Source organism: Cavia porcellus, unplaced genomic scaffold (assembly GCF_034190915.1).
Source record: "Cavia porcellus strain 051 isolate PalLab524CR breed Dunkin Hartley unplaced genomic scaffold, mCavPor4.1 scaffold_5, whole genome shotgun sequence".
Lineage (NCBI taxonomy): Eukaryota > Metazoa > Chordata > Mammalia > Rodentia > Caviidae > Cavia > Cavia porcellus.
The window spans coordinates 30,579,464-30,650,318 of NW_026947488.1; the positions used below are offsets into that span (position 1 = coordinate 30,579,464).

The 70,855-nt window shown below is 47.0% G+C and overlaps 2 protein-coding genes across 5 annotated transcripts; one reads left to right on the top strand and one right to left on the bottom strand.

Moving 5' to 3' along the window:
* Positions 1–19,338: 19,338 nt before the first annotated feature.
* Slc52a3 (solute carrier family 52 member 3) lies at positions 19,339–32,079 on the bottom strand. Its single transcript, XM_013159559.3, has 5 exons — positions 31,952–32,079; positions 23,637–24,256; positions 22,360–22,847; positions 20,102–20,225; positions 19,339–19,776 (listed from the first exon to the last, which is right to left on the bottom strand). Exons 2-5 carry the CDS (start codon positions 24,201–24,203, stop codon positions 19,564–19,566), a joined length of 1,392 nt encoding a protein of 463 aa, XP_013015013.1. The 5' UTR covers positions 24,204–24,256; positions 31,952–32,079; the 3' UTR covers positions 19,339–19,563.
* Fam110a (family with sequence similarity 110 member A) lies at positions 32,080–55,924 on the top strand. Of its 4 annotated transcripts, XM_063248576.1 has the most exons (3): positions 32,080–32,265; positions 32,403–32,710; positions 54,401–55,924. In XM_063248576.1, exons 2-3 carry the CDS (start codon positions 32,572–32,574, stop codon positions 55,381–55,383), a joined length of 1,122 nt encoding a protein of 373 aa, XP_063104646.1. In that variant the 5' UTR covers positions 32,080–32,265; positions 32,403–32,571; the 3' UTR covers positions 55,384–55,924. The 4 variants fall into 4 exon arrangements, with proteins under 4 accessions (XP_063104646.1, XP_003476343.2, XP_013015493.1 ...); XM_003476295.5 differs by lacking the exons at positions 32,080–32,265; positions 32,403–32,710 and adding an exon at positions 45,053–45,288; XM_013160039.3 differs by lacking the exons at positions 32,080–32,265; positions 32,403–32,710 and adding an exon at positions 51,071–51,184.
* Positions 55,925–70,855: the final 14,931 nt, after the last annotated feature.

Below are 70,855 nucleotides of genomic sequence, written 5' to 3' on the forward strand. Positions count from 1 at the left end.
TCTTGTTCTCCACTGTTTTGTCCAACTTTATAATATCTAATGAGATAGACAATTCTTTTTAAGGAAACAAGAGACAACGTTGATAACCATTGTTGATAACCTTGTACTCTGTTCTACATCATGTGCTATGTCTATCCTTGGTTTTGACTGACAGCTTTGTTTTGCCATATTTGACTTTATTCTCTCCCCCCAAAAAAAGTAATAAGAACTAAAGAGTAATAAAATCCAAAATGTGTAAATTTTGTTGTAAAAAAGAGAGGGAGAAAAAAAAAAGAGCTCTAACGGATATAACAGCAAGTGTGTTTAGGGGTGTTAAATAGCTGACTATATTAATGTTTTTGGATCATTGAACACAGCTGTTTGCAGTCTCTCTGTTTGAATGTCCACTTTGTATTCTTTGATACTGTGATTTGAGCAACTATTTCCAAGATGATAATATGTAATCTATTAACAGGTGATTTCTTACTGTTATGGTTTTTTTTTTTGTATTTCTGTATTATGTGTAACCTTACACCACTTTGTTTTGTTTTGTGTTTTTCTCTTTTTCCTCTTAAATAAAATTAAAAAAAAAAAGCTGTAAGCAGAGAGTTGATGAAGCTGGACTGCTGAGCACTTAAAGAAGGAGAGGGCTTCTGCCCTGCTGCTTGGGGAGGTCCCACCTGGTCTCACCACGCACGCTCAGAATCATTCCAGGCCAGCACTGTCTTCCCACCTTTTGCACAGGTTCACTGGGGAGCAGAAGCAGAGACTCCCTGTGGCTTGCCAAGGGCTCTGTGGCAAGGAGCAGGAGCTGAATTAGAACTGAGGCTTGTGAGACACAGAGCCTTGCAGTAGTGAGAAGGGCGAATGTGACAGTGCCTGTAACTGTCCTGTCTTCAGGAGCTTAAACCATGGACATGTGTGCTGACCATCTATGGGGCTTCTGAGTGAGCCCCAGCCCAATTGGAAGGAAGGGTTGAGTGCTGATCGTGAGAAATGAGCTCACCCCATGTGCGAGGCATGACAATATCTGAAAATAAAATTCTGTTACCCACAGGAAACCTAGCCAAAGATTTCAAAAAATCTGACTCAGGAGTTACATGTGACCTCTAAAGGCTCACTGAAAGTGAGTGCAAGTGAGTTAAACAATGCAATCTATTTCTAGGAGCCCGTCTTTTTTTAGCCTTTATTTTGCTGAATTTTCAAATATAGTACACACACATGTGCGCACACATGCAATTAAAAAAGAAAAGAAAGCTGGGCATAGAGGCCCATACTTGAAATCCTTAGCACACAGAGGCTGAGGCTGGAGGACTGCAGGTTTTAGCAGAGCCTAAACCATGCAGTGACTGAGTGAGACACTGACTCAGAATAAAATATAAACCATAACAAATTTCTGGGAACATAGATTAGTGTGGAGCCCTGGGCTCAATTCCCAGTGCTGGAAAACAAACAAACTTGATAATTTCCCCCTCACTTTCCCTAGAACAAACCAGGTTAACATTTTGTATATATCTTTCCTGTTCACCTTCTGGGTGACTGTGAGTGTGTTTATATAGCACGTAGGTTATTTTCAACCCGTGGCTTCCGTTTTGTGTTCTAAGCTACCTGCTCTTGAGTCCTAGCATCTGTATTCCTGCCAACAGGAAGGGGGAAACGAGAACCAAAGGCCCTCCTACTCCTTCGGGTTAAGTATATAGAAGTTGCACGTGTTATTTTGGCCGTGTCCCATTTGTATGACCACATCCCAGTTGTGTCCAGTGGGTCTGGGTTCTAGGGTGCAGGCAGAGGCACAAAGCTAGTCTAGGGAAGGAGCAGGGGAGATCAGGTGGAGCAGACCCTTCTTCCCTGTACAGCCCAGGCCAGCCCTCCCCTGGTGTTTCCAGGTGAAGGGTGAAGACCCTGCAGCCCCAGCATAGGAACCCAGCTGCTTTCCAGGATCTGATTCCTGTGATGCCCGCGGGAGAGGCAGCGAACCCTGGGGTGGTACCAGGGCTTGCTTCTTCCTAAAGCGGTAGCTCCTATCTGGAAATTATATCCTCAGCGGGGCACTCTCTGCACTTAGATTTGGTTCTACGCCTGAGGTCTGTGTGTGTGTGTACACGTGTGTGTATGATGGAGTGTGCCTGTGTGAGATGGAGGAGGGGCAATACTGCGTGGGTAGGTGTTTTTCACCTTTTCAAGGTCAATTCAGATGTTGATAAGCCAGGAGAGGAGCATTCATCGCCTGTTGACTCAGTTTCCCAAACTGGGGCTGGCCTTGGGTTAAGATTTTCTTGACCAGTTCACGTGGCTTGCAACTCATGTCTCTGACACAGTAAAAGCACGTGAGGCAGAGCCTGGGCGGCTTGGGTCTGAGACTTGGTTCTGCCACTTGTTGGCTATGTGACTTCAGGTGAGTTACTTAACCTCTCTGTGCCCCAGTTTCTTTATTCACCACGCTGGACTGGTAATAATAGGAAGCGTTTCCTGCAGCTTCTGTGAAAATTAAATAGGGAAGCCCGGGGTAGAGTTCAAGGCATGGAAAGGCTGATGGGTGCGGGATGGCTTCATGCCGTGGCATAAGGTTCCCAGAAAGGCTCTTTATATTTTTAAGACATACCGCAGTCTAGGGTTAACAGAAAATGTCTTTATATTTGTAAATTTTTATGATTTTATTTTTAAAAAATTTAGAAGGCCCTCAAAGGCATAGAGTCTTTGGAGTTTTGTTTGTTGTTGTTGAATTTTTTTTAGATAGTGTTTCACATGTTGCTCTGCTGGCCTTGTACTCTGAGTAGCTGGGACTGCAGGTATGTGCCACTGACCTGGTGTGCAGCTGTGGAGTGTGGGGTGCTGAGGTTCACTCAGTGGGATGGGCATGCATGGGTGATTCCCCTTCTGCGCTGACTGTACTGAGGAGACAGGCCAGCCACAGTTCTCTCAGATCTATCCTAAGAGCAGGCATGGCCCGAGGACAGCCTTGCCACATCCCAGACTCTGCTCTTGTCTAGAACCTACATGAACTTTTGTACCTGGGTACTTATACCAGCAGCTTCTTGAGGACTGCCCTGCGGTCAAAGCCAACTAGAGTAGGCTGTGTGTCTTGGGGTCTCTAGCTAGAACTGCCTCCCCACAACCTTTATTCCATCTTATGCTGAGATGTTAGACTCCTGGTTTCTGTGGCTGTCAGTGAACAGGAGCGTGCTTTCTTAGCAGAGGCCTATTGGAACTCAGAAGGAAACATCTGAGCCTGATATTTCTACTCCTGCTGGTAACCCCAAATAATACCTGTAAATACATGCAAATGTACCTTGATGTGTTAGTGTCTGCCTGTAGTTTCCGCAACTCAGGAGACTGGGGTACCCTTGAGCCCACCTAGGAATTAAGGACCAGCCTGGGCAACACAGCAAGACCCCATTTCAAACAAATTAACAAGGCAAAACAAGGCAAACAAAGACAAAACAAATTTATTTTTCCAAGTTTTCATGGGTAGAAACCAGACCCAGGTCTCAGGGCTAACACTGAGCATCTGTAAGGTTGAAGACTCAGCCTTCTGCCTTACTTAATTACAGAATAAGATCCTAGTTTCTGACAGCCACACTAGGTTACTGGCAGCATTATCAGAGCCAAGTCTGTGAGATTCTGTCTCAAAATAAAAAATGAAAAAGCAGGATGTAGCTGAGTGCACAGGCCCTACGTTCAATCCCCAGTACAGGAAAAGCACCAAAGCAAAACAAAAAACAAATCTTAGGTCCCTCCCCAACACCTACATGAACTCAACAGCGGGTGGGAATATCAGCTGCCCCTCCTCACCCCTGGATGACCTCAGCTGCTGAGGGGAGTCTTAGTTTCCCTTCCCCCTTACCTGGAAGACCTCAGCAGCTGAGAGCAGCATTGGCTGCCTCTCTACCACATCTGGAGGGCCTCAGTGTCCCATAGGACTGTCAGCAACCCTTTCTACCACTTGCAGTATCTTGGTGAGAGCTTTTGTAATGCTTCCCCCAGAGGACCTCAGAGGGCCAGTGAGAGTGCAGTGAGTCCTCCCATAGCAGAGGATCTCAGTGGGTCAGCAAGAGCCTCAGAAAAATTTCCCCTCACCCAGAGGACCTTGGTGAGCTGGCAAGAGCGTGAGTGAGTTCTTCCATACAGAGAAACTTGGGTGGGCTGGTGAGTGCACCAGCAAGGCTTCCCTCACCTGTAGGAGTCTGACTGAACCTGCAAGACCCCCCAGTGACATGGTATATGCCCAGCTGGGGCATATACCATGGACAAGTGGGTTTTGCAGCCTAAAACAATCTGAAGCTGCAGTAACAATAGGAGCTAAGGGCTGGTTCACATTCATACTCCTAGGCTAGTCAGTCTAGGAAGAACATAGGACTCATATTAATGGCTCACAGGAAAAATTCAGGTGACTGGCCCCTCCCTTACACTGTAGGACTCATCAACTGGGTGAATGTCACCCACACAGTAGCACCCTAAGACACACACAACAGACAGCTGAGACTAGTGAGACTGAAAAGACCAAAATATTAACCCAAGAATTCAGAAGCAACACAAATGAAACAAAAAAGCAAAATGCATTCTCAAATGTCTAGTCCAAGTACAGAAAACATTTAAATAGAAGATATTGGAAGTCACACACTTGACATTTCTGAAAAGATAGAAATTGAAACAAAGAAACATAAAATGAAATAAAGAGACAAAGAGGAAGTCAGATTAGAAATAATCTCTCAGATAAAGAAATGATAGCCTTATGAAGGAACTGCTCAGCATAGTTACAGAAGACATAGATTAAAAAGTACAGGAGCATGGGAAAATGATGGATGCCTTGAATGATCAATATTGGAAAGAAATGGAATACATGACACAAATTAAAAGACATATCTAGGAAATTAAAAATTCCATCAAATGTTGGCAAAACTTCTTGAATGAAACTGAAGATAGACTTTCAGATCTTTAAGATGGGATTGCAGCTAGTGATCATGAATGGAAAGAATTCTTAAAAATAACCAGCGACCATGAAATAACAATTCAACAGCTCCAAGATGATGCAAAGAAAAACAATATGAGTGATGGGTGTCAATGAAAATGCAGGAGTCAATGTAAATGTAAATGACATAAGAAAACTATTTGCAGAAGTAACAACAGAAAATTTCCCAAGCATGGGAAAAAATCTGATAAACAGGTAAGTGAGACATATAGAACTCCAAATAGTCATAAGCAAAATAAATCTACATACAAACATACAATAATCAAGATCACAGAAATTCAGCATAAAAACAGTTGTTAGAGAAAAGACACAACTCACCTATCAAGGAAAGCCCATGTGAATCATGGCTACCTTCTCAACACAAACCTTCAAGTCAAGATGAGCTTGGAGTGAAGCATTACAGTTCCTGAAAGAAAATGATTTTCAACACAGATTAATATACTTTGCAAAACTATTTTTCAAAATTAATGGAGAAATAAGATACCTCAATGACAAAGAACAATTGAAGAAATTCATGTCCACTGAACCAACTCAAGAAAGAGCTCTGAAAGATATTCTAGCTAGACATAAAAATGACCATAATTCCGAGAACAACAACAGAAAGAAACCACCAGGTAGGGCAGGTAATTAAACAAGAGGGAAAAGCGGGGAGCCAATGATAGGAAAATAATATGAAAAAGTTAAGCCAACACATATCAGTTATAACAATCAATGTAGAAGGCCTCAATTCATCAATTAAAAGAAATAGATTGGCAGAATAGATAAAACAGGATTGAACAATATGCTGTATACAAGAAACACATCTAAATTGAAAAGAAACTTATGGACTGAAGTCAAAGGATGGAAACCAATATTCCATGTGACAGGAACCTAGAAAAAAGCAGGGGTAGATATTTTGTTTTCCAACAAGATGAACTTCAAACCAAAAATGATCAAAAGAGATAAAGAAGATCATTACATACTGCCATGACCCAAGTGGCTCCTGAGGTTCTTGGAGTGAAGGACCAAGAAAAGATGAGAAAAATAGGCAGAGACAAAGCTGGAGTCAGGTGGAGTCCTTATCCTCCTCATGGGAGGAAAGGTAGTGGCTTCTCCCTGCAGGGACATTTATTTAAACCTTTTTAGCACCTTAATGTCACATGACACCCTGTTTTCCTAGCAACCCACTGTTCAGATTGTTTGGGCACCAGGTGTTCTCTGGGCTGAAGCAGTTTCTTCTTGTGGTTTTCTCCAGGTGCTCTTTGTTCTTGGAATGATTATCCTCCAGCCTTTTGTGTGTGGTCAATTTCCACTTTAACAGCTCCCAACAAGATACTTGTTAAGGGAAAAATTCAAGAGGAAGAAATATCAATCATGAATATATATGCACCAAATAAAATAGCATTCAACAGTATAAGACATACTAATGTACATGAAAAATCAAACATGCAATAACACAGTTGTAACAAGGAAACTTAATACCCCATTGTCACAAAGAGATGTATCAACTAGACAAAAAGTCAGCAAAAAAATAACAGAACTGAATCAGTCTTTGAAAAAATGGACTTGCTAGATGTTTACAGTGCTCCACCCATCAACATTGGAGTATACATTCTTCTTAGCTGCACATAGAACATTGTCTAAAATAGACCATATATTAGCCTATAGAACATGCTTAAGTGAATGCAAAGGAATTGAAATTATCCCATGCACGTTCTCTGACCATGTTGCACTGAAATTGAAAATTAATGACAAAATCTGCAAAATCTACATAAACACATGGAAATTAATAATACCCTCCTGAACAACAAATGAGTCACAGATGAAATTAAAGAAAAAACTAAACTATATCTACAATTAAATGAAACTATAGATACAACATACCAGAACCCATGGGAAACATTAAGATCAGTCCGAAGAGGGATGTGAATTCTCACATTAGGAAAACAGAAAGAGCACAAATAAACAGCCTAATGCTTCACCTCAAGCTTCTAAAAAAAAAAGAAGAGCAAGTCAAGACCAAAGCTTATAAAAGGAAGGAAAATATAAAGATCAGAGCAGAAATTAATGCAACGGAGACTAAGAAGACAATAGAAGAAGTAATGAATTGAAGAGTTGGTTCTTGGAAAGAATAAATAAAATCGATAAATCCCTAGCTTATCTTATCAAGAAAAGATCATGCAATGAGGAATGAAAAGGGTGAAATCACTACAAATCCTGTGGAAATTCAAAAGATCATTCACACTTACTTTGAACTTGCATAGGCTGGGAAACAGAAGAAATGAACAGATTCCTAGAAACATGAACTACCAAAGCTGGATCAAGAAGATATAAAGCTTCTGAATAACTCAATTTCAATGAATGAAATTGAAAATGTAATTAAAATCTTACCAACAAAGGAAAGCCCAGGTCCTGATAGATTCATGGCTGAATTCTACAAGAAATTAAGGGAAGATTTAATGCCCATACTTCTCAAAACCTTCAATGAAATAAAGGGAAGCAATTCTCCCTAACTGATTCCTGGAGGCAAATATTACTCTTGATACCAAAACCAGAGAAAGACCCAACCAAAAAGGAGAATGATAGACCAATCTCCTTAATGAACAATGATGCAAAGGTTATCAATAAAATGATAGCAAACAGAATGCAGCCAATAATCAAGAAGATTATACACCATAACCAAGTGGGTTCATCCCAGGAATGCAGAGATGGTTCAACCTATCAAATCAATAAATGTAATACACCACATCAACAGAGTCAAAGACAAAAATCACATGATTATCTGAATAGTTGCAGAGAAAACTTTTGATGAAGTCCAGTATTTGTTCATGATAAAAACCCTAGAAATATCAGAATAGATGGTCTCTATCTCATCTGATAAAATCCATCTATGATAAACCAACAGCCAACATCACACTTAAATGGACAAAAACTGAAAGTTTTCACTCTAAAATAAGGAACAAGACAAAGATGTCCGCTATCATCACTCCTGTTCAATATAGTTGTGGAAATGTTAGTCAGAGTAATCAGACAAGAGACAAAAATAAAAGGGATAAGGATAGGAAAGGAAGAAGTTAAATTTTCATTATTTCCAGATGACATGATACTCTACATAGATGACCTCAAAAACTCCATCAAAAGACTACTAAAGTTAATAAGCAAATTCAGCAGCATGGTTGGAAGGTCAGCCCTCAAAAATCAATAGTATTCCCATACACAAACAACAAACTCTTTGAGACAGAAAATATGAAAATAACACTTTTCAAAATAGCATACAAAAAATGAAATACATAGGAATGAATCTAACAAAGGATGTAACATATCTATACATTAAAAACTATAGAACTCTAAAAAGCGAGATTGAAGAGAATATCAGAAAATGGAAAGATAGCCTTTGCTCTTGGATAGGAAGAACCAACATTGTGACAATGGCCACATTCCCAAAATTGTTGCACAGATTTAATGCAATTTCAATCAAAATACCATTAGTATACCTCATAGATCTTGAGAAAACATTCCTAAAAGTGATTTAGAAATGAAGAGACCTAGAATAGCAAAGGCAATTCTGGGCAACAAGGACAAGGCAGGAGGCATCTCAATACTTGACTTGAAATTATACTACAAAGGCTATGAATTAATCTCATGAAAGAAGTGAAAGATCTCAGGGAAAATTATAATGCCCTGAAAAAAGAAATCAAAGAGGATCTCAGAAAATGGAAAGACATCCCTTGCTCATGGATAGGAACAATAAATATTGTGAAAATGGCCATTCTCCCAAAACTGTTATACAGATTCAATTCAATCCCAATAAAAATACCATCAACATACCTCATAGATGTAGAGAAATCACTCCTAAAATTCATCTGGAACCAGAAGAGACCTAGAATAGCAAAGACAATTCTAAGCAGCAAAGGCAAGGCAGGAGGCATCACAATCTCTGACTTAAAGTTATACTACAAAGCAACTGTAGTAAAATCAACATGGTACTGGAAACAAAACAGAGCCGAAGATCAGTGGAATAGATTAGAAGATACAACCACAACTACAAACACACTCGACCACCTTATCTTTCATAAAGGGGTCAAACATGTTCACTGGAAGAAGGACAGTCTCTTTAATAAATGGTGCTGGAAAAACTGGCTTTCCATATGCTGAAAACTAAAACTAGACCCATGCCTATCACCACGTACTAAATTAAAATCTAAATGGATCAAAGACCTGAATATTAAAACAGAAACACTAAATCTATTGGAAGACAAATTGGGTAAAAACTTTGAAGACATAGGGGTAGGTAGAGAATTCACGAACAGGACTCAAACCCCATGGAAAATATTTCCCAGAATCAATAACTGGGATCACGTCTTATTAAAAAGTTTCTGCATGTCAAAAGAAATCTCCAGCATAGTGAAAATAAAACCCACAAACTGGAAAAAATCTTAGTGAACTGTTGCTCAGACAAAGGACTTTTATCTAAAACATATAAAGAATTTTAAAAAATCAGGCCCCCAAAATTCAAAGATCCAATCCAAAAAATGGGCATCTGAGATGAATACACAGTTCTCAGATGAAAAAATACAAATGAAAAATAAATACATGAAAAATGTTCATCATCATTAGTCATTAGAGAAATGCAAATTAAAACCACACTGAGATTCCATCTCACTCCAGAAAGAATGTCCAGGATCAAGAAAACTACCAACAACAAATGCTGGAGAGGCTGTGGGGAAATAGGAACTGTCTTGCACTGTTGGTGCGAGTATAGACTGGGGCAACCACTGTGGAGGTCAGTCTGGAGATTCCTCAAAAAGCTGGGATTGGAAGTCCCATTTGATCCAGCTATTCCACTTCTAGGCATATTCCCAGAAGAACTGAAAGCATCATACCACAGTGATACATGTGCACCCATGTCTATGGCAGCACAATTTGTAATAGCCAGATCTCAGAAACAACCTAAGTGTCCATCAACTGAGGAATGTATAAAAAAGTTGTGGTATTTTTATACAATGGAGTACTACTCAGCTATAAAGAAGGATCACATTGAGATATTTATAAATAAATGGACACAGCTTGAGACCATCTTCATAAGCAAAATAAATCAAACTCACATGTATAAATACTGTATAGTCTTCCTAGTGTAAGAATACATAAAAGTATATAGTAATCATGATTCCCCATTATATTGCTTTGAAGTCTTATAATGTTTTCATGCATTAGTTGGAATGGTCTTATTTTGGGTTGTTTGATTTTACTGTCTGTGATGGTATGAACAGCTATTTTGAAGAAAACAAGACATTATAATAGCTAGTGCTGATTTAATATCATCTGGTTTTGAAGTCCTACCATGCTTTGTTCTTCCGTCTCCATTAGTTTTATCATGTTGTATCTTAGTGGATTTTATTATGTGTGATAGTATAAACAAAATTTTTTATGGACAAGGAGATAATATAGTAACCATTTTTTGTTTTCTGTTAGTTGGTTCTGAATACCCTGTAATACTTTCATTCTGTTGAATTGTTTTATACTATTTTGTTATGTTTGATACTATAGTGTATGAAGGTATACTCAAATATTTCAATGAAAGAGACACTATGGTAGCTACTATTATGTTGGGTTGTCTTGTGGTGGAACACTATGTTGCTTAAATTGCTATGTTCTGATCTGTTTGTTATGTCCTCTTTTACCTTAATCTTTTTAAAATAAAAAAATTATACTACAAAGGTACTGTGATAAAGTATAGTACTGACCAAAAAATCAGACCTGAGTATCAATGGAACAGATTAGAAGATGCAGGCACAATTACAAAGACACTCAGCCACCTTATTTAGCCAAGCATGTTCAGTGGAAGAAAGATACCCTCTTTAATAAATGGTGCTGGAAAAATTGATTTTCCATATGCAAAGCCTAAAACCAGACACACATCTCTCACTGTGCACTAAATTAAGATCGAAATGAATCCAAGATGTAAATATTAAAACAAAAACATTAAATCTACTGGAAAACAAGGTAGGTAGAAATGTTGGAGACACAGGAGTAGGCAAAGAGTTCATGAACAAAATGCAAACCACATGGGAAATCAACAACTGAGTTCTTATTAAATTTTTGCACATCAAAAGAAATCACCATCTGAGTGAAAAGAAAATTTGCGGAGTGGGAAAAAGTTTTAAACAGTTGTCCTTCAGACAAAGGATTTCTCTCTAGAATGTATAAAGAATTAAAAAAACACAGTCCCCTCAAATTCAAAGACCCAATCCAAAAAGGAGCATCTGAGATGAACGTATATTTCTCAGCTGAAGAAATACAAATGGCAAATACATCCATGAAGAAATGTTCAACATTTGCATTCAAGAAATGCAAGTTAAAACAACACTGCGATTCCACCTCAATCCAGAAAGAATTACTGTCATCAAGAAATCAACCAATAGCAAATGTTGGTGGAGCTGTGAGGAAAAAAGAGCAGTTTCCCACTCTTCATACTGGTACAACCTCTGTGGAAATCAGTGTGGGGATTCCTCATCACACTAGGATTGGAAGTCCCGTCAATCCAGCTAGGCCTCTTCCGAGTATTTTCCCAGAAAAATTGAGAACTTCATATCACAGCCATATACGTGCACCCATGTTTATAGTAGCACAATTTGCAATAGCTAAATCTTGGAAACAACCAAAATACCTGTTAACTATGGAATGTATAGAAAAGATGTGGTATTTTTACACAAAGGGGTGTTACTTAGCTATAAAGAAGGGTAAACTTGAGGCTTTTATAGGTAAATGGATACTACTCGAGACCATACTCATATGTGAAATAAATCAAACTTGCATGTGTAAATATTTTTTTTTTAATTTTATTTAAGGAGAAAAGAAAAAAGAAGCAGGGAAAGGGTACAAGTTATACAGATTTACAGAAAAAAAATGAACAGTAGGAAATCACTAGTTAATGGATTACATATTGTCATCTTAGAAATAATTGTTCAAGTCACAAAATTAAAGCTTGTAAAGTGGACATTCCATCAATGATACTGCAAACAGTTCTGTTCATTGATCCAATAAAACTCTGTGATATCATTTTCTATCTTATACACTTAAATATACATGCAGTTATATAGTTTGGAGCACTTTCTTTTCCTCTCTTTTGTATCATGACTATTACACATTTTGGGTTTCATTGCTCCCACGGTTCTTATTATTTTTTTGGAAGAGAGTAAAACCAAATGTGACATAACAGAACAGAATCGGTCAAGTCAAAAGGGTGGACATAATAGATAATGTAAAAACATAATACAAGGTGATCAACAATGGTTACCATAATGCCTCCCGCTATCTCTAATAGAATTGCCTATATCATTAGTTATAATACAATTGAACAAAACAGTAAAGAATAAAACCGACAAAACCAAAACATTGGAAACATTGTAGGTCTTCAAAAGTAGATAAAAGTCAACAAGAATGGGCGTCATAATGAATCTCATTATCTTCACAGCTGATGCCTAAACTTTTGAACCTGATACTATCCAGCAAAACAGAATAGGGGAACATCAGTTAAAAACCAGATGGTGAGAGTAATACAGGGCTTCAAATCAAGGTAATGAAAAGTCAAAGTGGGTTACTATAATATATCCTGCTATTTTTTTTCCTTTAATTAAAAGGATAAAGATAAAAAAGTAAATAATAAAATGGAGATTGAGATAAAAGAGGGCATAACGAAACAGCGCAGATCAAAACATAACCATTTAAGCAGAATAGTGTTTCACCACCAGATAATCCTGACCTAAAAGTAGTTACCATACTGTTTCTTTCTTTGAAATCCTTGAGTACAACTTCGTATACTGTAGCATTAAGTATATCAAAACAATGTAAAACCATTCAAGAGAATGACAGCATTAGAGAGTATTTAGAATCGACTAACAGAAAATGAACAATGGTTTCTGTATAATCTCCTTGTCTTTAAAAGGTTTTTGCTTATACTATCGTACATAATAAAATCCAATAAGATACAGCCTATTTAGACCATTGAAGACAAAAGCTAGATGAGACTTCAAAACAAGATGATACTAAATCAGTATTACCTATTAAGATGTCATTTTCTCCAAAATAGCTGTTCCTATCATCCAATCTTCTCTGCCTCATTTCTGTTAAGCTCTTTTTCTGTCAGTAGCTGTCAGTTTGTCTTCTTCATTTTGTTCTCTGCTCCATTTGTTGTGGCCTCTCTGCCATTATTTCTGGATTCTTTGTATTTTTCTTTTTTTAGAATATCCTGCAATACTCTCTGTAGAGTTGAATTGGTGGTTGCAAATTCCCCCAGTTCCTCTTTATCCTGGAAGCACCTTGTTTTTCCATCAATTTCCAGGGACAGTTGTGCAGGATATCTCAATCTTGGCTGGAGATTATTATCTTTCAAAGCTTGAATTATTTCCCCCCACGCTCTTCGTGATTTGATGGTTTGTGCCGAGAAATCTGCTGTAATTCTGATGGGTGTTCCCTTGTAAGTGGTCTGTTTCTTGTCTCTTACAGCTTTTAATATTCTGTTCTTGTATTGAATTTCTGGAATTTTTATTATTATATGCCTGGGTGTTGCTCTGTTTGGGTTGTAGGTAGCTGGGGTCCTGTATGCCTCATACATCTGAGTATCTTTACCTTTTGCTAAATTAGGAAAATTCTCCTGGATTATTTCTGTGAGTAGCTTTTGTAGTTCATTTGTTTGTGTCCCTATTTCTTCTTTTATGTTCTTAATCCTTAAGTTATGGATCTTCTTATCATCTTCTTGTCTTTGTATTATTGCTGTTTGTTTCTTTGTTATTTTTAAGAAGTTTTTCATTTCATTCTCCCATATTACAAGTCTGCCCTCCAGTTCAGATAGTCTGTCCTTAGTTTCTTTAAAGCTGTTATGCCAGTCTTCTATAGACTTCTTAGTATCTTGGTAGTCCCTTTGAACCTGCTTCACGTATTCTATGCTTTCTCTGTTTTCTCCATCAAACAATTCTCCCCTTTTTTTCTGTTCTTCCATTCCACCACCTGTTTTTTCTTGGGTGGTACTTAGCATTTCTCTAACTATTCTGCATACTTCTATCTTCAGGTCATTGATAACTTCATTCCTGAATTGGTCTATGAGGCTCTCTATATGGTGCCTTATGTGTATTGGTGCGGTGTCTGCTATTGCCTGTTTCTCAGAATTGGGGGCCGAGGAGCCTTTCTTGTTGCTGCCTCTTCCCATGCTGCCTCTTCTTCTCTGTTCCTTATATATGCAAGCTTATATAAGAGGCCCAGCTTCTCTCCCAGTCAGCCACAGCCTGATCGAATTGCGCCAGTTAGTTGTTCCCGCTCACCGCTGCGCACCAGGGAGTTACGGACCAGGCAGCCTACGCGTCTCCCCTCCCGGCCACCGTCAGGCTCTGGGATCTGGGTTGGGACAGTCTACCAGGTCCGCCGGCAGCGTCACGCAGGCCAGGCACTTTTCACCAATTCCGCCCGAGAGGGGGATGTGTGGCTGGAGTCGGCCACCGCGCCCTGCTCCCGCAGGACTGCTCGGGCCCAGAAAGTCCTCTGCTGGAGTCAAACTGTGGTAGAGTGTCAGTTTCTCTCACTCACCTCGCCACAAGTCAGTGCACGCCTCCCTGCCGTTCGCAGATTGCCATTCTCAGAGCTTCTGCGCGTCTCTCTCCTTGCCGAGCCGCTGTAGAGGCAGCCAGCCGCCGCGCGGCGGGAAACCCAAATCGCGGCTTACAATGGCGCGGTTCCAGCCTCCACACCGAGTCTTTTCTGTTCCTGTTTTAGCACCAGGACTGCATTCCAAGTTGGCTTCTCTCAGCCCAGTTCGTTCCTGAGTCAGCAGAGCATATCTCCACCTGCTTATGTCTCCTTAGTCCGCACCATTCCTGGCTTCTGAGCCAAGTCTTTCAGAGAGCCTCCGGTAGTTGCTGTTATCTGTCCGCCATGTTCTCCCGGAAGTCGCATGTGTAAATATTTGATTTGTCTCTCTAGTGTAAAAAACTGAAAGAGTAATAAGATCTGAAATGTACAATAGATATTGTAAAAATGAAAGAGAAAAAAAGTTCTCAAAAGGAAAGAGCAACTTTGATGGGAGAAAGGAGAAAAAAAGAGAAAAGATTATATGTATATGGTACACAGATGAATTTGTGTATATATGTATTATACAAGATAGATAACTATATTAGTAATTTTTGTAAGTTCATCAAAAAGAATAGTTGTGTTTTCTTTTTTATTTTTATTTTTTTATTTAAAGAGAAAAAACAAAACAAAACAGTAAAAGGGTACAAGTAATACAGAATTTCAAGAAAAAAATGTACAGTAAGAAATCACTAGTTAATAGATCACATATTGTCATCTTAGAAATAGTTGTTCAAATTACAAAATTAAAGCATACAAAGTAGACTTTCAAACAGTGAGATTGCAAACAGTTCTGTTCAATGATCCAACAAAAATTTAGTAATATGGTTTTCTATCTTACACACTTAAATATACATGCAGTTATATCCTTTAGATCACTTTCTTTTCCTCTCTTTTTTACAATAACAATTACACATTTTGGGTTTTATTACTCCCACAGTTCTTAATACTTTTTTTTTGAAGAGAATAAAACCAAATGTGACAAAGCAAAACAAAGTCAGTTAGAACAGAAGGATGGACATAGTACATGATACAAAAATAGAATACCAGGTGATCAACAATGGTTACCATTATGCCTCTTGCTATCTTAAAAAGAGTTGCCTATATCATCAGGTATAATAGAATTGAACAAAACAGTACAGAACAAAACAAATAAAACCTAAACATCGGAGACCTTACAGGACTTCAAAAGAAGATAATAGTCAAACCATAATGGGCATCACAGTGAATCTTATTGCCTTCAAAGTGGTTGCCTATACCCTCAAGCTTGATACTATCAAAAAAACCAGAATAGAGTAAAATAAATCAAAACAAGATGGGGAGAGCAATGCAGGGGATCAAATCAGGTTAACAGGAAAACAAAAAAGTTACTATTATATCCTGCTATTTTTAATGTATCTTTCCCTTAATTAAAAAATAATAAAAATAAATAAATAAATTTTTTTAAAAAAGGAAAAAAGGGGAAGATTGAGATAAAAGAGGACGTAACAACAAAACAACACAGGTCAGAACAGAACAATTTAAGCATCATAGTGTTTCACCACTAGATAACCTGACATAATAGTAGTTACCATAGTGTCTCTTCTCCTTGAAATATTTGAGTATAACTTCGTATACTATAGCTCAAACATATCAAGACAGTGTGAAAACATTCCAGAGAATGAAAGTATTACAGGGTATTTAGAACTAGCTAACAGAAAATGAACAACGGTTTCTATATTATCTCTTTGCCTATAAAAATTTTTGTTTATACTATCACATATATTAAAATACAATAAGATATAACATGTTAAAAACCAATGGAAACAGACGAACAACAGCTTGATGGGACTTCAAGACAAGATGATATTAAATCAGCACTAGCTATTATGATGTCTGTTTTCTTCAAAATAGCTATTCGTACTATCACAGACAATAAAATCAAACAACCCAGATTAAAAGCATTCCAATTAATGAATGAAAACATTATATGGCTTCAAACCAATATAATTGGGAATCATGATTAACACATACTTTTATGTATTCTTATTGTTTCTTATACTAGGGAAACTATTCGATATTTATAAATGTGAGTTTGATTTATTTCACTTATGAGTATGGTCTCAAGCTGTGCCCATTTATTTATAAATATCTCAATGTGATCCTTCTTTATAGCTGAGTAGTACTCCATTGTATAAAAATACCACAACTTTTTTATCCATTCCTCAGTTGATGGACACGTAGGTTGTTTCCAAGATCTGGCTATTACAAATTGTGCTTCTATAAACATGGGTGCGCATATATCACTGTGGTACGATGCTTTCAGTTCTTTTGGGAATATGCCTGGAAGTGGAATAACTGGGTCAAATGGGACTTCCAATTCCAGCTTTCTAAGAAATCTCCAGACTGACCTCCACAATGGTTGCACCAGTCTACACTAATAGCTGTGTTTTCATTGTTGATTGTTTGATCATCTTTTGATGCCTAAATCTTGTCATCTGGATAACTAATTTTAAGATAACAATATGCAGTATATTAATTAGTATTAATTTCCTCCAATTTTTGAAAAAAGTTCTGTATCATTTTTATTCTTTGTTTTGTTTTTAAAATTAAAAATACACCTTCCCTTACTCCATGGGCTTCCTGCCAGGACAGGTACTGTGACACATTGTGGAAATTAGGGTGTATCCATCCTCATTGAAACTTCTGGGGCGCGGCACTTTGGCCAGCCCAGGGCAGGGTAGAAAGTGCATATTTCAGCCTTGTGCTCCCTTGTGGATCCTGAACACTTGAGGACAGAGCCATTGCTGGCACAGAGCCCAAGGGAAGGCACAGGTAGCTGCAGGCCATCTAGCCAAAGAATCAGCGGGTATAAGGCAGACCATTCCCAGGCCTCCAGCAGGCCACGCTGGGAGCGGTTTGCCTTGGGAGACAGAGGGTCATCTCCAGGCCAGGAAGGACAGGCCTCCTTTCCTCCTCCATGCCAGGGACATCCTTAGGAAGCCCCTCACAGGGAGCCCCAGGCCAGTCCAGAATCCTGATCTAACTTTTCACTTTTGAGACCAAGTCTCGCTGTGTTGTCCAGGCTGGTCTTGATCTCCTGGCTCAAGCAATCCTCCTGTCCCAGTCTCCTTGTCTGGTAACTGGGACTGTGGGCATATCCCACCCAGGGGCTCCATTCTCCAAGGCCTGCATTTTACTTTGTCACTTGATTTGTGGGACATCTTCTGTCTCCTATCAGCCTGGAAATAACTTAAACTGAGGGCAGGAGGGTGGGGAGAGTAGCTCGTGGCATCAAGGGCCTGTGCTGGACATTCTTGCATGATGGCAGTTTGGCAGACATTTGTTGAGGCCTTCATTGCTGTAGGGATGGTCCTGAACATAGCAGCTCAGCTACTTCACTAAGGCTCTTGAGGGGTGGGGGAAGATTTCATCACCACCACAAGTGGGGGCCTGACTAGAGTAGATGGCTTACAAGCCCAAGGCGCTGAGGACAGTGTGCGTGCACGGGTGTGTGCATGTGACCTTGAAGCATCTTTAGACACCAGAAGAGAGACATCTTCTCTATCACTTGTCTGCTCAATATCCTTTCTTGGAGGGATGAGAAACAACCCAAGTGTCCAGAGCTTTTGCACTGAACTACATCTCCAGCCCTTTTTAATTTTGAGACAGGGTGTTACTAAGTTGACAGGGCTGAACTCAAAACTTGTGATCCTCTTCCCTCAGCCTCCAAGAGTACCTGGCTAAGGCATGAGGCAAATAAAAAATTAATTCTCCCTAGTGCAAAAGAGGGAAAGTGTCCTCTTCATTTTCTTAAGTATATCTATGTTACAGAATGTGTAAATTCCTGCTCTGTCCCTGTAGGATGTGTGCCTGTTAGAAAGTGGAATGAACTTCTCACCTGTTTTACAGCCCAGGCATTGTTCCCAAGGCCCCAGAAGCCGTCGCTGCAGGCAGACACCCAACAAGGCAGGACCTGCCTCAGTCCTCGGAGGGCAGGAGCCTCACCTGGTTGCAAAGTGCCCAGCCCATCATTAAGATACGAGCTGACATTCCCTGTGAGCAAAGATAATTAGCTGACACCGACTCCAGTGAAGTTCAGGACTACGGTGCAGTCTAGCCACTTTGTGTGAGGTCTAGTTACTGCTGGGGAACATGTATGTGGCAGGTTGCCTGGTGTACAAGGAGGGCAATTTCTGCCGTTGCAGTCTCCTCACCAATCAGGGACGTGTGCTGTAGTCTGGTTTAATGCTTATTTATAGCAAAAGTTTCCTTTCTCTCCTACTTTTTCTCAAAGTCTTCTGGATTAGCAGGAGGTCTAATTCTTAATTTTTCTCACAGAGCCTTCAAATGGATGAACAAAATTAGCATTTCCACTGCCAGAACAAAGACCAAAAACGTCTCTTCATTTTCAGGGAATGAAAAGTGCAGGTGCACAATAGCTTACTGTTTCTCTAAAATGAGATGTAAGAAGGAACCCAGTATTTTCATTTGCTTTTATTTGCATAATCTGTGACAGAGTAAGGGCTTTAAAACCTGCTGTGTGCGCAAGCATGCATGTAGGTGCTTATTTGCTGAGACCAACTGGGAAGACACCATTTTGTGTTTCCTGAGTTTTTTAAAGATGTGACACCATTAACGAGTCACGGTAGGCTATGAGAGGTGTGTGGTGGCTGAAGCAGGCCACCAGAACAAACCATGCAGGGAAGAAGCCAGGGGCCAGCCCACTCACTTCCCAGCTCGGCCTTGACTGGACAATGATTATATTGACACATTTTTTGGATTCAAATGAACTTCTCTTTGAAGGCCGAGTGTAAAAGCAAGCAATGTCTTTATTTATTTTTTTTAAAAAGTAAAACAAAGTAACAATCACGCCCCTCTCTTCATTCCCCAGGCTGAGAACCGCTTCCAAGCTCCCCATCCAGCCTGGTGCAGCCTGGTTCATGGTCCTGGGGTTCAAACTCTGTCCCCCGCTCCCCAACGCGGGGTCTGTGACCTTGGCCACCCCTTAGCTTCCAGGTGTCAGCGATGGGGCCGGCCTAAGCAGAGCAGTCCAGGCTGCAGAAGTCTGCGGACTCAAAGAGCCTCAGCACATTGACCAGCGGGAACATGAGCAGCGCCCCAACCAGCGAGCCGAGCTGCACTGCTGCTCCGCACCACACGAGGGCGCTGCGGCTCCGGTCGCGCAGGATCACGCCCAGCATGACCTTGATGTAGCTGAGACACGCTGAGAACAGCACCCAAGACAGCACCTGCAGGGAAGGGCAAGAACAGATGTGGAGGGAACAAGGCCTGTGAGAGGAGCCTCGCTGGCAGAGTGGCCTCACAGGGCGACAGGGGCCCATGGAATGGCCTAAGTGCAAGGAGACCTCATGGGTATGATGGGCATCAAAGGCAAAGGAGAAACTAAAGGTTTCCCCTCGCGATCAAGCCAGGGTTCGCGAGAGAATGCCACCGCCGGGTGCTCATGCACGGCCAGGGGAAGGTGGCAGTCTGGACAGCCCACATCCCCAGTGAGAAGCGCCCCTCCCACCTGGTCTTCTTGAGGAGGGGCAGTGGCAGAGGTGGGATACTCACAATGAGGACTTGTCCCCCCCAGTGGCCCTGGAGGAGAGGGCAGGGGCTCAGTGCAGCCATGGCCATGTTGTAGGCCCCAAAGCCGGTCCCCAGCACAGTGATGACCCCGAGGAATGGCAGAGACCTAGGGTAGAGTTGAGGAGGTGAGCAACTTTGGCCTCCTCCACCCAGGAGGCCCTGTGGCATGGGCAGCAACCGTAGGTTTAGAAGTTAGATCCATGTGGAAAGTTCCTCCCTGGCTCAGGTGGACCAGGGAGGCTCCCAAGGACAGGACATCCATTTCTTAGTGTTAATGACAAGGCCTGGAGTCACAGCAGGGGAGAGTTGAAAGTGATTTAGGGTGTAACCCCTAAGTGTAACCCCTGGTTCTGCCATTTAACTGTGAGGCTGGGCCTGGGGCCTCAGTGTCCTCACCTGCAGAATGGGGATCTGGCAGGTCCAAGGGGACCTGCAGGAGCAGCATGTATAGGGCCAGGTCCAGCCACTGGCCTTGCCTGGCATTTGATCTGGGGCCATTTCCTCCCAGGGCAACACTAGCCACAGTCAGGAAGCCAGGGGTGGATGAAAAGGTGGCTTTGATCTCAGCAGGAAAGCTGCGCCCAAGCAGTGCGGCCTTGATAACCCTTCCCTTCCTGGTCTCAAACAAGGTTTGCACAGTCTCCAGGAGGCCTGGCTCCACTGTCTTAAGGCAATCTTCCATCAGAACTCAGTCTGACACCTGAGGACACTCCCTTCCTTTGGGGTCCTTGTCCCTTAGATCAACTGCCACAGCTTCCAGAACACTATGACTGTGAGAACCCATGGGCTGACCCTGACCCTGGAGATTCCCACTTTGAGAATCTTGGGTCCCATGGCTCTAAGATGTTACATGTCTAACATTTGGGGCTACTCAGATTCTCCAGGCCCGTGGCCTCCGGTCCTGCCTTCCTTCAAAACTGCTACCTTCTCTGTGTGGCTTGGAGGGCCCAAGGGAGAAAGTTAAGCTTCCGGGCAAATGGACATTTTCTGTCTGTCTCTCGCCCTCATTCCCCTCCTGGCTGGGCAGGTCTAAGCAGCTCTTGAGCGAAGGCAGGATAGACTGTGGTTTGGAGGACTGCAAATCCTAAACATCAAATTCTGAAGGTGAGTAGCTCCCCCGAGGGGTCAAAAGCCCCTGGGTCAGAACCACCTGAGCTGCTTACGACAGAGGGAAACTCACCTCGCTTTTGTCAAGGACGGTCCAAGGTGTCATTGAATGCCCAAGCATTCTAGAATCACAGCTCCAAGGGGCAAAGAGGGCACCCAATCAGTCCCTTTCTCTCAGCCCTGGGGACTCTGATTACCAGCCTCAGGAGCTGCTTGCCCTCCTAACCAGCTGCTGGCGATGGTGGCTGACACTTGTATTGGGACTATAGCGTGTGGTACTGCTCAGTACCTTCCAAAATCAACCCATTGCAATTTTAGGAGGTAGAGCTATTGCCAACCCAAGGTTATAGGTAAAAAATCCCTGAAGCCCAGAGAGGGAAAATGATTTGTCCAATACTACACTGATAAATAGGTGGTAAATAGCAGATCTGGGAAACCATATTGCTTTGTGTGTGAATGGGAAGGGGTATTACTTGGCATTGAACTCGGGGCCTTCACACTGAGCTATACTCTCAGTGAGAGTATAGCTTTAAAATTTTGAGACAGGGTCTCTCTAAATTGCAGAATTGCCTGCCTCAGCCTCTGTCTTAGTTATTTTTCTCATTGCTGAGACCAAATAGCCAACACCCACAAGTTAAGAGAGTAAAGGTTTATTTAACACAGTTTGTAGAGATTTCAGTCCCTAATCGGCTGACTACAAGCCAGGGTAGCTTGACAAGGGGCATCACAGAGGACAACCAGTTCGTGGCAAGCAAAGAGAGCAAAATCTAGCAAGCGAGAGAGAAGACAAGTCTCTTTCTGTCGCTTATATCGTATCCTGCCTACTGGGATTAGGGTGATGCCAATCCGATCAGTGGGCTGATTTGGTAATCACAGACCCTTAACCCCAGCATCATACTCTAGATTCAGACATCTCTGAAAAAACCCTCATCTATGACCGTGTAAGGATTTGGGGTATATGTACCCAAACTGTAACAGCCCCACTGAGTACTGGGATTACAGGTGTGCACCACACCTGGCTCGAAACCATATTTGTAAGCACTGTAATATAGCCTGGTGGTGAGGCTTGGAAAGTAGGGTTCTGGAATGAAGCACCCCACCCACCAGGGTTCCCCAGGGCTAGGTAGGGTTACCTGTTTGGCAGGAATATGGAGAGGAAGCAAGTGAGCGGGCTGGCCACGGAGCTGAGGGTGGCAGACAGGTGGTAGGCGATGGGCCCGTAGGGCAGGCAGGAGTAGGTCTGCACGGAGGGCAGCACGCCATTGGTCAGTGCGTTCACAAAGGCCACCAGCGTGTAGATGAAGGCCAGCTGTGCAGGGCGCAGGGCGGCCACCTTCTCCTCCAGGTGCCCCTTGCCCTTGCTACTCTCTGCTGGGTCCAGGGGGCCTGTGTCTTTCTCCTCACGTGGCCGGATGGAGTGGAGGGTAACCTGGGACTGCAGGAGGTCCTCAATGGAGCCTTGCTGGGCCCGGGACTGACGCTGGAGCAGGAAGAAGGCTAGGAGGCAGCAGCCCATCAAGCAGGCCAGCAGCAGGAAAAAGACAAGCGGCGAGAAGCGTGCAGGGAGGTAGCTGCTCTGCAGGCGGCTGGCAGGGGCCCACACTGTGGGGCTGCTGGGTCCCTGGGACATCAGAGGGCAGACATGACAACAGACAGCAGAGACAGTCAGAAATCATCCGTACCTAGCAAATTCCAAAGCAATTCTCCCCCCAAGGATTTCAGACGAACCCCTCCTCCAGCCTCGATTCAGTGGTCTGCCTGCCCTCACTTGGACTGGGGCTCCAGACGCACCACCCAGCAATTTTTAAGAGATGAGAATTCATCAGCCCTAAATGGACCAATTTGGCATTGACTGTTCCTTGCTGGTTAAAGACAAAGGAGTAGGGGCTGGGGATTTAGCTCAGCAGCGTAAGCACCTGCCTTGCAAGCAGGCAGTCGTGAGTTCGATCCCCGGTACCAATAAAAACGAAAAAGACAAAAAAAAAAAAATTAAAAAAAAAAAAATAAATAAAGACAAAGGAGTAGCTCAGAAAAGATGCCCATCCGAGCTCTAAAGGAAGTTCTCATCGTAAAGCTGTCTGTTCCCGGAAGGGATAAATGACAACCTTTATCTTCTCTGCACAATAGGACAACTTACTCACTACCTGTGTCAGAGTCACCCTTTACCGCCTCTAACGTGTCCCCGTCCCCCAGAAGCCCCAGGCTTCCTGTGGCTCAGGATGCCATAGAAGTGCCAGTTGTTTGGCTCTGAGTCTTCTGCCACTGACATGGCCTCTCTGCTGTCCACCTACCTCAGGTCACTCCAGCAAGGACTCACTGGGGTGGAAGGAGCCTTGTGCCTATAGTGTGTGGTACCCCCCAGCCTTGAGACTTAGCACAGAGTGGTACTGTTCCAGGAAATACTGGGTACCTGTGTGCCATGGGTCTCCCTGGTGGTCACAGGGCTTGAGGTGGCATCCAATGACTCTGTGACATTGACACAGGTGGTGATGCCCGAGCCCTGGGCCAGAGCCACCAGTGCAGGCAGGAGGCCACTGAACCCTTCACCGACAAAGAAGGTGGTGAGATAGTACGAGGGTAGCCGGCTCATGAAGGGCAGGAAGGTGACGGAGGAGGTGCAGTCCACCAGCGCCAGGAAGAAGGTGAGGACGATGAAGGCGATGCTGTGGTGGCCATTCAGCACCCTGGAGGTCATGTTCCAGACAAAGGCGAAGAGGACACAGGTGCCAGTGCCCACAGTCAGGATGGTAAAGATGATGGGGACCTCGGAGAGGCAGCCAGGCCGAAAGCGATGCAGCAGGGTGACCAGCAGGGGTCCGATGTTGGCCAGCTGGATGACCACCGTGAGGTAGGAGGGCAGGTGCCAGCCCTCAGGCAGCTCCATCACCAGCAGGGGCAGCTCCACCCACAGCCCGTTGATAGCCACCCAGGAGCCCATTCCAAAGACGCAGACCAGTAGGTGGACCAGGAAGGCCATGGCAGTGTCTGCAGGCTGTGGGCTGCTGTCCCCCCAGGTCAGCCTGCGCAGGGCTGGTAGAAAAGGACACGGGGTGAGATGGTGAGAGTTCATCACAGAGAGGCTGGCTGTGGCAGGCTTTTCTTCTTTCACCTCCCTCTTATGAAGTGAATAAACTGGTCTTTATTAGCAGAATATGGGAGGAGGCCTTTATAACTAAGCTTCCAATGGGAAGACTTTCCTAAGCTCATAAATCCAGGGCCAGAAAAGAGAATTTTGATATATTTAACACTCTAAATGTTAAATTACACAAAAGCAAATAACCAAAGAGTCAACACACACCCTCTGCAAAAAACACTAATAGCAGCTGATAGCTCCTTGAATGGGCAGAAGACATGCTGGGTCTGGGAGGAGCTCATCAAGAAGCCAATTAGCCAAGAAGCAAGCCATGTGGGGCCCAGGAAGAGAGAAGCCAGAACACACCTCCCCTGAGCCAGCCTGCGGCCTGTACTCCCCTCACCCCATAAGAAATCGGCAGAGCATAAGCAGTGGACAGGCTGAGTTGATAGCAAGTGAAGTACAAAAAGTAACTGAATGTGTATATGTAGTTGACTTTGCAGGCCTGGGGCTGGGCGGTCTGAGCATCCACAGGGAGGATGAAAGTATGCAATATAGCAACTGTGGGGGATTTCCTTCTGTCTTGTTTCCAATATTGTTCTGTTTTATCCCAATTTATTGTTTTGCTTTATTCAATATTGGTTTGATTGGTTTTATTCTTTTTTGCTTGGTTTGGTTTTGCTATGTCTGATGGAGTGGACAGCTATTGTGAAGATAACAAGAAATACCATGGTAGATATTGTTCATTTCCTATTATCCTGCTTTGAAGTTCGGCATCAATTTCACTGCCTTGTTTTGATTGGCTTTATTGTTTTGTTTTGTTGGGTTTTACCATCTTTAAAAAAAAAAACTACTACCAGCAGTTGGGCACAGCGGTACATGCCTGTAATCCCAGCTATTTGGGAAGCTTAGGCAGGAGGACCGTGAGTTTGAGGCCAGCTATGACAACACTGGGAGAACTTGTCTCAAAAACAAACAAACAAACAAACACAATGACAACCTGGCAAAATATTTGCAACATAAAACACAGACAAAAGGTTCATCTTTCTAATATACAGAGTGTTTTCACAGGTCTACAATCCCAGAACTCTGGGAAACTGAGGCCAGGAAGATTGTAAATTGAGGCCCAGCTTGGACCATTTAGTGGATTTGGAACTCCTGTCTCAAAATAAGAAATAAAAATGCCTGGGGATGTAGCTCCGTTGAAGGTCCTGAGTTCAATCCTGCTATGGTTCATCAAAAATATCCCCCAAAGCCTCCTGTGTTTGAAGGGTTACACAACAACCAGGTGCTATAATCCTCCTAGATTAATCCTGACCTTGCGGTGAGGAGGCGGGACTTGTTAGAGGCAGTCCCTGGGGCGACCTGGAAGGATGTGTTCTTGTCCTGGCTCCTCCCTTTGCTCCCTGCTTCCCGGGTGCCACAGCAGCTCTCCTGTGCCAGGCTCTTTTACCACTCATTTTCTGCCTTTGAGTCAATCAACCTCCAATTGAAACTGGGAGCAAAAAAAAAGCTTTTTCTCCTCTAAGTTGCGGGTGTCAGGTAATTTGTCACAGTGAAAGAAAGTCGCTGAGACAAATTCCCAGTACCACAAAAAGAAGAGTTTTACAAATCAAGAACAAAAGCCCCAAGAAAGATGGCCAAGTTATAAACACTCAAAACACTGCACATAAGCTTTCATCTCATGGGAAGACTATTGTCTCCTTTCACGATGGGGGTAAAAATGAATCTTAAATTGTCATTTTTCACCATGAGATCGGCCCAAAGGCAAAGGTCACCTCCTTTGAACCGAATGACTCATGTCCGGGATTATTTATTCATTGTGGCCTTGTAATAGCAACAAACGGGAATCCATCCAAGCAGCTATCACAGAGGTGGGGCGAGCCGCAGGGCTCTCTGCTTGTTGGGACCCGCACACCTGTACGGGCTGCAAGGACAAGCAAGGGGGATGGTTTCACTGCTGCTAGGAGAAAGGTCTGCAGCAAAGCTGGTAAATGACCCAGTCTCAGATGGGGAGGGGGTGTTCTCTTTGTTTGTATTTGCAAAATCAACTTGGGCACCCGAGAAATGCTGGGGGTGTTGGTGCCACCTCAATATCTACCCTTTTACATAGTTTTAACTGTGAACCATGTGCACTATTACTTAACATAAAAATAATAATAAATATTAGAAATGAAGTTTCGCTCTGGTTCTTTTTCTCCTGAAGGCATGGAATTCTCAGCCGTGCAGACCCTCGGAGACTTCTACCCAGTGCTTCAGCACGTGTCTGCTCTTATCTTGCCAGTTACCTACCTGATTCCCAGTGACACCTGCCTGCAGTGTCATTGGCTCACTCCAATCTGCTCTCAGTTAAGACAAACCAATAGAGTGGCCAGGGCAAGGCTCTGGAGCGAGGTACCTCACTTGACCCCAGATCTGTCATATGCTAGGTGACTCAGGACAGATAGATTTGCCTCTCTGTGTCTCATTTCTCTTCCTGCCAATCAGGGACTTCAATCAAAGGGCCTCATGGCTTGTGATGAGGGGAAAAACAATGCCAGCCTAGCTTTGAGGGTGCTTCCATCGTTATGGAGAAACATGAGGCTTGGTGATATACTTATTTTTTCCTACTTCATATGACAATTTGAAAATGACTATTAAAATTAAAACAGTAAAGTATTTCCCAGCAGTTTGGAAGCTGGAACCCTGGGGGCCAACCACTGGGCTGGACTGGCTCCTCCTGTTCTGGGTGCCCCAGCAGGGTTCATGCCCTGCTCTGGACCAGCAGGGGGGCACCCTCCCTCACCCAGGAATCTCTGATACCTGGTAGGTGGCCCCTCTTGTTCCTACAGTGCTTCAGGCTGAAGCTGGGTACCCTGCTGCCCATGTCGGTGGCACAGTCCCTAAGGTCTGCAAATGGCCAGGCCAGGAGAGGGTACCCAGGACAGAGAGGCTCCTGAGCTGTGCTGCCTCTCCCCCCACCTAGTCAGGGTGGGAAATCTTGTCTGCCCACCCTCCCTGTCTGCTTTCTGGCCAAGGTTTTCTGGGGGTGGTTTGCTGCCCAGCATGTTGAGGACAGGTGGCCTTTCTGATGACACTTAGCTCCCTAAAGCTAAGGAGGAGGTCAGGTCAGGTCAGGCCAGGCCACTCAGTGTGTTAAACAATTCCATATAGTCATCTTCAAGTCTGGCGATATTCTTCAAAATTCAGGGTTTTTGGTTTCTGGGGAACGTTTTGGAAGACCTGGCCACACAGACCTACACACCCACATGGCAACAGTACCTGCTGCCCTCCTTAATTTAGGCTCCATGGGTATAGCAACCCTTGCTCAAGCCTTGTGCTTTTTGTCGGTTTTGCTGCCTGGAACTCAGATGTGATGATCAGAACACCAGAAGCCATTTTGTACTATGAAGGACTACACCCCTTTGGGATTTTTTTTTTTTTTTTTTTTTTTTTTTTTTGTACCGAGGATTGAACTCACAACTTTGCACTTAGCAGGCAGGCACTTGGGTCCCTGAGCTAAATCCCAGGCCTCTTCCTTGGGATTTTGTGGTAGCCACACAGCCATATTCTGCCTTTGTTGAACTCTGTCGCTTGCTGTTCACTGTTAAGATGTCAAACTTCTATCTTGTTTCTCATACTTATTTTACATACAGCAAAACACTGGTGAAGTGTATGAAGACATATATTCAGGGATATATACTTATGATTTTAGTAATAGATATATTCACTTCCTTTGATCCCCTGATTCCCCAACTCTGGAACTCAGGTCTTCCTCCAACCAGAATTTTATCCAAAATCAAAATCTAACCATAGCTGTTTAGACTCGCCTTAAAAGACACTAAGAAACACTTACATGGAATGAAGTATTGCCTGGTTCTAGAATTGCAACATGAAGGACTTTAAGATAGTCAGTGAGATATGGTGGCCCACACCTGTAACCCAAACATTTTGTGAGGTCAAGGCATGAGGATCACAAGTTCAAGCCCAGCCTGGGCAATGTAGTGACTTAGTAAGACCCTGTCTAAAAATAAAACAAAACAAAATAAAATAAAATAGGCCAGGAATGTAGTGCAGTGAAAAAGTCCTAGTTCAATCCCTAGTACTATAAGAAAAACAAACAAACAAACAAAAAACCCAAAACACTCAAAGGTTAAGACTAAACTTGAGGACAAGGGTCTTCCAGAGAAATTTACAAAAGAAAGATGACACATTTGAGCCTAGTCTGGATAACTTAAGTGAGGCCCTGTCTAAATATAAAAAATAAAATGGGTTGGGGCATAGTTCAGCATGAGGCCCTGGATTTGATCCCCAGTACTGCACAGGATGACGGTACCTGCTTCCCCCACAAGCTCCAGGTGTCCTGAGCGGGGACAGAAGCACAGTGGAGTAGCAGCTGGACCAGCTGTTCCAGGCCAGGTCGGCAGAAAGGGTGAAGGCAGCCAGGCTGGGGAGGTAGTGAGTGACACACTAACCCAGGGACAAGTCAATTATTAAAGACAGCAGGCCGAGTCACAGAAGCAGGTGGCCTTTGGTGGCTGGGAGGTAGTTTTGCTGTGAGAGGTCGGCAGGCGTTGCATTACGCGTTGATACCCCCGGGACCTGGATGGCTCAAGTGCTAGTGACTGATGACTGGGGCCTGCACCCCCTCCCTGCACAGCCTTCCTCTGTCTGACCCCAGCACCACAGCTGTGCAGGTAGAGGCAGCAATTTGGCTCCTAGAGTGACTGACCCTTATCTGGAAGACAGATGTGGTGGCCTGCTGTTTCTGTCCACAGTGAGGGGATGTCCTGAGCAATGGGAGGTGCTAAGGCCCAGATGTTTCTGGGAACTCATGAGAAGCCCAAATGGCTGATTTGGGGGTGCAGAGGACCCCATGTTTAGAAGATAAATACTGGGCTGGGGTATGGAGCATGTGCTCAGCACTGGCCCTGGGTTCAACCCTCAACTCTGCAGAGGAAAGGAGAAAAATTCCTATCTGCATTTCCTATTCTGTCTGTAGCAGCCTTGTGGTTCTCATTTATTCATTTAATTAGTATTTTGGGGTGTCTCCAATGTGCTGGACAATAATCCCTGCTATCAGGAAGGTGCGAGAAAAAGAAAAAACAGAACTATGGAGCAAGGGCTGTGGAGAAGCAAAGCTGGAAGGGAACAAGTGCAGGTGTGAAAGAGGCTCCAGGGTGGAGACAGCAAGTGCAAAGGCCCTGGAGTGGGCTTCCCTTGCCGGGTCCCAGAAATAATCCGATGTTCAAAGAACAGCAGGGAAGCCATTGTGGCTACAGCAGTGGGAGTGAGGCCTACAAGTGAGAGCCACAGTGTCTTCTCAGGGCCAAAGCCGTCCCCGGCAGAGGACAGGCCAGCTCCAATGTAATATTTAACATGCCAGCTGTGGTAAGCAGAATAATTAGGAGCCAGGGATGCAGCAGCAGTGCAGCTGGTTAGCCTGTGAGGAAGCTGCTGAACTCATCCAGGGGGAAGGGTAATGAAACAGAGGCGGCTTTCTGTAGCTGTTCACTGAGCCCAATTCTTGGTGCACACACCTTCCACTATGCCCCCTCCACAGTCCTGAGGTCGCCACCAAGAGTATCTCCATTCTATAGACAGGAAAGTGAAACTCAGAGAGGGAAAGCCATTTGCCCATGGTCACACAGCTGGCCAGTGGGGCACTGAGGTTTGGGCTCAGCCTCCTCACCAACCTGTGAGGAAGCCTGGAGTGAGGGGCTGGGAAGAGGCCCCAGGGCCACAGACCAGAGCGGTTTCTACCGTCTGGCTATCTAGCACCTGGGCTGGGAAGGAAATTCAGGAGGACAGGCACGGGAACACATAGGAAAGGCCCTAAAGCAGGTGCTCCTCCAGGACCCAGGGTCCTTTCTGTGACTGAACCCAACAGGAGGGCCCAGAATTGACGGGCAGATAGAGAGCAAAGCCAGTGGGTCAGCACCATACTCTGACTCCCCGCCACCCTGATTCTGGGGCTTCATCCTAGGGCCTTGCATGTGCTATAAGGCCTCTGCTACTAAGCAGTACCCCCAGTCCCTCTTTTGTATCTCTGCATCAAAAACTGAGCAACTCAGGCCCAAGAGAGTGGGAGCCAGGGTGGCTTCTGCCCTGGCCCAGGCACTCTGACTGTGTGGGCCGGGCCACCCCCCCTACCACCACCACCATGCCTTGATCAGCAGGACCAGTCCCCTCCCACCTCGGTGCTTGTTACATGCCAGCTGGGGGCCGGGAGCTGAATCTATCTGCTGAGTGCTGCTCTCTCCCACGGGAGAATCATTTCCATGGGAACGGGGCTCTGTCCTCTTCCCCTAGTGCCCAGGTGCTTCCTGGCTAAGGGCTGGCACCATGCCAGGTTCCCACTCTGAGCGGATGAGCAGGCAGCTGGCAGGTACCAAATTCTAGGGGCTGGACAGACCAGGATGTGTGGGCCTGCATGCTGGATGAGTTCCCACTCCTAGGCAGGTGCCTGTCCAGTCAGTGCTATCCTGAATCCAGACTCCTGGAGAACTTGGTAGTCCTGCAGGCCACTGCCTGGGCCTGGGCCCTAATGACACTGGGTGGACCGGGTTGGTTTTGGCGAAGGGGGGTCAAAAATCAGAAAACCTAGAGGCAGCAGTAGGGGGACACAAAAAGCTGATACTGAGAGACAGAAAGAACCAAAGCAGAAGCAGGCAACTGGAAAGATGGTGTTGAGTGTAGTGATGCACATCTGTAATCCCCGCACCATGGGAGGCTGAAGCAGAAGGATCACAAGTTCAAACCCACCCCGTGCAATTTAGTGTGACCTGTCACAAAATAAAAAATAAGAAAGACAAGGATGTAGCTCAATGGGAAAGTGCTGAGTCCAACTTCCAGTACTGAAAAAAAGAAAAGAAAGAGAAAAGAGAAAAAGAAAAGAAAAGAAGTTGAACAGAGAATGAAGCCCACAGGACGGAGGTTGAAACCAGCTGACCGTGCTGGTAATCTGAGAGTGGATGCTGCTCACATCCACAGGAAAAAAGAGGTCTTCTTCCCCTGATTTTCGGACCTCAGAGTCCCCTCAACGTCTATGTCCATAAAAGCATAGAGCAGCCAGACAGCAGGCAGTGTCCTGGCACCCAGCACACCCAGGATCTCAGACCCGTGCTCACAGGCCGTGTGAGACCCCTACCCACCCTCCCAGGGCCTGGGGTCCCCACCAGTGAAAAGGGCTGGGCTGCCGCGAGGGAGGAGATAAGGGAGCCCAGGAGGCATTGTGTTCCTTCCCTCCCGTTCCTCCAGAGCGGGAAGAGTCTGCAGCCTCCCACAGCTGACCTTGGCGCAGACGCCGGTCCAGGCCACCCCACGCGGCCGGGCTGCTGCGCTCCAGGCTTCATTGGCAGCAGTGGCGTCCAGGGCCAGACGCGAAGATGCTCGCGCTGACACCGCGCGCTCTGAGCCTGGGTGCAGGGGTCTGGGGTCCACGGTCCCGACCCCACTGGGCCGTCGAGGAAAAAGCGTTTTCCTGCTCAGCCCCCGGCCTCTCGGGACCTGACAGCGTGACACTGGGGGAAAGGTCGCGGGCCACCCGCCGTCCTCAAACTTTCCTGGGCCCCGTGCTGCCCGTCCTGGACGCCCGGCCTAGGGCGCTGCACGCCGCCCCCACCCCCCTACCGCCGGGATCGGCCGCCCGCGGTCCCGGCCGCGCCACTCACCTCGGGTCCAGGTTCTGGCTCTGCGGGAGCGCGCGTCCCGGGAGTGCGCACCTGTCCCCGCCCCGGCCGGGGAGGGCGGAGGGCGGAGGGCGGGGGGCGGGTCCCCGCGCGGGGAGCTCCCGGGCCGGCCCGGAGGAGCCCGACGGCGCCGGTCCTCTCGGGGCTCCGGGGATCGCGCGCGCTCTGCATCGGGATCGTGGAACGCTTGATCCCCGAGGGCCAGAGGCCTGCCCGGCTGCCTCTCGGTCCCACCTCGCAAGGCCCGAGCGGAGCGGAATCGGTTCGAATCCCGGCGCGTGATCCAGACACAGGCGGTGGGTGACGAGGGCGCCCCCGCTGTCGGCGGGAGGTCATAGCAGCCGGGAGGGCCAAGGAGGGATCTTTGGGCTGAAGAATTTTCTCCTCAACTTTGTCTTTTGGGGACGTTCTGTTCCTCTTCCATCATACACAGGAGGAAGCCGAGGCCCAGAGACGCCAAGAGCCTTGCGAGCCATCACACGCTCGTCCAGGGCAGAGTTCCCGTCCGGTGCTCTGTGAGCCACCATGACCTGCAACAGTGGACATCGCGTACTGTTCAACGACCCTAATGGCAGGTGCTACTTCTAGTCCCCACTTCTCAGATGGGGAAAGCGAGGCCCAGAGAGGTTAAAGAACGACCTGAAGGGGCTGCGCTAAGATTGGAACCCAGACTCACTAGGTGTAAAAGGATCTCGCAGGTCCTGCCTGGCACCAGGAAACGATCATGGCATGCCACCTTCGGTGAGTGGTCTGCTTGGGGGGTTTTCCTCCAAGACGTGCGTTTGTGTAGGAAGCCCCCACTGTCTGGCAGATGCTTGAGAGGAGAGGGAGCACCGCTCCTGGCAAGGACCCACTTTTAGCTCGGCAGGTGGAGTGGCGGGAAGCATTATGGGTACTGTGGCACTCAGGGCACATCACCCCAAACACGACTATGGAAATGGAAATGTGTCATCCCACACAAACTTCTTTGGCATAGCACAGGATGGTCAGTATCAGAGCTACAGGGAAGCGCTGTCCTCAAAGAAGCATATGGCTTATCAAGGACATCTATACCAGTAAAAGTGTCTGTATAGGAAGAGGCTGCTCTAGACCACTTTATTGCTACAGGTAGTTTATCTGCATAATAAGGAAACCTTTACTCACTGTGCAAGTCCTGCTCTCACCACTCTCACTGGGGTGGCCCCTAATCCTTTCTGAGCTTAAAGCTCTGTGCAAGCTGCAGCCATTGGCCCTTCTCCAAGTCTCCTGTGTGCATGCACATAATTAAAAGGGTTTCTCCTGTTCATTTGGCCTTGGTCACTTGGACCTATAACCAAGCCAAAAGGCTTAGAAGAGGGGAAAGAAACCATTGTTCTGTCTGCTGCCATAGCAGATACTTTGTATCTCAGGGTCACAAGGCTCTACTCCCTAGAGAGGAATGGAACACTTCCACAGTCTTCACGAACTCTCTGTTGCTTGCCAAATTAAGAAAAATGCTGAAGTCTCACATTTAAGTCCTTTCTGAAATACAATCAGTAAACATGATTTTATCACCTTTACTGCTCACACCATTCTTTAAGTATACTCAGAACTTCAGAACTACCAAATCCCACTCCCACCCTTTCACTAGAAAATCCTCTGTGCCTCATCTCTGGCCCCACTGGATGTATATTTCAAAGAATGACCCAATTTACCCTTCAAAATGAGATCTGGAGTGGGGCTTAGTGGAAAAGGCCTGGAATCCCATCCCTTGGGAGGCTGAGGCAGAAAGATCACTTTGAATTTGTTGCCAGCCTCAGATACATAGTGAATTCAAGACCAGACTAAACCATGTAATGAGACAGTGTCTCAGAGAAACAAATAAACAGACAACCAGAAAAGAAAAGAAAAAGTGATCTGATGCATATTTCAAAGCCAACCTCAAATGCCACTTCCTGGGATAAAATCTTTCCTGATATGCTTAGTAACCAGTATACACCTGGAGCTAGCTTACTAAATGTTGCACACATCAATGAAGGAACCCCAACCAGTATATCCGCCTCATTTCTAAAAATCTAGACTTTAGTATTTAGCCCCTTCCTTTCTTTCCCTGTCTCTGTCCCTGTCTCTGTCTCGTGCTGAGGATAAGCACAGGGCCTTGCAAGTGCTGGGCATATGCCCTACTGCTGAGTTGCACCCCCAACCGCCTTGAGCACTTGTAAAAAGCATCCCACCCACCTTTTTTTCCAAGGGGTCCGACAGCACCACGTATACATCATTCAGAACCTTGTTTTTCCCATTTAATGTCTTAGATTACTTTATGTTCTTTACATTGGGATAGCTCATTCATTCATTCAGCAAACGCCGTCTGACTGCCAGCTCTACATAAGGCACTCTGGGAGGTGCTCGGGACACAGGACCAACCAGAGACCAAGTCTTTGCAGTGGGCAGCTGGTGCTCTGGTGGGGAGCCTCGGATACTGATCATAGCAAGCAGAGGAACCTGACCGGGGTGACTAAAGCAGTCAAAGGGAACCAGTACATTCGCTGTGCTGGGGAGACCTGGTAATGGGAACGTGATGCGAGGGCATAGGTGGTGGCCCAAGGAGGACAGCACTGGCGAGGGAGTCTGCTGGGCGGTGGGTGCCTCCCTTCAGCTCCGCAGGTTTCAGGGTGAATGCAGCCCCTCCTGCTACCTATCACTGGCCAGCAGGAACAGGCAGTGAACACCGGCCAATCTGTTGTGACCCGAGCGCAGGACACCCGCACAATCCGTTCCCAGCTGTGACCTGGAGAGGTCATACTGTTGCGTTCCCGACATGTCTTCCCTCCCGTGAGATGCACCTGAATAGGCTCTCCAGGCAGGTCCCGATGGTCCTAGCAATTTCCGGGGAGACTCAGGCAGAGAGCAACTCTACCTCGGGTCTGCGCCCCGGAAGGCGCCTAGAGCGGGCTGCGCATGCGCGGAGCCTCGGAGCCGGAGACTAGGGACACAGGTACCGCTGCGGCTCCGCAGAGCTGCCACTAGGTGGCGCAGGAGCGCGCGTTCTGAGAAGGACCCGCAAAAGAGCATCTGGTGGTCTTGGTCCTTTTCACTTGTGCTGGCGTGGGGCCGGCAACCCGGGATGAAAGGCTGGAGGCCAAAGGGAGGGGAGCGGGTAAAAAGATGTGGGGGAGGTGAGGGGACCGCACGTCAGACGGGGCCCGGCTCCCCTCAGGGCCCTGCAGGACTCTCCGCTCACAGACCCAAGGGCCCGGAATCCAGGGAGAAAAGAAATTACAGGACACGCGAGTGCGAAGGCTACCCCTTTCTTTAGGTGTGTGAGGGGGGACACGAGACAAGAAGCAGGCATGGAGAGTGAGCAAAGGCGATTTTAGGCTTCACTCAAATATGTTAATTATTTGAGAGTCTATAACGCTATAAATTATACAATTTAAAAAAGTACTTTAAACAAGAAAAAAATAAAGAAAAAGAAATAGCAAATGCTATGTTGTACCTCACCTTGAAGGCCAAGGCAAATGATGTCTCCCTGCTCAGCTCAAACCAAGTCCTCTGTTCTTTGGGACCTTGTCCTTGCAGGACCATGACAGCCTCAGGGTGAGGCTACGGGTGTGTTGGGGTGTGTGTGTGTGTTTACTGAGCACATGGGGGAAGGACGGGCAGCGGGGGAGCAGATTCTGGTGTGTGGCCTGTGGTGTAGGGATCCTGGACGGCGCAAATTCAGCCCGGGAGCCCCCCACCCTGTGCTGCGCAGGTCTGGCGGGGGTCACCAGGGAGCTGCAGATGGAGGCCCCGCTCCTTGGGAACCGATAGGAAGTCAGGAGGTGCAGCAGGTGGTGTTGAGAACGAGGCTAGGTCTCAATCCTGGTCGGGCCACTGTGTCCTCATCTGTGTGGGTGGATGCTTTCTGATTTTACCCCTTCCCGCTTCCCCCTAACCTTACCCTAGAGTTGGATTCCGGTTAAGGTCCAAACCAGAGGGCTGCAGTTCCTACAATTCGCCTCCAGACGGAGCCACTTAACCGGCTTGAAAAAGGAAAAACCATTTGATGGCGAAGGGGCTGAGGCCTCGCATCCTCTTTCTCTCTTTCCTTTCAATAATTATTTGTACACTGAGAACAAAGCGGGGAACACGGCCCCACAAGTGGAGCTTGGAATGATCTCGGCGGATTCCATATCTAATCCCTCTGTGGGATCCAGAATCTCACCATTCTGTACACCCTGGGTATTGGCATTCCTGGGCAGCCCCACCAAGTCCAGTCTCTTTCTGTCCTCCTCTGGACTTTGCCATAGTCCTTGTATCCTCCCCCTGCTTCTGCCCTTTCTCCTTTCATCCAAAGGGATGCTTGCTGTTAGCCAGTCCTTTTTCCAGTAGGACCCTTCCCTCCCATGTCGCCTGGCTCTCCCAGTGCACTCCGACTCTGCCTCATGACCTTTGCACTATAATATCTGGAGTTGTCTGCCCCAGGTATTATATCCTCATGGCTCCTTCTTCACTTTGTTTAGTCCTCTACTCAATTCCCTCTCGAGGGATTTGAGAATCCCGCTAAGCGACTCTTTCATTCATGGAGCCTCAGGCCTCATCCCTGCTCACACTGGGCCCTTGAGGGGGTGTTGTATGTTCACTTAGGCATCTTGGGGCTCTGTCCTTACCAGTGCAGGTTCAGCACAAGTAGGGACAGTCAGAGCTAGACCTGCCTGGCATATAGTGGGAGCCCTAAAAATACTTGACTGAATGAATGACATTGAGGCAGGGCAACTAACTGGGTTTGGGGATAAAGGGGAGGGAAGAGTTGAGAGACTTTTTGAATGACTGGAGCAATCCATCAGGGCCCTGGGGTGGCTTGTCAGAGGGAGGATTTTTGTCCCCTGGGGCTGGGTCCCAGCCTTCAGAATCCTCAGGTAGTGGGGTCCTATCCAGCTACTTCTGTGTGATGGGCTTCCCTCCACCTCCTCCCCTTGCAGGACCAAGAAGGAGGACTTCAGTGGAGCCTGGACTTCAGTTTTCCTGCCTGTTTGGGGACAGTGAAGGGACATTGTGTTTCTCCCCATCCTGGCAGGGTGACTCTGCCCCCCAGGGTTAGGGGACACCTGAGCTGCAGGCCCTGCCAAACACCCAGCAGATGTGCAGGAGACAAGCAGGAGGGAGCAGCCAGGAGCTGGAGCCCCTGGGAGCCCCAGTGGCAGATGGACAGGGGCACGGGGTCGGCCCCCCCCACCCCTACGCCCACCCCAGGGCAAGGCTGGTCTCCCTAACCCACAAGCACGTTCCCCCTCCCCAGGCTCCGTTCTCCTTTCCTACCACACTATGGACTCAGCCATAAGTGTTGTCTCCTTAATATTTTCTTTAAATCAACTTACTTAGATTGAACTAGAGTATTTTCTAATACATGGAAAAATAGAAAATAACCTGCTAACTACAACTGCCATTTGCATTTTGCATTTTCTTTATCTACTGTCTTCTAAAGTATTTTAGTGTAATTCACAAATATTGTGGTTTTAATCTGTCAATACTGTAAACTCTATGTCTCAAAAAATAAGGTCATTTTCTTGGACAACGCAGGCTTGCTATTTCATGTCCCCTGTACTAACAGTTCTCTGATATCTAGTATTTAGTCTACAGTGGTTTCTGTATTTGTCCCTACAGTGTATCTCACAGGTGGTGATTGCTTGTTGCAGGAACCTGGATACACAAGAGAAAAACAAGGACCTCCAGTCATACATGGAAAGGGTCTCTGGAAATGGGCCAGTGTGACTAGGTCATAAGTGCTACTGGATGGAGTGGAGGGAAGGACAGAAAGTTGCTTCCTCACTGATGTTGGGCTTTGCTGAAGATTTGGGAGTTATTTGGGTCCGCTGCTCTGTAAGGGTGGGGAGGGGCCTTCAGCTGGGTAAGGAGGTCACAGGAAGAATCTGCTGCCCCTGGAGCCCTGTGGTATGGTGGGGTGATAAGGGACAGGTGTGTGTGTGTGTGTGTGTGTGTGTGTGTGTGTGTGTGTTCCTGCTCTCATTCTGTCTGAAAAAGAGGTGAGTAGTTACTCCAGAACAGGACCCTGCCCCTGCCCCGCCCTCTCCCCTGGAGATGCTGACCTCCCCGCTGCTCCTCTCCAGCCTCTTTCTGCTATAGGAAGTGTAACCTTCCCTTGGAAGTCTGTCCTGACCCTGCAGTGCATTTGACCTTGTGGAATTTTAATTGGGGCAAAAGAAAACAAGAAAGCAAACCATGCCTTTAACCCCTATTCAGGAGACTGAGGCGGAGGATCATAAGTTCTAACTTAGAGTATCTCTGTCTCATAAATAAAGTGTGAATGTATGGCTCAGTGCTCTTCAAGTTCAATCCCTAGTACCGAAAAACTAAAAACAAACAGCAAGGAAACAAGCATATGAAATTACTGTCGGTATAGATTATTCAGTACGCGTCCAAGGCTCACGGGTGCAGGGAACATGGAGTTTGGAAGGGTGGTGGAGGCGGGGAGCTGGAGGCGCAGAAGTGGGTGGGAAACTGAGAGCGCCCAGCAGGGCGTGGCGAGGCCTGAAGCGGCCAGCCGAGGGCACGTCCAGACCGAGGAGAGCTTGGCGGGGAGTCACCTGGGAAAGGTCCCCCTGTGTGTCAGCCCGGGAAGACTCACCGGCAGGGGGCGCACGGTCGGGCTCCAGCTCAGGGGCCGGCGGGCGGTCTGGGTGTTGGGGGGGATCTGCGGGGTCCTGACCCCTTCTCCCAATCCCCTGGGTCCCAGCGAGAAATCAAGGGAGCTGGGGGTGCCTCCAGCCCGGAAGGCTCATCTGCATCTGATTTTGAAAGCGTTGCTGGCCCAGGCCGGATACTGTAGCCGGTAAAGCCAGGGAGCTCCTATCTCCCCCCACCCTTAGGAATTACCTCTGGCGCCAAACTAAGACCAATGGGCTACCTGTGCATCCCTAATGCCCCCCTTAGGTTCCACCGCAGGCCGAGGCTACTTATGTGCTTCACTCTACGAGTTCCACGGAGAGATGGCCGCCCGGAGTGGAGATGCCACGCCCCAGGGGGTCGGGGGTGTCTCTCCCCGCATTCCCAAAATAAAGGTTACTTATATTTTATACTTCTTATCTTTTCAGCAGCCGCCAGTCCTCCTCCTCCTTTTCCTTCCCTCTACAGTTATCAGATTTTAGGGGGAACTAAAGGGTCAAGTTGAAAGCTGCAGTGGTCTGAGTCAGGAAAAGGTGTCCGGGTTGCTAGATTTCCAAAGATTCTGTCCCCAGGTCACAATTTTCCCGGTTCAGGAGGGGCCCTGCGTCCCCCACTCCACACCCATCCTGTTCAGACTGCCATCTGGGGCTGCGGAGGGGCCTGGGGACAAGGCCTTTTCTGAGAGATCTGCAAGCTGCAGTGACAGAGCCACCCCCTTAAGCCCCTTCCTCTATAAAAATCCCATCTGTTAAGGCCAGTCTCAGACCTTCGACCTCTCTCTGGGTGCAGACCAAGGAGGGGGACTGACTTCCCCTCAGACTTCCCATCTGTCCCCTCCCTTCTGCCAGCGGCTCTGCTCTGCTCAGCTGTGTGGGATCCTGTAATTCGGCAGACTCACCCCCTTCTCCATTCTCCAACCCACCTAGTGTTTCAAAAAGTGGTTTTTCTCTCCCACTCCCTTTGGTACCAGGATCAAACTTACAACTTACCAGAAAGTGCTTATCCACTGAGCTAAATCCTTGACCCAAAAACGGCTCTTTGAAAAGCCCGAGTGACTTGAGTCCCCGTCTGTAACTAATGCCACATCGGTGGGCCACCTGTTTTATTAGTGGCTTAAGTTAAGTGGATTCATTTTCTTTGGCTGAAACAGATTTATTTGGCCTTCAGGCTTAAAACCAGGGCTTTTGCTCTCAGCTACACCATTTTTACATTTCTAAAAAATTGTTGAGGTGGGGTCTTGACAAAAATTTCATGCCAGATATGTAAATAGAAAAGCTAGTATCATCTGCCAAAATTAGGGAACTACTGGGAGAAAATGGAAAGAAATAAGAACAATAAATATTATTAATTCTAATTTAGCCTCAAGTGAAAAAAAGCCAGATGCAAAAGGGTCCCTGTGCACAATCCATTTCTCTGACCACCTAGAAAAGGCAAATCTCTAGAGAAGGGACAGGCCAGGAATAAGGGGATCTTTGGACCTGGGAATTTGCTTTGGGTTGTTGGGTGGTTGAAGAGTGATGCATTTGTCAAAAATGGTTGAAGTGTACCCCTAAAGTGAATTTTATTCACATATAAAACTTTAAAAAGACAAACCACAAAAATTTCCGCTCAGTCTTCTCTTTCTTATAACCAGCAAGTATCAAGAGAGCTCCTCAGAGCAACAAAAACTGAACCCTCCTCTGAGGTTCTCTTTTCTGGCTTCCCCATGCAGGATGGTGACCTTGGGGTCATTTCAGCCGTCACTGTTCATGATTCTAGGGGCTGGCAGTGTCAGTCAGGGATTTAGGCTGCAGGGATCTAAGGATTTGAAAATTTAGGACTAGAACATCTTGAAACTCCAGAATGGAAACTCATCCTCTGGTCCCGGGCTGTGAAGGTCTTAGGAGTGGAGAAAGGACAGTGCCACCTGGGGCCACTTCCTCTGTACTGCCCAGGACGTGCTGCCCTCCCTGTCCCTTGCCCAAGAAGGCTGTTTCCTGGAACCCTCGTCCTTCTGTGTTGGCATCTGGTGCAGCATGCGAGTGTGTGTTTTCTCTGTCTAGGCCACAGGGGGTCTAATCAGGATCCCGGGCGGCTACTTTTTGTAATCCTGGGCTATGGACTGCACGCTGTATCCTTACTAGATTCATACAGCAAAGCCTTAACATCTGAGGTGGCATTGTGTGGAGGGAGCAGCCTTTGGAGGTGATTATGAAATTGGAGACTTGGAAAAAGGGACTCAAAACCTTATAAGCAGAGCAAGACCCTATTCTCCTCCATCACATGCACACGCTGAATCTGCACACACACCCAAGAGGCGCCATCACCTCGCCACTGTGTTGGCGAACTCTTTTGTCCAGTCTCATGTGTGACCCCACGATTGACCCAGAGAGAGTCCCACTATCCCTGAGCATTCCAATTACTCTGTGGGCAGGTGATTAGCTTGGGCTTGCACCCCTAACCTAGCAACAACTTCTTCATTTTTGTATTTTGAGACAGGGTCTCACTATGTAACCCAGGCTGGCCTTGACCTTGCTAGGAATCTCAGACTGGCCTCAAACTGATAATCCTCCTGCCTCAGCTACCTGAGTGTTGAAATTACAGATCTGAACCACAAATCCCAGATCTTCTTTGCTATTAATAGAAATGCTGTAATAAATATCCTTCTTGCTAAAGCTTTTTGAACACTCATTATTTACTCAGTACTAATTTCTCTCTCTCTCTCTCTCTCTCTCTCTCTCTCTCTCTCTCTCTCTCTCTCTCTGCTCTTGGTACCTGAAATCTAACTCAGGACCTTGAACTTGCCAGGTAGGCGCTGTGCCACTGGGTTATATCCCTGGCCCTCAAGATTAATTTCTAAAACAGTTGCTGTGTCACATTACAGGTCCATCAATATGGCATTTCAACTTGGCCTTTTGTTTGTTTTTAAAAATAAATATAATTATATTGTCTTCACATCTCAATTAAGCATTTCTCTGCAGTGTTCAGAGAGATATATCTAGGTTGAGTTTTCTTTTACTTCATTGCCTTTTTTTCTCATGGAATATCCTGAAGAGTGTTATTTATGCTTTTTAAAATAGACAAAACATTTTTGGAGGGCGTACTAGGAATCGAACTCAGGATCTGGTGCGGTGCTTGCTGTCAGGTTTTTGTGCTGCTGACCTGTATAATATCCTGGCCCAACAAAACATTTTTTGAGGGATGAAACTCAGATGATATACAGAATATTTTCTGAGAAGTTCCCCTGTGTCCTTTGTGCCTCAGTTGGAATTGGCTTCTGGTGGGTCCCTCCAGAGATGCACAGGTGTGAGCTCACACATACAGAGAGAACATGCTTCAAATTAAATAGAACCGCTGGGTGCAGAGAGACAGACAGCTGATATCTGACACTGATTCCATCTCGGTTTCGAGCTGAGTGGTCAAAACACTGCCAGGGTCACGTTCTGGAAGAGGCAAAATCTACAAGGCTATCTACAGGGCAAGGTGTCGTTATGTGCTGGGTAAGGATAAAACCACAAGGATGGTCCAGCACCCTCTGACCCAGGCCTGTTAATGACAGTTTGTTCACCTTGTTGTTCTGAGACTCTGTCTCCCCACCCTCTGGGGTGGGGAGGGAAGGCCTTGGATCCCTTGAGTTGCTGAATTGACAACAGATGTTTTTAACATACAAATTCTCAGGGGAGGACATCCCTAATACACTTTTGGCACCTGAAAATGCCCAGTATTTCTAAATCTGAATGTGCCTGTTTTCCTGTGGCCTGATCTGGGCTACTGGCATTGTTCCTTCTGTCCTCCATCTGCCCCACATTCTCAATGTGAGAATGAGCCTTAGGGTTTTCCTTTTGTCTTGTTTGTTTCAGGCTCCAGTATGTGTAGGGCAGAGGTTAACTTTGAAGATTCATGGGTCAGCAAGGCCTTTATCCAGATATCTCAAATATCTCTGATTAAAATTACACCTCTCAGAGAAGAACTCCATTAACACCACTGTTGTCATCCACATTTAATGCAGGGGAGATGAGGTCTCAGAGGTCTCGTGATGCAGTCACATGGCAAGTTTGCCAAGGTAAGGTATTTTAACCTCATTCCGTTACAGCTAACATCTCCTTCCTCTCTGTGTTCCTTCCATGTCAGACCATGCTGGGATAGTTGGAAGCATTTTGGGCATCTGGCCAAGAAGATCTTGGCAGCACAGTGAAATATATTTAAATTGTTTCTGGCCACTTTTGTGAGTAATCGCATTACTAACCTACTATAGGAACTACTTCAGGGAAACCCCTGCTGAACACAATGATCTGATTCCATTTGGCAGGTGACATGAAGAGCAGGGTCAGAGGTCACAGCTCAGTGTATACACATGGCTTTACAATGCCAGGTCCCCCAAATACGTGGTAGTGGAGGGGAGGTTTGAATTATATGCGAAGCTAGTTCTGAAAACTGGCTTTGTGGAAAGGAAATTGATAAATAGGTAATTAATAAGCACTATGTTATTTCCTGGTTTTTGTAATCTTTGAGGAATTTGTCATGCGCTGTACTTTCTTTTCTCTTTCTAAGCAGGTCTTCACTTTATTACTTAAATTCATGATTTTGGATTTTGGATTTCTTTCCTTAAAGGAGTCTTGCTAAGTTGTACCAGCACCATGCATAGCCTGGTGCAAAGCCTGGATCTGCCCTGCTTAGTTTTCTCTGAGTCTCATAGGTCCACAGCCTTAACCTTGCTTTTCCTCATCAACACAAACAAACAGTTCTCACATTGCTTACAAGGGAATGCAGCCGAGTGGTTCAGGGAACTTTAGTATTCTTATAAATCACATGGGAGTCATAATATGATCTCCCTTGTCAGATACGATGGCCAAGGGAGATAATGGGTAAGCAAGCCTGGAGCATCATCTAGAAGAGGACTTGGTTGGTACCCATATACACTGCTGGTCCTTACAGACCCCTTACAGATTCCTTGTGTATGACAATGACCTGTTCTGAATTGGTTGGTGCCCATGCTAGGCTGCACAGCATGGTGAGGAACTGATAACTATCTGCTCCTCTGCCTGTCCACCGCATGTAATGTACACAGTAAGCGCTCAATTATTGGCAGCCAGACAGATCCAATGGGTTCCAATTGGAATGCAGACCCAAGCGGTGGTGGACCAGAACCCATGCGAAGCCAGACCAGACATTCTGTTGTGAGAAAGAAGCTTTATTGGGCAGGGGGTGGACTGTCTTGCAGACAAAGAAAGCTGCTGTTTGGCTTGGGAAAAGGTTTTTAAGGGTTGTTGAAGTGGGAGGAGGGTTCTGCAGATGAGCCAGGTGTAGGCAGCAGAGTGTGACATGGTCATCATTAAGTATCTTCCTGGGCAGGGTTGACTTTTGCGGTTGGAACAGTACTGGGAAATTTCTTTTCTTGTAACCCAAGCATGAACAGGCTCCAGGGGCAGGCTGACCCTTTAACAACTATACAATATCCTCATGTGAAAAGGCCCTGACAGAATATTTATTGTGTCCTCTTAATTTTTATTTTCCTTGACATGTATAATTGTTGAAAATTTGGAAAATCTACAAAAGTACAAAGAAGAAATTAACTGCTGTCATTATAAATGTTTATCTATATACACATAGGACATTATGGTTGTACATAGTGCTTTGAAACATACGTTTAAAAATGTGATGTCAGAGTCTAGGATATAGCTCAGACGCATAGTACCAGGTGTGTGGTCATGCATTCAATCCCCCCCCCAAAAAAAAAGAAAAAGAAAAAAAAAAGAAAAGAAAAAGAAAAAAGTGTAATGCCTCCTTAGCACTTTTTCATCTCTTTAAATAAAATTTACACGTATCATTTTAATGGGTGCATAATATTCCTCATCAGAAAATGGTGATAAAAGTACTGTTTCAGAGTTATGTCATGAGCACTGATACGCAGTAGGTCATACAAAACTACTTTGACACGTAAAAAGCTCAGTTACTTTAGTTCTTTCATAGGGTAACATATAAAACCAACCCATTGTCAGTGGGCATTTTAGTTGTTCCCGTAATTTTGCTACGGTGTGTAACGCTGGATAATGTTACTTTTTGTGATTGTGGCGACTCCACATTTTAACACTACTTCACTTATTTTTGTGCAGTTAGGGGAGGGTGAGGAGGGGAAAGGACTTATCTGAGGACACAAACCAAGCTAGCTGCAAAACTGGGAGCAGAAGCCAACTAGGAGGCCCCTGACTAGTACATCTGTAGCTGAAGACCTACAGAAAGTCCAGCAGGAAAAGGGAAAGGGAAAAGTACGGAAGAACGCGCCGGCCAGCAGGGTGGAGGGGGCGGGGCTGCCGGGCCAAGGACCTGCCCTCGCGCAATCAAAAAAGAAAAAAAAAACAACTAAGCGGTTGCTTGGCAACTCGGGCGGCGCGGCGTTCGAATGGAAACAAGGAACCAATCAGGAAGTCCGGGGCGAACCATTCCCCAGGTGATGGGGGGTAGGGGAGCTCACTTCACTTCCCCTTCCTCCGAGCCTGGGGACCTTTGCTCCGGTTGGGGCAGGCTGAACAGCAGGGGCTGGCAGCTCAGCTCCTGTAAAAAGGTCAGCTCCGAAGACGCCCCTGCCCTGCGGTTCCCCACGCGGGTGGGGCCTCCTGGGCCGCGTTGGGAGCCACCACTCCAGGTTCGGGTCGGAGCTGTCAAGCCTCTCCTGTCCCTGGATGGGAGGCACTGAACTCGCCTAGCGCGGGCTCCAGGTGAGCACGCGGGGTTCCGGGCTGCCAGCCCGGGCCTGAGGGGGTGCAGTTCCCCGAGCGCTGACGGTGCGTGTTCCCGGGGCAGTGGGGACGCTGTGGCTCCGCAAGTGTCCTCACCCAGCGAGGTCTGGTGCCGAATCTAGTACTTCCGCTCTACCTCGCGACCTCTAGTCCAGGCACGTCCAGATTTGCCTTGAGAAGCCCCGACTGGCAACCGGTGGTCACTTTCCCAGCCCCCTATCTTCGGGACACGGCTCGTGGATCCCTAGCTGGATGCCCTGACCCCCGCTCTGCACCGGTCTCCCTGTTTGCAGACCGGCAGGGGGTTGTTGTCCTCAGTGCTCCTCTGGGACCCTTCTGGGTGCCAGGGCTGCCCCTCTCAGAAAACCTGTGACAGACGAGATGGACAGTTCTGGGCTAGACTGGAGGAGGTAACAGATTTTGGAAGTCGCTGCTGGCCTCTCGGATGTCTGCTTCGGGTTGGGAGAGGGACAACCTCTAAACCGAAGCTCCTAGTCCCCAGGGACTTCAGAGTTGGCAGTGGGGCAGGACCCTCCCAGGTGGAGCGACTAATATGATACTAGACAGCTGTTCTGCCTTCTGGGGGCGCCCCCCTGCCCAGGTTGTTATTGTTGGTGGAGAAACTGAGGTTCTAAGAGGTTTGGGCCTGTTGCTCAAAGCCAAAGCCTTGGCAGTGCGGGTTGACTCCCAGTCTCTCAGGCTTCACTCTTAGGGTCTTTGATACACAATCAGAAGATGTGAGTCTTGAATCTTTTCAGAAAAGAGTTACTTATCTTTTCCTGGATCAGCCTCTTGGCTTTGGGGAGAGGAGCTCAGGGAGCTCAGAAAGAAAATAAGTCTTTCATTTATTCTTTCAATACATATATATTTACTTCATATACTCTGGCCTCCTCCGTGTGTGGTGTGTGTTCCATTTTCTGATGCTGCGAGTCGCACAGTATCTTCCCCCACTGGAATGTGAGGCAAGGTAGGGACTGGGTGCTTCTCACGGTCCTGAAATCCATTGTGCCAAACCTCAGATCCATTGTACCAAACCTCAGGATTCAAGATAACCAAAGCTAACATCTGTCAACCATTTTCTGTGTGCACTGCTGATAGGAAGTCAACACAGACAGCCTCTTACGGAGCAAGCACAGTCTGCCTGTCTCTGTCACAGTTACAAGCGCTGGGAGAGGCAGCTTTCCCACTTGATGCACTGCTGATTCATAACAGACAGAAACGAGACAGGGGGAGAATTGGCATTATGTATTACTGAGCAAAAGTGCAAGGTGAAAACAATGCACGTGGCACATTGCTGTACGTGTAAAAGGAGAGGAAGAGCTTGTGTCCATACTTGATTTTCTCTGGAAGGAGACACAGCTGTCCGGTCATAGTGGTGCCTTCAAGGAGGACAGCTGATGGGGGAAGTTTTGTTCTGTTTGTTTTTTTTACTTTGAGTCATGTGCATGTTTCACTTCATTGAAAAACCATTAAATATACAGTTAATGATTAAATATATGTAAAACCATGAGCTCACTGTCCTGTTTATGATCTGTCACCAACTTGTGTGACTGGGCAAGTCCCTTCACGTGTGTGGGCTGAGACAGAACTCCATGATGGTGAGCTCAGGCCCACGCAGAGGGCAATCTAGGACAGGAAGTGGGCTTGGCTGTGGGTCTGTCTCAACCTTCACCCACCCTATGTGGGTGCCATGCCTGTTCCAAAGGCCTTGAATGTGGCATCTTTGTCATTCAGCCCCCATTGAAATCCCCCTTGTCCCCTTTTTGCCTAGGTACAAACCAAAGCCCAAACGATGGAGCTGGTGGAGCTGGGCATATGGGTGGGCCTGGCAGGAGTGCGATGCCCCAGGCCTCTACACCCACACCGCTCCCACAGCCACCTCATCCCTCCCTTCCTGAGGTTTGTGTAAGGCTGCCCCTGGCAAGGCTGACTCCTGGGCAGGCCAAGGCATGAGCCTTGGGAAGACTCCAGAAATAGCTTGGGATCTGGAGTGGCCCTGGGGAATGCCCAGCAGAGCGTCTCTGACCTGGACAGCTGGGCTGAAATTGAGCTGGGCTGCCCTGCTGGCTGACCCCTCTCCACTGCCTGGAGCCTCCCTGATCCTCCTGTGGGACTGGCGAGGGCCTCCCTGTCTCTACCAAGTCTGGTTCGGCTTCTGCTGAAGGGAAAGAGAAGAGCAGGTGGAAGGGAGGGGAGGGAGTTGGTGCCAAGTGTTGTAGATATGGTTAGCCCCAAAACCTACACCTCTTATTCCCTAAACAAAGATAAAAGTCACCAACACGTCTTGAGTACCTACTGTGGGCTCAGTGCTTTACAAGTATATACTCCTCTAGTTCCTTGCACTATCTGATATAAGATAGTTGTGGATGTTATTTCTATCTCTCAAGTTTTTAGTTTTTTGAGATACTGAAAGTTGAATCCTGGGAGCACAGAGCTACATCCCTATTCCTTTTTATAGTTTTGAGTTTTGAGACAGGTTCTTGCTAAGTTGCTCGGGCTGGCCTTGAACTTGCAGTCCTTCTGCCTCAATTTCCCAAGTAGCTGGGATTACAGGCACACACCCTTATGCCTGCCTGTTCTTTCTATTTTCATAGAAGGGGAATTAACTTCAAGAAACTTTTAAAACTTTGCCCAGAGGTAAAATTTGAATCCAGAGAATTTGGCTTCATATTCTGCACTCGTTGTATGTGTGTGTGTGTGTGTGTGTGTGTGTGTGTGTGTGTGTGTGTTTGTGAGTGCATATAAAATAAATTAAATTGGCCATCTCTACCACTAGTAAGTGGAGCTTCCGTGGTGTAAGTATATTAGCATTACTTTGCACTTATCACCACCTCCATCTCTGAAACTTTTTCTGCAACTCCATTCCCAATGGAGGAATTTCCCATTTCCACCCCCAGGACCCCTGGCAACTACTATTCTGCTTTCTGTGTCTGTGATTTTGACCATTTCAGGTAACTAGAATGGTGCCTAGATATCAACTTAAATGAATCCATATATTATTTGTCTTGTGTTTGACTTATTTCACTCAGTATAATATAGTTAGGCTTAATTGTGTTATACCTTGTGTCAGAATTTCCTTCCTTTTTAAGACTGAATGCAAGTCCATTATATACGCGTCCACGCCACCTTTTGTTTGTCTTTCATTCACCGGTGGACACTTGCATTGGTTTCGCTTTTTGGCTGTTATGACTAATGCTGTTGTGAGCTGGGAGGGAAGCATTGTTATGGGTCCTTTTTTACAGCTGGGTAAACTGAAGCATAGAGAAGTTGTACATCCTGTAAAACTCTCATAGCTAATCCTAAGTGAAGCTGAGATTTGATCCCCCAAAGGTTGGTTCTAAGCCCATGCTGCACCTAGCAGGTGAGGCTGGGGTGCATTAGGAAGGGCACAGGAGCAGAGACACATGTGATGTCTCTGCTTGGACAAAGGACAGGGTTCAGCTAGAAGTGACCAGAGCCCCGCTGGGATGCGAGTGGGACAGGTCTGGAGGACCAGTAGCGAGGTAGGGAGGTCGGCACCCAGTGACCATGGTCTTTTTCCTCCTTCCCAAAAGATGATGGTGACTTACAAAGGCAAAGTGATAAATAACTGCGGAGGGGAACTTGGTAGGAGCTCCCTTCACTAGTGAATCAGCTGATGGGCAAAGAGTAGGCTGACTCCTGTCCACTGCTCTGGGCTGGCTGCGCTAGGGCCACTGGTCAGTGACATTTTTTATTATGTTGGGTACTGGAGTGAGAATATATGGAGTGGTGTGATGGAGTCCAGTGGGAAGACAGGAAACAAGTGATAGATCAGCGAATCTCTGAAATATGCAGCAGATACCTCAAGAGGATCAAGAGGAGTGAGAGAGTAGCTGGGAGGCCACTTGAGATGGCATAGTTTTTTTTTTTTCTTTTTTGGTACGAGGGATCGAACTCATGACCTTGTGCCTGCCAGGCAGGCACTTATACTGCTGAGATAAATCCCTGGCAAGAGATGGCATTTTGAAGGGAAATCTGAAGGCCTTAAGGGAAAAAGGTCAGGGAGAGAACAGCTGGTGCAAAAGCCCAGGGGCAAGACAGCTCTTAGACTATTCAGGACCAGCAGGAGAGCTTTGTGGCTGGAAAGAGGTGAGAGAAATGGGCAAGGACTAGGTCCTGGAGGCCCAACCTGAGGGCCACATCGAGAGGCTGGATTTTATTCTAAGGAGCCATCAGAAGGTTAAGCATAGCTGCAATGGGATCTAGTTGGGAAAATATTTTCATTACTGGCCCCATTTTACAGTTAAGGAAACCAAGCCCAAAGCCATAGGCAGTGATTACCTCTGAAGGTTGCACCTCCTTTTGGAGCCCAGGAAAGGAAGCTGTAAATTCTTTAGGAGTTTAATTAGGGATGCATCTAGTGAGTGACCAAAACTTAACAACATTGGAACTGTCCTCTACAACTCCACTTCAGACTTAAGCCTGGGTTCAAATTCTGACCTCAGCTAGGTGGCCTTACCACTGTGTCTCAGCTTTTCATTTGCATAATGAGTATATCATACAGTAGCTGTGAGTATACAACGAGTTAACATACAGTAAGAGCTTAGAACAATGCCTGGTGCCAAGTTCTTCCCTATTTTATTATGAAATGGTTGCTGGTGCTTAGCAGTTACTACTGTTAGTGCCAGAAGGCACCTCCTTTCCTCACCTAGTATTGTGGCTTCTGTGGAAGGTCAGGCAGTGAGCCTAGAGCCCCTGGTGAGAGACAATGGTCTTGTCTGCCTCCTCCCTAAATTTGAGGACTAGAGGGGGCCTCAGTGCTTGGAGAAAGAAAGGTTTTCAAGTCACTTCTGGTTCCTCCTGCTTCCACCCTGGGCCTGGCCCACCCCACCAGACACAGAAACAGAACAGGATGCTCTTTGCCCAGGTCAGAGGCTGGTGGACACCTCCTTCCCTAGCCCTCAGACTCGCTGGAAAACAGCCTACTCGAGTGGCAGAGACCTTGGGGTGGCAGAGGGGACAGTCACTGCCCTGGCAAGGTTCCTTCCTGCGGGGCTGCAGTCTCCTCTGGAAGTGGGGTTTCAGTGTGCCTCCCCCTCAGGGATCTCAGCACTCAGATTGCTAGTTCTGACCATGGTGCCCACCCCTGCTGGCGTTTACAGTTTGCACAAAGTGTGGCTACCCTCAGGCCCCCAAGGTCACACTGGCCTGTCCCAGAAGATGGGGGCTTCCCTCATCCTCGAGCAGAGAGTCAGCAATCTATCTGGGGACTTGTAGATAGAAAAAGATGGCATTAAGACTTGATCTGAAAGGAAAGTGGCCAGGCTAGACCCCCCACATGACTCTTGGGCAAGTGACAGCCTGTCTCTGCCTCGTGTGCACTAGTCAAGCTAGGATGACAATACCGCTTACCTCACAGGGGTTTTGGGGAAGATTAAAATGGATTAAGTAATACCAGGAAGGGCACTTTCCTGTGCCAGATCCAGTGAGCATCCACTGCTGTTTCGGAGATCAGTGCACACTCAGTTTTCTCATCTCTAAGATAGGTGTGTGTCCCTGCCCTTGCTCTGGGGATTTTGTGCTCCAGGTAGCTGTGAGTGGATCCAGCTGGCTCCCGGATGAATGAGTGTCCCCAGGTGAGCTGGAGTGGATGAGACCTGCTTCTGGCAATGGCCAGCTCTCTGGAAAGCTGGGGGTGGGGGGTGGTGGTGGGGGTAATCAGGGATCGGCTCTGGCCCCTCCCTGTCTTTCCTTCACCCTTGTCTGGTAATAAGGTACCTGGGTGGCCATTCACCTGCTGCCCGCCGCTGCCGCCCGCAGCTGCTGCCGGAAATTGCGCAAACTCGGGTTACTTGAGCCCCAGATGGGCTGGGCAGGAGGAGCATAGGGCAGCTGCGCAGGCGGGAGCAGCCAGGTACGTGCGGGAAGGGGCAGGGATGGGACCTGGGCTGAGGTGGGGGTAGCCCGGCTTCTCAGGGTGGTGGGGACTAGTGCTCGTGCTCACCCTTGGACTTTATTGGGACCTCGAATCCTGCTTCAACTCACTCATTTCAGTCAGGCCCACATAGAGAGGAGCAGTGGGCCGTGGGTGTGGCACAGCAGGCAGAGGGTCTGTGGGTCTTGTTTGCATCCTTCTTAGCTGCCAGGAGACTCCAAGATTGCCCCCAAAGTTGAGGGAGGTCAGCAGTGTTCCCTCACTCCCGCCTGAAGACAAGGCCAGTGCAGAGGGGCGAGGCAGGACCACCTGCCGTGCCCAGGGAATGCAGAGGAGGGCTCTGGGCTGGTGCATTTGGGGCCCTCCTGGGTAGCACTTGAAAATTGGTGGCTGAGACTTTGGGTGGTGAGCAGTGGCCTCCGAGGCCATGGAGTCCTACCTGACACCATGGCGTTGGGTTTGCCACCCACACACAGAAGCCTGTGTCATGCCTGGAGGCTCTGACATAACTCAGGCGCAGACAGACCCTTCTGGAGCCTCTTAGAGACTCTAAAGAGGGCTTCGATGTAGGTTGTCAATGTCATTGTACAAACAGAGTTACGTCTGGACCACTGCCCTAACTCAAGGACTAGGGCAGGTCCTTGACCTGCTTGCTCTTTTACTGCCACTGTGACCTGAAGACTGGGAGCTCTATTTTTAACTGTCTTACACAGATAAGAAAACCGAGGCTGTTACAAGTGACTTGCACGAGGTGCAGTGGGGGCTGGGAGATCTGGGGTCCATGACCCCAGAACCAGGCTTAGTGACTCGTGTCTACTCTGCCTGCCAGTGGGGACCCTGGGGTCAGCAGGCTTGGTAAGAGAAGTGGACATCAGAGCACAGCGATGGATTTATGCTTTGGTGCCGCTCCTCTGACCTCCTTCCTCCCACTGTTTTTCCCTGCAGTGCTGGGGAAGGAACTGCCCTCCCCAACGAGTTGGACTGGTTTGGGTGGCTGCAGCCGCCAATGTGGGGGTGGAGGTGGGGGTGGGGACAGTTCGGGCTATCTGGACAGGGCACAGTAGCTCTGGTCAGATGCTTTCTACTGAGGTTCCTGAGGGTCTACCCTCAGCTGGGGTCTCTCCTTTCTACCAGTCTACCCCCAACAAATAGTACTGGCTCTGGGCCAGCAGCCCCCAAAGTCTTCTTTCTAGTGCTGCCAGGTCTCCAGCTGGGGGCTGGCAGAACAGATGGGGGCAGATATATTGACAGATGTGTTTTGTTTGGGAAGTGTGTGCAGTATTTTTTAAAAATGTGTTAACTGAATATGCTCACAGTTAAGAACCTGGAGTTTTTGTGCACTTCTGGATCCCAGCATCCTGGAACACAGCGCCTACCCTTTGGGCCACTTGCCACATGACTACCATGGGCTGGGTGCTTTTCTTGTTTATCACAGGTTGGCAGTGCATGTCTGGCACTCACAGGCATTTCAATTCAGTAACTATTTGCTGCATACCTATTCTGTGTTGACAAGTGTATCATGGAACAGATCCAGTAAACAATACTAATAAAACCTCCAACCTCATGGAGTGATATTTTAGGGCATGGGGGACAACAAAGCATTAAACAACCAGAGACATAATAAAGTGAAGGTGACAGGGAGAAAAGAAATGGTGTATGTATTGGAGGTGCGGGAGTACTTCAGGGAGAAATGATCGGCATTGGTATTCTTAGGGTCAGTTTCATGTGAATTTGTGTCTTATCTGTTTTAGGACCTAGAAAGGTCACTTTTCTCAGTTTTAGTTCCTCCATCTTCAGGAAGGGGTAACAGTGGCTGACAAGTTTGTTGGGCAGGGCAGCATAATGTCAAATGTCAGCCAGAAGGGACCCCCTACTATGCAGGCCCCCTCCCCCCTGGATTTCGAGATGTCCCTATGAAACCATTCAGTACAGCTCTATGGGGTGTATGGGAATGCTTTATTCTGAGCTGCCTGCCACAGTGACCACTGGCTGCTTACTCTTGGCTGTTGAAAACTTGAAATATGACTAGTGTGATTTGGGAACCAAATCTCAAAATTTTAGTTAATTTAAATGTAAAATAAGGTTAAACCACAGAGTGCTAGTGGTTACCGACTTGGACACCACTAAAACTGCAAGCCCTTCTGTATCACCTAGGTTAAGTACTCCCTCCCCTCCATCTTACTGATGAAAAGATTCAGGATTTGTTGTGTGGGTTTTCTTCTACATCACCTACAAGGGCCTGGGAGTGGGGAGTGGACAGGGAAGAACGGTGATGCTTTGTGGCCTCAATGGGCCTTAGACACAGGGACAGAACTGACTTGATGCCTGGGGCATTGGGCCCTGATGCTTGGATGACCATGTGGGCATCTGTGTACTCAGGCATGCCCTCCTGCCTGTGAGTGCCCATCCCATGGCTGCTGGCAGAACAAGGCCTGTTAGATACCTCTGTGTGGGGGCTGCGTGATCTTGAGCATTTCCACTTTCCTTGCAGTGGTGTAGCTCCAGCCTGCCAAACATCAGTGGGCCACCATGGGCCTGGCATTGAGTCTCATACTGGAAGGTAATGGGTGTCTGGGCTCCACTGAGGCACAGTGGGCATTTCTGCTCTTTCCCTACCTATTCTGCTCCTGTGCCTGGGGCCTGGCAGGTCCAGGCTGGTAGATGGCATAGAGTGCAGCTTCCTGCCTAGAAGGATAAAAAGCAGAGATGGTACCAGGCTTACTGGGCAGCCCAGGGTGGGGCGGGGCTGGAGCCCTTTTTCTTGGTCATTGAACCTCAATACCTCAGCTGGGAGGTAAAAGCCATCTCACTGGGATGGCTTGAGCAAGGTGATTGATTGCCTCCTTGAGCATGAATCTCCCCATTTGCACGGTGGGGCTGTTGAGAAGACTTAGAATCCCAGCAGGCTGGTGCTCAGTATGGAGCTTGGAGCCTGCTTTGCCACCTTAAAGTGGGCCTTGTATTGTCTTTATTCTCTAGCACCGCGTTTCTTTCTCTGTGCTCAGCTGGGCAGGACTGAGAGTGGTGTGGGTGGGGCCATAGGACTTTACGAAGTGATTTCCTGCCTGCTGATTGGCTCCCTGTGAGGCAGGGGTGTGGCCTTTAGTTTATAATGGGGCAGGAGTCTTTGCCTCCTGCAGCCTTGCCGAGCCTTTGTCTGAGAGTGTTCAACCCCTTTTCTTTTCCCTGCTGCAGCCGTTACCGTGTCCAGCTGCCAGCTCTTCCTGGATGTCTGTCTCCTCGTTTCTATGGTCTCTTCAAGACCCAAGCCCTCAAGGTACGTGACAGTTATGCCAGTGGACACGCTGACCCCAGGAGCCCCAGCCACTCCTGCCCTTCCTTTTCGCCTGCGGACCAAGGTTCCTGGCTACCTGCTACGTAGGCCATCAGACAGTGGAGCCCGGAAACCCAGCGCTGTGGAGCGTCTGGAGGCGGACAAAGCCAAATACGTCAAGAGTCTGCACGTGGCCAACACCCGCCAGGAACCTGTACAGCCTCTGCTGTCTAAACAGCCACTCTTTAGCCCAGGGACTCGACGAACGGTGCTCACACCCAGCCGCCGAGCCCTGCCTGGGCCTGGCTGCCGGCCCCAGTTAGACCTGGACATCCTTAGCAGCCTTATCAACTTGTGTGATAGCCCCGTGTCTGCTGCTGAGGCCAGCCGCACCCCGGGACGGGCAGAGGGAGCCCCTCAGCGCCCTACAGCCACCCCTCCACGCTCACTGCCCAGTACAACTGCTGTCCGTCGAGTGGATGTTCGTCCCCCACCTCTGTCACCTGCTGGACTCTGCTCATCACCTGGCACAACTGTCGCCTCCAGCCCCCTTCGGCCACCGGGTCTGCAGCGCTCCAAGTCGGATCTGAGTGAGCGCTTCTCCCGGGCAGCAGCTGACCTTGAGCGCTTTTTTAACTTCTGTGGCCTGGACCCAGAGGAGGCACGGGGTTTGGGGGTGGCCCACCTCGCTCGGGCCAGCTCGGACATCATGTCTCTGGCAGGTCCCAGTGCTGAGCTGGGCAGCTCTGAGGGGGGCTGTTCCGCCCGTAGCTCTGCTACAGTGGAGGAGCGCGCCAGAGAGCGGGTCCCCTATGGCGTGTCTGTGGTGGAACGAAACGCCCGCGTGATCAAGTGGCTGTATGGCTTGCGGCAGGCACGGGAGACCCCTGCAGCTGAGGGCTAGGCCTCTGTTCGATGTGGAATTCACCACAGGACAGATCTTGGAGTGGCAGCTGGCCCCTGACCACTCCCGCAGCATTCTACGTCGGGTTAGACCAGAGATGGTCCCTGTGTGAACTCGGTGTAGAGGCAAAAGCTGGCTCCTAGACCAAGAATGGGGAGGGTTGCTCCTGACCTTGGACTCCTCTCCCTCAAGCACAAGATTTCTGACATTAGTGTACCCCTCCTTGGCTCTTCAGGGAGGCTGGATTTGGGACGTTTAGCCCTCACCACTGGGGACATACCAAGCCTGTCTACCCAGTGGCTCCATTTCCTCCTTCCTTCCTTGGCCTCTGTTCTTTGGTGACTTCCTCTTCCTTACTCGGTTGGCCCCTGCCTCCTGGGAACTCCCCCTGGGGTGAGGGCCCGGGAGAGAATCTGTCTACTGCTCTTCCTGATTTTTGGCAGCTGGCTTAGGTGGGCAGATGACAGGAGGGACTGCTTAGGAGTGTGCACTGCTCTGCCCTTCCTCTCTTAGTTAATAAATGCAAATGCTTCTTTCTCAAGGGCTGGGCCTTCAGATTCTTCTGTGTTTACAAGGAAAAGGGGATGGGAAAAGACTTGGGATGGGGCTTTTGGAATTGAATAATTGGTCACTCCATGAGCTGGTGGGGCAGGAGGTCAGCTGCTGGCCTGAGATCTACCCCTGACAGAGGTCCTAACTCTTCTGAAAAACAGACTCTGTCATAGAGGAGGAAACAGGGTCCAGCCACAGGGAGTAGGGACAGAGCTGGGACTGGTACTAGGGTCCTTTGTACCAGGAAGGGGGCATGCAGAGTCAAGGCTGTCAGCAGTGCATGAACCTTGCAAGTTCCACCCTTCCCCACCCCTGCCTAGTTCCCAAATGGGCAGGAAGTTTAGAGAGGACAAATGCTGAACTTGAGGTCACTCAGGCTACAGTGGGGTGGAAAGTGAGAGCTGTGACCGAAGAGGGACTTAGGGAGTACAGCACGGGGTGGGGGTGGCCTTGTCTCCAACTCTGGGCAATCCTGGACAAGCCAGGATCCCCCCTTGGGCCTCTGGGGAGTTGATGGCATATCCTCCTTGGGTTGGGGCACTTTGAACCCTCTGTTTATATTTCAGGGCCTTGAAAAGGGCAGAACAGGGCTGGCCCTGGGCTTTGAGGTCCTCTACTCTCAGCCCAGTTTACTTACCCTGGTAGAGCAGCTAGAGCTAGGATGAGCAAAAAAGTGGACCTCCTGGGGTCATCTGGCCACCCTGCCAGGGTGGCAGTGGGAGCGCCGGGTAGTGTTTCCTCTTTGCAGGCTGCCTTGCTGCAGCACTCAGAAACAGGAAGTGCTAATGGGGGCCTGGTGACAGGTTTGATGTAGGTTTTATTTTAAGCATAAAGAGGAGATTTCCGCTGGTCTGTTGACAAACATCCAGATCAGCCCAGCTGTCTGTCTATCTCTCCACAACCAGCCCTTTGGGGGCCTGGAAAGATTGAGAAGGAGAAATTGCGTAGTAAAGATGAGCTGATGAGAATGAGAAAGGACTGCCTGCCCTGGACCTTAGTTTTCTCTTTAATGACAGCTCAACCCTCTTTGTGACTGGGAGACTGAGGCACAAGAAGGGCTGTGACCTGGGGCTGGGGATTTAGCTTAGCGGCATAAGCGTCTGTCTTGCAAGCCTGTGGTTGTGAGTTCGATCCCTGGTACCGGTAAAAAAAATACACACACAAAAAAAAAAAAAAAAAAAAGGAAGGGCTGTGACCTGCCCAGGGGTGTCCCTCAATGTTGACAGTATGGGAGCTGGGTCTTCTGGGAACTGTGTTGAGGAGTGATGGGGTTGAAATAATCTGAGCCACTCTGCAGAGTGCTGCCCCTGGGGCTGTCAAAGGCCACACACTGGGCAACTCTGCTCCACTGCTTCCTTGCCCCTGGCTCTGTCCTGGACCCCCCTGCTGCCCAAGGATAGGGTTGGGCTGCCTGCCTTTTTCATGTGAAGAAACTAAGATTGAACTCAAGACTGGAGGGATGGACCCTTTGATGCTATAGAAGGGGTCAGTGGGGATTTACCCTCTTATTGGTCCTTAGGGTGACCTTTGGACTGGCAGACATACTGTCTTAGTAAGAGGTTGAACTTGGGGTAGGGGTGACTTATGGGCTGTCATACAGCAGGAGTGCAGGATATTTGAAGGCCACCCCCTGTCTGTGGACACCCCCACCCCCAACCCCCGCCCTGAGAGCAGTATGCTGGAGTTCTAGTTCTCTGGCATATATACAGCATCTGGAAATTGTTTCTTGCTGGCCATTGGATAGAGCACTTCCTGGGTGGACAAGACAGACACCGTGTCCCTGCCTTCATCTGGGCCTAGAGAAGAAGTGACAAAGCCACAAGCACATCGCATTATGATTCAGGTGTGTTCAGGGACTTCTGTCTTGGGCTGTAGCTGCTGATGCAGCTGGATTTTACTGGGAAGGTCCTTGGGAGAGTCAGTAGGCAGGATAGCCAGGAAGGTCCTTGGTAGGGGCAGAGGTGCCAGGCTGAACCTTGAATTTTCCAACAGGTACTATCTGGTCTGGGAAGACTCTCCTCTTTCCAGGTTCTAGAGCTTCCCAGCCTGCCGTGCAGGAAGTAGGCCGGGAGCTCCTCCCACTCCCCCACCAGGCTGGGGTCTCTGCAGAAACAGCCCCTCTATTGTTCTATCTCCTGTTGGAGTGTGAGCCCCCATCTGTGAGCAGCCGCTGCTGCTTTCAGTGAGGCATGCAGCTGCTGCCTTGTCTCCTGGGGCTGTCCGCCCTTGGAGCAGCTCCCCCAGGCCAGCCTGGCCCCAGCTGCTTGGCCCCTAATTAGCCAGAGATGAGATCTGCTCCCTGATCTATTTCCCACCAGCTAATTATATATGTGTGGGGTTGGAGGCAGGCAACCTGGCTGCTCATGTCTGACATGGAGGTGTGATGGGCTCCTGGGAAAGGACTACTTCCCCTGGACTTCAGTTTGCTCTTTAATGACAGAATTTGAGTAAATGGTTCTGTTTTTGTTACTGAAGCATTCCTGGGGAGTGGGGTTAGGGCATCCCATCCTGCCTGACATGCTGTATACAGAGGAGCAGAAACGGGCTAAGAGTTAGGCTGGAGTCCCAGGGTGGAACAGGGACATAGATGAGAGGGTGGTGATAGCTGCTCTCTGTGGGGTGACCTAAAGATGTGGATTCATTCAGGCCCACGACAGAATACCCCATCCAGGTTCTTAATGGTGAATGTCAGTTTTCAAGTAATACCTTCATCTATTTCTCCCACAATTTTATTAAGAAAAATTTCAAATGTAAAGAAAAGTTGAGAGTTATGCTATCAGCAACCATAACACCCACCTACTAATGCATATTTTGCTATATTTTCTGTATCAAAAATGTGTCTATTTATACAGCCTTCTACCCATCCATTAAAACAACTCATGTATTTTAAAGCTAATCAAAGCAAGCTGCAACCATCAGTGTGCGAATCTCAAGGCATTTCCACATACACATTATTAGCTAGAGTTCAATATATGTTTGTGCTTCTTTTTTTCTTGAAGGTAAAATTTGCATACAATGAAGTGCGCAGCCCTTTGAGGTATCATTGCCGATTTCAGACACAGGTACATTGCACCCCAGTCCCCAATCAGGATATGGACCGTCACTGCCCCATGGAAAGCTGCATTGTGTCCCTCCCCTGCTGGGTCCTGCCTCCACCTGGCAAATATGCTTACATACTTAAATAAATTAAGGAGCATTAATAAAAACATTCCTCAATAAAATCTTGGTATAATTAAAAAAAATATTTCTCTGCCCCCTCTTTTCCCTCTCAGTCCTGCAGCCCAAAGGCAGTGTGACTTCAACTCTTGTGTTTACTGCAGTACTTTCCTCCATATTTCTAAATAATGTTTCCTACTGCCAATTAGCTTTAGTCAAAAACTGACGGACTTTTCAGTCTAACATCTTCCCGGTGTCATTTCTGCAGACTGACTCTGACCTTGAACCTCAGCCCTTCCCTTTCTGGCCATGTAAACTTGTGCAAATGACTTAGTCTTGCTTGTGCCTCGGTTTCTTCATTTATAAATAAGAATTATCAGAATATTTAGGTTATTGGATTGTTAGAATTCAAGGTGTGAAGCATTCATCATAACACACAACCTTTTTTTATTATTACCAAGAAAGATGAGGTTTTACTTATCCCTCCTCCTACAATCTACATGTAATATAACTTTCATTAAATGAATATTTAATGTTATTTATGAATATAAATACTGTTTTCTGCTCAGCCATGTTGTGTATTTTGGTTGCATTTCCTTTCTTGTACAACTCTTTGTTTTTTCCTGGAGTTACTATTTGCTGTGATTTTTCCTTTTCCTAGGTTTCTCTTGACCTATTCTTTTTTTGTTTGTTTGTTTTTTTGAGACAGGGTGTTGCTATGCAGGCTGGTTTTGAGCTCACACTTTGTAGCCCAGGTTGGTCTTGAACTTGCAACAGTGCTTCTGCTCAGCCTCCCAAGTGCTGGGATTACAGGCAAACACCAACATGCCTGGCTTCGTAACCTATCCTTAATCCGTTCAATTCTCCTACACCCTGTACTGCCTATACTTACATTACATACAACACCTAAATTTATTGCCCCCAGTATCCTTCCTGAGGCCCTTCATGTGCTCTCCCTTCTCATTTTAAACTGGAACCAGTTTCAAAAATTGAATCTCTGGAACAAGCTGTGAGATGACAGTCTGAGCACCCACCAGGTGCCACAATGGTGCTGAGCTCCATGGCAGTGGACGGCTGATGTCCCCAGGAGGGATGGGACCTGAAGCCTCCTGCTTGTCTTGACTGTCCATTGCCTGGGAACCTTTCACCCTATCTGGGAATCTCAGGCCTTCAGGGAATGTAGGTCTACTCCTGTGTAAAATTATTTAGTTATGCTGCAATCACTGTATGGTTTGGGGCTCTGTTCTGGGTGCTATGTGTGTATAGCGTACATAGCATTAATCTCCTTGTCCTTTGAGAGCTCACAGAGGGCTGTGGGAGAGAGGGGCCTGGGGAACAGGAGGAAACCAGGGGAGGTGGGTGTGAGCTTCTTTGAGGAGGTAGTGGGAGAGGAGGTGGTAAAGAGCCATTGCCAGGTTCCCAGGGTTACATGAGAACTACTTTGCTTCTTTATTAGAGGGAAAGACTGTTGACCTGGCCAGGCTGAGACATGAAGTATAGGTAGGAGTTGGCCAGGGGAAGAAAAAGTAGGCATGGAATGGGATTCCAGATGGAGGGCATGTGCAAAGGCCCTGTGGTGGGAGGACCAGATCTAGGAACAGATAAGTGGCTGACCAGACCTGGAGCCCCAGCGCCAGATTAAATGAAGTGGTAGGAATCTTTGAACAACTTCAGAGTCTATCTTTCCTCAACTAAAACCTAGTGGACTAACTGCTCATGGTCTGAATCTGTTACTCTCCAGTTTCCTCTTTATCCATCCCTCTGCTGCAGCCAGGCTACTCCCTTTGTGTTCCAGAAACACACTTCTGCTTCACCAGACATTCCTAAATCAGAGCTTTGCACTTGGTTCCGTCAGTACTGCGGCCACCCCACCCCAGACATGGCTGATTTTCTGCTTCACGTGGCTTCTGCCTATTGTCATGTCCTGAGAGAGGCCTCTCTAATCTGCCTACTGCTTCGGTCCCACCGTCAGGTCTGAGTCCTACTTCCTTTCTTTGGTTTGGTTTTCTTCCTCGCACACCTATCTCCTGGCTTTTATTAAACAGAGGCTGCATTATGTGTCTCTCTTCTGCCTTGCCAGAGTGTAGCCCCAGAAGGCAGAAGGCTGTGTTTTGCTCTGGGTGGGGTGTCCAGCCTTGGGAAGTGGGAGGTTGTCTTAGGTACTTTCCTGGTCTCTGGGACTCCCAGAGGGACTCTTTAAAGGAAGAGAAGGTTATTTGGGCTCAAGATTTTTAGAAGTTTCCTTGGTTGGCTGGTTCCAAGGTAGGAAGAGCAGGATGGAAGGGCTTGGTCTGCAGGAAAGCTCCTCACATCGTGGTGATCCTGAAGAAGAACGAGGAGGGAGGGCTCATGCCCTCAGTGCCTACCTCCTCACAGCAGCACACTCAGCAGCTGAACTCGTGTGTGGTGATCCCACTGATGGCTCCAGGGCCCCTGTGGTCCTGTGAGTACACACATCCTACCGTGGGTGTTGTTGATCTCAGCTGTGACCAAGGTGTCCCGTAGACATTTACTGAATGAAGGCTTGAGGGGAAGAGTGTGTGAGCGGCGTGGTGGGAAGAATTGCCCCTGAAGATAGGGCGTCTGGATTCGAGCTCTCCCTGACTGATCTAGATAAATTGTTCTCTTTTTCTGTTCCTCAGTTTCCTCAGTTGAGTTGTGAGGCACCTGTGATCTCTAAGGAGGTGTTCAATGGGACGGGCAGGCACTGGGCTGTGGAGGAGCCAGGGCCTGTGGAGAGGAAGGGAGCTGAGGCCTCTTCCTGGTTGTCTGGGGTTTCAAAATTGCCCAGCTTGGCCTCTGCCCTCCTGTGGCATCCAGCTGGGGCCAAGGCCCTAGCCTGGCACAGGATGGGGGCAAAGCTACCTGACAGCTGGGTCAGACAGTTCAGGGAGATTCTTAGGGGCAAAGCAGACCTGTTAGGTGTCCCGACATCCCCACTTGCCCTCTTCCCTTGGTGCCTACCAGTGGGTGGGATGCATCCTTGAAGCCTCCCCTGCCTGCAGCTTTGCAGGTTGCAAAGCTTTCCTTTCCTCTGGGTCTAATTTCACTCCTGCTTGGGAGCGGCTTTCCTGGTGGGGACACTGTGGCTCCCAGTGAGACAGCTCTCACTGAGGTGACACTGGGAGATGGAGGGAGTGTAGTTGGGATTTGAACCAAGGCCTGCTAGAGAGAGACAGAGAGACAGAGAGAGAGAGAGAGACACAGAGGCTCTTCTGGTCACACAAGGCCTTTTCCTATGTCGCCCCGGGTGGTCAATCAGGAGCATCTGTAGTGAGGTGACCTGGGTTTTCAACTGACCTCTGCTCTTTCCAAACTTGGTACACTGTAGGTCCCCCTACCTCGGAGTATGCCTAAAGGACAAATCCTTTAATCCTGGACACTGTCAGGCCCTAACATATGCATCACACAGGTTGTTAAAATTTTCCTTTGCTATAAATATTTGAACATTAAACTTTAGAAAAATAACATATACAGACCAAGTAACTGATGCCCATCAGGCACTGTAGGCACCTATTGTGTGGTCTGGGTGGAAGGGGAGCTCATGTAGGGAGGAGATACCATCGTGGAGTGGGTGTTGTTCCCATCTTCTTTGGTGCTGTCTCAGAGTGCAGGAGCCACAGGCTCAGGGTCACAGGTATGGAGGGCAGACCCTGGCACTTACCCCTCTGGGCGTCATGGTCTCATGCAGGTGTCTGGGTCTCCATGATCTCCTTGGATGGGACAATGTCCCATCCTACTGTCACCAAGCAAGAGCAGGGTCACAGGGGAGCTTACAAGCTCTCCTGAGAAGTGAAGCCTTGAATCATGTTTAGTACATGTGGTTTTCTCCCTGCTTGAACTACTAAATTGAAAAATATTACCCCATTGAGCATAAAATGTTATTTATTATGCTGTTGTTTGTATTAGAAATATCTATCCATGAAAAACAGTTAAATAAACTGGAGCCTAGTCAGGCAATAGGATCCTATGCAGCCATCAAAAAGATATCCCAAACATGCCAGCTTTACAATTGTCAGATCCATGGGTCAGTGGGCCAACATTACCATGTCTGCTGTCATGGAAACAGGAAGTCTTGTCCCGAAGCCTTTAGTATCAGCATGAAGTCTCCCAGGAGAATGATACAGGGTTATTGTCACTGCTAGGGAAGGGAATTGGCAAGCTGGGATCAGGGTAGAGGGGAAACTCACTTTTGATTTGTGAATTATAGGGATGTATTACCTATGCAGAAATAATAATAATATTCTGTAAATAAAGTAAGAGAAAGTAGCCAAGAAGCCAGAAATAGACAAGCAGACAAATGTTAGGCCTTGAGACCAGGGCCCTCAGGCCACCTTCCTTTGCTCTGCCCGGTTTGGGCTGTGGCTCCACCCTCTACGGTAATATTTTGATTTCCACATGCACAGCACCCACGGGAAACCCCAGCCAATGGTGTCAGGTTCCGGGCCGGGCTGCCTGCCAAGGTTGGTGGTGGGCATGACACTACCTCAGGAAAGGCGTCATCCAAATGCCTGGGCCATGACGCAGCCCAGACAGAATGGTGACACTTCCCACAGCCTCTTGGCCCTGCTGGTCTTGTGTTCATCTTGTGAACTGCTTGTAAGTGTGAACCTTTGACAACAGACGTGTCTCCATGAGCCAACCCCGGCCTACAGGGACTAATTTCTCTCATTCATTCATTCATTCATCCAGTTTGAAACAGGACTGGGACAGGACCAGGCATCCAGCCCTGTGGAAAAGGACTTCGAGGGAGTAGGGGGCAAGGCTACTTTTGAAATAGGCTAGGTGGTAGATGAGAAGCTGATCTGTGGTAGGGGATAAAGGGTGTGGGATTCTGGATCAACCCTCAAGGTCGAGCCTACAGGCATTGTATAGATGTGGGATATGTGAGAGAAACAGAGACTGAAAGAAGGTCAGGACCTACGGTGGCCCGTAGGGCTGGCAGTGACCCTCAAGTTACAGGCAGCAAAGAAATGTGTCTTTCAGATCTGTTACCCCAGGAACTGAGCTTTGCTGACAATCTGAGGTACCTAGGAGTGGATTCCATGCCTTTTGAAGGACCCCACCCTATCAACACCACGGTCTCAGCCTAGTGAGACCTGAGAGGGCCCAGTGACACCAGGGTTGGGATTCTCACCCACATTGTGTTCTGTGGAGTTACCAAGTTGGTGATGATTTGTTAGGTGGCCATGCATGGCGAATGAAACCATCTCAAAATTCCAAGGTGTCTGGAGAGACTGGACTCCAAGTCTCTCCTGAATAGGGGGAAAACAGAAGTTCAGAGAGCTCAGAGGACCTGAAGTAGGTTGCTGCAGGGATCCCTGTGGTTCTGACCTCTTGTCTTCTAGCAGACTGTAGTACTGTCCCCTGACAGCCCTCCTCCAGGCTCAGGCCTCCCAGAAGGCCAAGTCTGGCCACCCACCAAGTCCCTTCAGCTCCCCTGGGTAGCGAGCTCGGGTAGGCTATCCCACTGGGTTAAACCAGGGGCCAGGAGGGAGGCAGAGTCCTCACAATGATGCAGGAGCCATGCTGGGTTCTGGGACCCCAGGAGAGAGAGAACAAAGCACAGGCTGAACTCCAGTTCTGCCACTCCCCACTGTGGGACCCAGTCAAGGGCCCCTTATCCACAGAGCTGCGGTGGCCACGTCTCCAGTTGGTCTATGAGTTCATGTTTAGGAAACTCTCAGTGGGAACTTCATAAGTGCATGTCCTAGCCTCTTCTTCCTGGGTCTCCGTTTGCCCATCTGGTAAATGATTTTGTGTCTTAGATGTGTTTTGGGGGCCTCTACATCTCTATTAGTTGATCATTTTAGGTTTGGAATTCTAGTTCTACTACTTACTGATGGTGTGACTTTGGAATAGTCACTTAGCCTCTCTGGCTGAGTGCCAGTTTTCTCATTTGTGAAATGAAGCTATTAGTAATCCTAAGATTATTAATACTCCTTGGATTACATGAGAGACACAGGCCAGATATCCCCTGGGATATCTAAAAAAATGTCAGCTAGTCGTGTTATTGTTATCATCATCCTATCGACATGTTTACTGGACGGGGCAGAGAGTGGCACTTCCCAGAGTGGGGGAAATTTGGTTTCCTTGGAGACAAATATTGTCTGCTAAACCAGGTCTGAACACATTTCTTGGAAAATAAAACAAATGCATTTCCCTCCAATCTTCTGCCCTGAATCTGCTTAAAGCCGGGCCCCAAATACTGGCTAGCAAATGCTAACCCCAGCCAGGTTTGGGGAAATGAAAACACATTTATTTCTGTCCTTGTTCTGGGAACTACCTCCTGCTTCCTTCTAGGACAATGGTAATCACTTGTGCACAAGCCAGAAGGTGGGCCTGCAGGTCACAGGCACACTGGATGGACTGCACCCCGATGATCCCACCCGCCCTGCTTGAATTGTGCACAGTATCTCCCCACCGTACATAACTGGCCACTGGTGTTAACAGATGCTGACTTCAGGTCCTGTTATGGAGTCTCGAGAGGGAACTGGAGACTTGACACAGGTGCGTAGGCAGGGGTGGGGCTTGTGGCATCTCTGGCCTGTGCCCTGGAGAAGGAAGCTGTGGGCTCCACTCAGGGGCCCCTCCTGCCTTGCCTGGGGAGTATCCATGGGGTTTCCCTGTGCTCCTGGGTTAGTCACTTTCTGTGGCTACCCACTTACCCTTGGCCAATACAGTCACCTGGTAGACAGCATTGTTGGAGGTGAAGGCAGCCTTGGGGTACAGCAGTGGTCTTCTTATTTTTGGGGGGGTAGTACTGAAGATCGAACTCATGACCCTGTGCTTGCCAGGAAGGCAGTGGTCTTCTTTGTTATGCAGATAGCTTGGGTGTCTCTGTATGGAAAGAGCACTAGATCAAGAGTCTGGTTGTCTAAGCCTACTGCTGTGTGACTCTGGGCAAGTCACTCAGCCAGTCTGTGTGGGACAGAGCCAGAAGGGACCCCCAAAGGCATATAGACAAACTGAGGACCAGACTGAGGTGGGCTTTTACTTAAAGCCACACAGTAGGTTTAGGGTTAACCCAAGAGCTGGGTCCTACCAATCCCAGCCTGGAGAAGCAGCAATTCCTGGGCTGGGAAGCTTTTTCTCATTCTCAGCAGAGCCTTTCAACCTGGATGAACCTGTGTTCCCAAAGTCCCACAGCAGACACCTTCTTTCCCCAATCAGTTGTGACACTGGCTCCTGGCAATAGGGCCAACATCCCATTGGGGAGCAGAGCACACTGAGTCCACAGGGACAGGACTTGTCCAAAGTCTACCACAAGTTCACGGCTATATTAGCATCTGAGCCCAGTATACAAAGCTGGCAGCCTTGCTCCAGATAGAGCCTTTTGGATGCCTGGGGGGCTTATGTGTTCTCCATTGGAATCTTTACATTGTTTGCTTTCATTTTGAGTCGAATCCTAAGGCAGCAATTTAAAGATGCCATGGAATATGCCATCTGGGTCAGCCCAAGGGAGTCCTAGCTGACCTTGTTTTTGGATGTTGAGAATGAACTCCGGGCCAGACACTGCTTTGGCATCTTGTCTGCTTTTCATCTGGGCCTCATGGTGACCCTGTTACCTGTGCAGAACTATTGGCTCCTCCTTTCTCAGCTCAGAACTGAGGCTCAAGAGCTGAGTAAGTTGCAACAAGGTCAACAGTCAAGAGCTGCAGGGAAGCTGGCTTCAGAGCTGTGACCTTGTCCTCTTGGCTTTGCCACTGTCCCTGTTGTTGGTTTGGTTAGATGAGAAAAGGACCGAAGCGGCTCTAATATATAAAGATGAATTCTTGCCAAGCAAAGATCAAGGAATGCAGAGGTAGAAGGTGGGAAGAAATTCCTCCATGGATGAAACAGAGGCAAGAGGTGGGAGGACAGTCATCAGCATAGTTGGGTGGCAGTATGTTATCAATCGAGATGCAATGACACCTCAATTATGTCCCACATACACACTGCCAGTAGCAATTCAGGTTGAGCAAAGCAATATTAGAATAACAATCAGTGTTGTCACATTAAGGATAGGCAGCATAGCCTAGTGATCAGAGCTGTGGGCTTAAGAATCATGATTTGTGACTTCAAATCCATCTTCCTCTTTGCCTAGGTCTCAGACTACGGGCGAGTTACTCAATGTCACTGAGCCTATTTGTTCAGCTCCAAAAGGATTATAGTTGCCTGGTGATTTGTTTCTCTCCTGATTAACCAAAATCTGATTTTATCTGGTGAGGGAAAAGTCCACTCCCAAAAGACTGTATTCCTCAGCCTCTCTTGCAGCTACTAGTTGGCAGTGAGCAGAAGTTTCTAGATGAGACTTCTGGGAAGTAGTCTTAGAAGAGGATGGTGCAGCCGGAGGAAAGCTCATTTGGTCTTCTCTCTATGTGAAACTCAGGCATTATAGATGGAGCCCCAGCAGCCATCTTGGATTGGAAAAGGAAGTTGAAGACAAAGCCACCTTGTAAGGATGAAGCACCATGAAGCTAGAAGGAAACTGGGACATTTATGACACCGTGAAGATGGTACTAGCCCTGGGCTGACTCTTCCTGACTTCTTTTTAAAAATACAACCTTTGGGCCTAGGATATAGCTCAGCGGCATAAACGCCTGCCTCGTAAGCATGCAGTCGCGAGTTTGATCCCTGGTACAAAAAAACAGAACAAAAGAAAACAAAACCTTTCAAATACATCCATCTTAAAACAGTTTTAGCTTTAAGAATTATTGCAGAGATAGCACAGACAGTTCCTATATATTCACATCCAGTTTCCCCCTTTGCAACATCTGTCTTGGTTAGTTTTCTCATTGCTGAGACAAAATACCCGACACTCAGTGTTAAAGGAAGAAAGGTTTATTGTATGTAGCTCAGTTTGTAGAGATTTCAGTTCCAAGCCAGGGTGGCATGGCAGAGGAACATCACAGAGGGGAAACAGTTCATGGGGGGAAAAGGCAGCAGAATAGTGAAGCAGCAGCAAATGACAGGCAAGCAATGACAAGAGTAGCCCTTTCCATCCCTTATATTTTAGCCAGGTTACCCACGCCCTTAATCCTAGCATGGCACTTTAAATAAATCCCAGCATCACATCTTCAATCCCAGCATCACACACTCTAGATCCATCTGCCTCAAAAAAGCCTCACCTATGACCTCATGATGTGGGGAACCACATGGATGATTCTCCTTGAGTCTCCTTGAAAAGAAGAGCAACTTTCTTCATTCTGGCTCTGGCCTGTAAACTTGGCCCTGTCTCCAGGTATTGATATGTACAAAGCTGGCTAAGCTATTTCTTTGTCCCTTCAATTGGCTTTAAGCAATGTGAGCTGAAGTCAGTGCACTGGAGCAGCAGAGGGCTGAGGCTCAGGAGCTCCTCAGTGGCTGACTTGATTTTGTTTTGTTGCTGGAGATTTTGCTCCTGACCTCACACTGCTAAGCGTATGCTCTGCCGCTGTACTACCTTGTCCCCTGTCCCTCTTCCTTTCAAGGCTGTCTGAAGTCACTGTTTTGGGACAGTTTTTTATGCAGGAAAAACTAACTGATAAATACATCCACTTTGTTTTATAGGTTTATGTTATTTGAATTTCCTGTTTCATGCAGTCAAACCTAATGCTAAGGGGTATAGAATGTCTTTCTCAGGAGGTTGTGAGGCAAGGGAAGTACAGTTATCAGTGCTTAGGTGAATAAATGAGACTAATAATTGTTATTCATAATTTAATTTTAAATGAATTGGTCATAGCAATTATTATTGTTGTTAATTTTGTAGTGTGTCAGCATTTAATTTGTTTCCATTTTTTAGGAAAATGGAAGCTTAGGGAGCAGTCATCCCACCTTACAAAAACACAAAGAAGCAATTTCTGTGGGGTCCTCCAGCCTAAGGCCATGAGTGAGCATCAAACTGAGCTTAAGCTAGCAGGTCGATTACCTGGAACAGAGTAACTTACTCCATTTACAAGAGTTAGCAGAGCCACCTAAGGGAATGGCGGGGTGAGGCAAGTAGCAGAGGGGTTGAGATTCTGTCTGCAGGGGCTGCTGTTGAGAAGTGGGGGTGATGGTATAGTCAGAATTTTAATAAAGCTCATCTATCAAGAGGGCAATGGGAGCTAGACTCCAGAGGTCATTGATCAGGAAATATTGCCTTTTTTTTTTTTTTTAAATTTTATTTAAGGAGAAAAGAAAAAAAAAGCAGGGAAAGGGTACAAGTTATACAGATTTACAGAAAAAAAAATGAACAGTAGGAAATCACTAGTTAATGGATTACATATTGTCATCTTACAAATAATTGTTCAAGTCACAAAATTAAAGCTTGTAAAGTGGACATTCCATCAACAATGCTGCAAACAGTTCTGTTCATTGATCCAATAAAACTCTGTGATATCATTTTCTATCTTATACACTTAAATATACATGCAGTTATATAGTTTGGAGCACTTTCTTTTCCTCTCTTTTGTACCATGACTATTACACATTTTGGGTTTCATTGCTCCCACGGTTCTTATTACTTTTTTGGAAGAGAGTAAAACCAAATGTGACATAACAGAACAGAATCGGTCAAGTCAAAAGGGTGGACATAATAGATAATGTAAAAACATAATACAAGGTGATCAACAATGGTTACTATAATGCCTCCTGCTATCTCTAATAGAATTGCCTATATCGTTAGTTATAATACAATTGAACAAAACAGTGAAGAATAAAACCAACAAAACCAAAACATTGGAGACATTGTAGGTCTTCAAAAGTAGATAAAAGTCAACAAGAATGGGCGTCATAATGAATCTCATTATCTTCACAGCTGATGCCTAAACTTTCGAACCTGATACTATCCAGCAAAACAGAATAGGGGAACATCAGTTAAAAACCAGATGGTGAGAGTAATACAGGGCTTTAAATCAAGGTAATGAAAAGTCAAAGTGGGTTACTATAATATATCCTGCTATTTTTTTCCTTTAATTAAAAGGATAAAGATAAAAAAGTAAATAATGGAGTGGAGATTGAGATAAAAGAGGGCATAACAACGAAACAGCGCAGATCAAAACATAACCATTTAAGCAGAATAGTGTTTCACCACCAGATAATCCTAACCTAAAAGTAGTTACCATATTGTCTTTCTTTGAAATCCTTGAGTACAACTTCGTATACTGTAGCATTAAGTATATCAAAACAATGTAAAACCATTCAAGAGAATGACAGCATTACAGAGTATTTAGAATCGACTAACAGAAAATGAATAATGGTTTCTGTATAATCTCCTTGTCTTTACAAGGTTTTTGCTTATACTATCGTACATAATAAAATCCAGTAAGATACAACCTATTTAGACTATTGGAGACAGAAGGACAAAAGCTAGATGAGACTTCAAAACAAGATGATACTAAATCAGTATTACCTATTAAGATGTCATTTTCTCCAAAATAGCTGTTCCTGTCATCCAATCTTCTCTGCCTCATTTCTATTGAGCTCTTTTTCTGTCTGTAGCTGTCAGTTTGTCTTCTTCATTTTGTTCTCTGTTCCATTCGTTGTGGCCTCTCTGCCATTATTTCTGGATTCTTTGTATTTTTCTTTTTTTAGAATATCCTGCAATACTCTCTGTAGAGTTGAATTGGTGGTTGCAAATTCCCCCAGTTCCTCTTTATCCTGGAAGCACCTTGTTTTTCCATCAATTTCCAGGGACAGTTGTGCAGGATATCTCAATCTTGGCTGGAGATTATTATCTTTCAAAGCTTGAATTATTTCCCCCCACGCTCTTCGTGATTTGATGGTTTGTGCAGAGAAATCTGCTGTAATTCTGATGGGTGTT

Bases quoted from the DNA above. Each gene is read 5' to 3' on its own strand.
- Slc52a3 (XM_013159559.3), bottom strand. From the start codon at position 24,203: ATGGCCTTCCTGGTCCACCTACTGGTCTGCGTCTTTGGAATGGGCTCC. The intron at 20,226-22,359 runs GTAACCCTACCT...ACTCTACCCTAG, and splicing joins TCCATATTCCTGCCAAACAG to GTCTCTGCCATTCCTCGGGG. The intron at 19,777-20,101 runs GTGAGTATCCCA...CCTTCCCTGCAG, and splicing joins GGGGGGGACAAGTCCTCATT to GTGCTGTCTTGGGTGCTGTT.
- Fam110a (XM_063248576.1), top strand. From the start codon at position 32,572: ATGGGGAAAGCGAGGCCCAGAGAGGTTAAAGAACGACCTGAAGGGGCT. The intron at 32,711-54,400 runs GTGAGTGGTCTG...TCCCTGCTGCAG, and splicing joins ATCATGGCATGCCACCTTCG to CCGTTACCGTGTCCAGCTGC.